Genomic DNA, 72,089 nt, shown 5'->3' with positions numbered 1-72,089 from the left:
GTTTCATAACAAACATCAGCGAATATTATTATTTATATTAATCTAACTGTGTATAACAATGTCCATAATAAAAATAAGGAATAGGAGAGGAGAAATGTGACCGCCTTGGGGAACTCCAGAGGTAGTAGGAAAACGTGAGGATAGATGGTCGTTTACTTTAACTTGTTGACATCTGTTTGAAAGGTAAGAGCTAAACCAGGATCGAAAAGGATCAGAGATGCCTATGGATTTAAGTTTAGAAATAAGGATTGAATGGTTAACAGAGTCGAACACCTTACTAAAATCAGTATATATATATATATATAACGTCTACTTGAAGACCAATTTCCGTAGATTTTATTAAGTTAGACAGAAAACAAATCTAATTAGTGTCGGTCGACCTGCCAGATAAAAAACCATGTCGATTGGAGTTTAAGGTATTTTTATGTCTGTGCGAGAATTGAAATTATGAGTTTTTCTAAAAGCTTAGGAATTGGAGCGAGTTTTGCTTTTGGTCTGTAATTAGATACTATAGATTTTCCCCGGTTTTAAAATAATAGACACATTCTTTTAGGCCGACCGCGTCTACGCATGATACTCTGTTGCTCCAATTGCGAAATATTAATATAACTTATATACTACTCTAATTAATACTAAATATTTCAGGGGTTCATAACAGTGTATCTGAGTATTTTATAAATTATTTAATGATATCTAAGCCCGACGACGAAAGAGTGACACGTTTGCGAATTATTTAGTAGATTATTATAGTGTGAAGAAGTCAGTATCCACCTGAAATATGGCTCAAGCATCAGAAGAGCCATTTTTAACCATCAATGCATGTGAGTAATTCCATACCCATTTTAGTTCTAGTTTTTAAACAACTCATCCAAATATTTTTATGTTTTTAGAAAAGTTAAAAGCAATTTTAATAGAAACATATCTACATTAAATTAAATAGTATAAATGAACCTTAACTTCACTCGATAAGAACTCGGGCGCAGTTAACATGTAACCTTTTTACACTTGATAAAAACTCGGTCGCAGTTTACATATTGTATGATTTTGTGTTTACCTGTGCCTTGGGCGCAGTTTACAATCGCCGATAAGAGATAAGTGAGATAATTATAGATAAGACCATATTATTAAAGATTTATTTTTCGGATCTAATTACAAAAAATGTATCTACTATTTGGTATAATAAAACAATAGTACAAATATTATGTTTAATTTTAAATAGGAATTCCAAAAAGTAAATATGAAGAGTTTATTACATTTTATTTTATTAGCAGAAGTAACAAAAAACTCTAAACGTATTTTATTATAGGTACTACCTATACTTACGACTTCAATATTTCTAATTAAATAACACATTATACTGATAGGAGTCGATTACTTGTATATTTTCCTCATAAACTTATGTATGCGAACAGGGATGTTCTAAGAATATAAGAACATTAATATTGATAGTTAATTTTCTTCTTTATACTTAGTCAGCCAAGGTAAACGGCCGTAAACCACGTCCAGAAAGTAATCATAATAATTACAACATACAATTTTACTTAAATTATTTCTATATATATTTTTTTTACATCCTAAACTTTTCTGGTACACTGATCAATATAATTACCGTGAAGTAATATAGGACTAGAAGTGGAATAACGGTACAATAGGAGCTACTTTGTTTTGTTATTTGATGGTTAGCAAACTAGGTATAGGTATAGGATTTGTATATTTTACCTTCTATGTACTTGTCTATTTTACATGATTTTTCGAACCATAATTCATAAGGAGATTTGCTTACTTGACCCGAATTACCTGTGCGTTTTAACACAAACATTGCTAAGTTAACTGCCTCTGCCCACAATGATTTTGGAAAATTCTTGGAATAGATTTGTAATAGAAGAAAAGCAAGGGGGAAGTGGCGATGAATGGCTATTTTAAATATTTATAAATTAGTCTCTTAATCGGGGTGTGTATGTGTGTATATTTACTACAAGAACTCACTTCCTGCCTCTAGACTTACTATTACACAGTGTTATAATATTGTATATAGTACATACCTTGTCGTGTTTTCTAAAAGGTTTGTTCGGTCGCTTCGCGACTTATTGAGCTTACAATTTTATTACATTTTTTCAACTAATTATACATGTGTTATTATTTATGTTAACCTAGGATGATAACCAAAACGCTAAGGCAACCTTACCAAACACACATTACGCTGAAGCTTCTGTAGAAAGTTTGGAACAGTCTTCTGAATATAAGGTAAGTCTCTTCTTCTTCTTGTTAGTAACATTGTTATTTTATGAATTAGCTGAAAATAATGTTATCATCTTTTAATAAACAAATGCAATGATACAGTGTCTATTTACATTTCCCCCTTTTTTTACAATCCATAAATGCTTATAAGCTAACCTAACCTAACCTAACCTAACGATTGTACGCCCCAAAAGCTGTAGTAGTCTATTACAGTTGTAATAAAAAAAAAATATGCCAAAACTGGAGTAGAGAAATATTAAACCTCGAGTTGTTATTTACATATATTTAAATATTGTATTAATTAGCTTTTTTGCGTTTAGGGAGAAGAGAGACAATTAGACGAGGAGGTCGAAGAGGTCCCACGTGGACCAAAGCCGGATTTGGTAAGTCTAAAATACTAAAAAATTGACTATGGCCAAATTTTTTTTCACCTTTTTTTACAATCAATAAATGCTTATAAGCTAATTTCCTAACCTAACCTAACCTTTTTTTTTTTTTTTACATTATATCAAAGACTGGGGGGTGGCACAGATGTTAGTCATTTAACCCCCCCAGCCCTCATCGTTAGGTGGAAGTTTATTTCACCGTGCTTTCTGTCGTGCCATGATTTAATACCGGTGATCAATCGGTGGGTCCACCGTCCATTGGGGGACGCGTTCCATCTTGTCTGCCAGGAGGAAAAAAGGGCCTCACGAGCTCTTGATTTGACTACGCTCTGATCCAGTAGATTTTTTTGATTAAACACCAGCTGGCGCTCCGTAGCTAAGAGGTTGCTAATAATTTCAATTTAATTTCCGTGTATTGCTGTTTTAGCACTTGTATAATAAACAATTTTATTGTTACATTATAATCAGAATGAGAGGCTCTATAAACAATACGCTGATAGCATAAAAATCTGATAATTTTTTTTTGATATTTGTTTAAATCTTGAATTTGTTTTATTGAATTTAAATGATTGAATATTTTGCAAATTTTCTCGTTTTTGTTTGGTCTTAGAGCACTGATATTAAAATTTTTAAATTAAACTATTTAATTTAATGCAAGTTTCTAACTGTATTTATTTTATTTTTTCTATAAACATAACAAGTTCTGGGTGTATAGTATAAAAACTTGAATTACAGAATACTCAGATACACTTTCTGGGCTTAGAAATGGTATACCATAGCATTGAACTATTCACCTTCTAATATCACTGTTCTTATCTTTGTAGTCAATTCTCAAGCCGTTTTGCTGGATATTTTTATTCCACGATAGTGTTAGATGAAAGCGACATCCGTGTAACTTTATCTAAAGGCGAAACAGTTTTACATGAAAAATGAATAGTTTTCTCGAAATCTATTACAACATCGGACGGTGATATCGTAATATTGTTTTGAAAACCATATTCACAAATTGATTTTAGGCAAAAAGTGCAAGATATTGTACTTTTATTGGATAGTAAACATATAACGAGTGTTATATAATAGCCGTTGATAAAACCATGTATTGTAAACATTTGTGTGAAGTAATTAGGGTAGTATGAAAATGTACCGCCCATGGAAAACCATTTTGTTATTGCAAGAGTATTTAAATTAGAAACGCAACTGAAAACTACACATTTGAACTCCTTGTTGTTTATTAATACAAATAACTCTTATCTATTTGTTTGAACACCGCGTTCGTCAAGAACTAATTGAACTTCTTCAATAGATTAAGGGAGTGGAGGTCATTATAGGTTGGCTTACCTGTCAATCTGTTTTTACATATTACGTACCATGATCCTATAAACTTCCAGTAAAATATTTTAAAAAAAAACAATTTGGTTTGTACAATTATAATAGAGTAATTAAAATAGTATACTATTACACATTAAGTTTACACTAATTATTTAATTTTTTATACATTTCAGACTGCAAGGGACGCTTTGCCGTTAAATGACCGGTTGGCCACGGCCACTGAAGCGTCCGAGGAATTAGAGCAGTAAGTCTTTTTAGACATTTTGTCAGCGGTTTCATAATTTCAGGTTCTTTAAAAATAACTATTTATATAAAATTAAAAAAAATTCTTTAATGATAAACAATAATCAAAATCCACAAAAGCTTCAAAAATTTTCGTTTTTAAAAAATTATCAAATTTATTTTTATAAAAAATGTACATTTAAATACAATATATTAAGTATAAAGAACCAATGAGGGGGAACTGTTAGCCACACGACTACTTTCCCTCAATTTGAATATATTTGGAAAATATACTTTTCAAAATAAGAAAATAAAATATGTTAGAACATAAGTACTTACTAACCTTATACAGCTTGAATACAGTTCTAAATGAAATTAGTATTAACTATTTGGTTTTGCATGCTTATCTATTTCCTAATAACCTGTGTTTGTACATCTTTTTAATGTTTTGAAATTTGTAAATTTAAAGGATTAAAAACATACTAATAGAAGAAAAGCAACATGTGATAGCCAAATGTCAACAATATTACGAAGAAATAAGGCTTTTAGCAGTAACCGAAAATAGCCCTCTAACAAGGGCCAGAAATAAAAAATTAAGATTGTGTTTGTCCAAATGTCAAGATTTAAAAATTTTTATAGAAGATCTGGAAAGTGGTCCTGAGGTAAGTACGGCCCTGTATGCCGGCTACATTTACGCTCGGTTCGCTTGGCACGGGCCGTTTTGTCGGCTATTCGTCGCACCTGTTTTTTTGCGAGAGAGGGTCCAGCCGACACATAATTGACTTGCGGTCATTTTTTTTTCTATAAAAACTATAAAGTTATCTAGATAAGATAACGGACAATTGAGTAATATATCATCTAGATAAGATATTGAATTATTCATTTAACATTTATCTAGCTAAAAGATAAAAGATAAATACAATTTTATCTAGATGAAAAATAGATAAATTATATTTTAACCTTCATAAAATATGTTATACGAAAATGTATGAGTGAACATTTTATATAAATACTTGTATACTTTTATGATATATACTTAGCAGAGAATTAAATATTAAAATTTGATAACTGCTACAAATGAATTACTTTTAAAACCGCAAACAAATATTACACTTAACATATTTTTCCAAAGTTTATAGAATAGTATATCTATCTAACATAAATAATAAAAATAATTTGACAGTTAATAGTAATTTTTGATCCGTCAACCGACAGTATTTTGTAATATTTGCCATCCAGTAGATAATTTTGATTTTTATCGATCGCATTTGTAGACTCTGCTGGTTGTGACCCCGCAGGATTGTTAATTTGGTATTGATCACCCTCGTGACATCTTGTGATTTTTTTTGGTTTATTTAAAATGTTTGAAAGCGTACGAAAAGCTTTAGTTACTGACAATTTTATACCCAACTTGTCTGCGATATTTTCTACTATTTCAATACTCTATTCAGAATAAGAGCGGTCCGGGTTGCACATTTTATGTACCATGATCCTATACACTTGCAGTAAAATATTTAAAAAAACAATTTGATTTGTACAATTATAATAGAGTAATTAAAATAGTATATTATTACACATTAAGTTTACACTAATTATTTAATTTTTTATATATTTCAGACTGCAGAGGACGCTTTGCCGTCTACGGCAGAAATGGAATTAGAGCGGTAAGTTTTTTTAGACATTTTGTCAGCGGTTTCATAATTCATAATAAATTCATTATTGACAAACAATTTTCAAAACCTATGAAAGATTTTTCATTGGATTTCATTTGGTGGGTTACTGAACATAAATATATTTGGACAACTAAATTTGATATAATCATCTACAAAAGTACCGTCACGTCGTAATTAATCTATAATATTCGATGGGGTGACAGGGGTGCAATTTGACTTAAAAATTAATTAATGATAAACAATGTTCAAAATCCACAAAAGCTTCAAAAATTTTCGTTTTTTAAAAACTATCAAATTTATTTTTATATTTACAAAAAATGTACATTTAAATACATTCTATTAAATATACAGAACCAATGAGGGGGAACTGTTAGTCACATGACTACTTCCCCTCAATTTGAATACATTTGGCAAATATACTTTTCAATATAAAAAAATAAAATGTGTTAGAACATATACTCTAATCAGAATAAGAACAGGCTTCGGCGGCACGAACACTGCCGCCGGTGGGGGCTACAGACGAAATGTAAAGTGGGCGGTGCCTGACCGCCGCCCGACGAAAACTGGTCGGCCGCCGAAGCCTGTTCTTATTCTGATTATAGTATAGCATCATTTTAATGTTATAAAATTTGTAAATTTCAAGGTTACATAAAGAAATTAAAGATAAAAAGAGAAATTTACAAAGGACAATTGAAGCGGACAGACAACAATTATATGGCAACCATGGCGTGAACAAAAAAAGGATAAATAGGAGTATTTCAAGAAACCTCGTTATCAGATCATTTTTAGTTCATCTTAAAGATCGTATTCAGGTGAGTACGGCCCTGTATGCCGGCTATATTTGATAAGATATGGTTTACTAGTAGAGCAGAGCCAAACAACAACTCGTTCAAACGGTCCAACAATAATTCAACTATTACATTTAGTATTATGTATAACAAATTAGAGGTGTACGCTGCTGGGCATATTCAAAATATAAATAAAAAAATGTATTACCTACATGTGAATACCGTACAGTTTTAGAGTGACATCATTAAAATAAATTAATATTGTTTTTTTCCCACTAAAGTTTCATTACAAATTTGACGAAGTTCCACTTTTGAAATTAAATGCAACCGTTTGTGTTTCATTAGTTCTAGTAACAAGTGATTTCGTTCATTCGTGTTAACGCTTACCCAACCAATGATAAAATCAAATATCTAAAATATACATTTTGTATTTAAGTATACAACCTTCATTAAAATAAGTATTTTTACTAGTAAATAGAATAATATACCTTTTCTTCAGAGTCAACTACTAAATCGTCACACTTCCCTATGAACTCGACAACGTCATTAAACTGCATTTCATATAGTTTTCCTAATGCAATATTCGAGTTCACAATTGTTCTATAGAAATGCCTTTGTATTATTTGTTGATTATTTTGAAAACTGAAGGGGCTGCGGGGAAAACAGATCAATGTCAATTTTTTTTTTTGTAAATAAGATTTTGGTATCAAATTATTTGTATTGACGTATTGTATTTTTCATGCACTCGAATCAAGGAAAAAAACAGATTAATCGAGAGTAACGACCGCCGGAAATTTAGACATACAGGCAAAATGTATTACGTTTTGAAGTTAAAAACATGATTTTCTCAGAATAAACAATAATTGACATTGATCTTTTTTCCCCGCAGCCATTTAACTGTTTCAGCTCTATATCAAACCTGATAACTCATGTACATTTTTTTAAAAAATTACCACCAATTAAACTATAAATATTTTCGTCTGGCAGAAGCTTGGAAGTCTGCATAAAACCAACACAATTATTATGATTTATATTTGTATATTATTATTTACAGTTGTCTATCCCCCTCTTAACATTTGTGTCTCAGATCTTAGTTCTTACACCCTAGAGTTCCTGGAAACTATAATAAATATGAGCCTGATTTAAAAAAAATTCATTTTCAGAAACGAAGTGTTATATCAGAGAGCCACGGCCAGGACTATTCGAGTGTTAGGCCCATTTACATAAGTAAGTATATCATTTTTATTTCTTCATATTTTAAAAATATTAAAACCATTTTTATTTTGATACGTTTTTGAATAGGGATTTCATTCCAACAATAATAATACTTTTACAAATAAATCTGTCAATAAATTGACATGGTGTACATTTTTTAAAAAACAATTTATTCTTAGTTATTGCCTAAATAAAACTCCTTGAAATCAGCCCACTTAAGAGGATTCTTAATATTTCTTAGTTTAACAGAATATTTAATATTAATTTCTAACTCTTTCGGCTAACCCATCTTTACATATTTGTATACTGTAAATAATTCTTCGTCAATCTTTAATGTCTCTAATATTTTCTCTAATTTTATGTCGAACTAAATCTATTTACAGCATATTGGACATCAACATCAACCATCATCATGAACGACACATTACCAGACTAGGCCCGCAACAGTAGTGATCCTAGTGAATAACACCAGGGTCCAACCACAATTATTATGTCAATTATTATTAAAGTATCAATATTTGTAACTTGTGTTTTAAGTATAATATTTTATTCTTTTATATCAACTCCTTTACATTTATATTTTTCTTGAAACTTTGATATTAAACTTTCAAGATGTCCTAAGGAGTCGATACTATCAGAAACTTGGTCGTATAAAATACTGTTGTCAGAATATATTAGTTCAATAGGAATTATTTTTCCTAAATAACTGCATTGTACATTGATGAAAGCTTAGGTTTTAATATCTAAGTAGAAAGATTCGCCCCACGTTTTTCTAGTTCACTTGTCCTATTTGGTTATCAAGACCACCGGAGGGTTATTTTATACTTTTTAAGGCGCATAAAAACGTTATTTTTAGATTATTATACGTTTTTCCAATACTTTGGATAAAGTATAAGTCAGGGATATCATGACATGTTATGTAACATTTATTTCTTATCACGCGTTATCATTTCTTAAAAAAAACTACCCCCAACTCGGTTTTTGATTGTTTTGGTTAAATAGCCATTCGTTAGCCGCTGTCAATATAGGTCCGTCAACCTACCTGTCATGACGGTGTGTTAGAAAAGTCGGTAATCAATAAATATGAATCGTTGGTCAACCAAAATATCACAAAACATTTTATTGTGTTTGGTTATCTGTATACTCATCTATCGGACAATGCGATCATAAATAAGTATTTTATTGGCTCCCGGTCTTTGGAAAACCAAAGAAATATGACAATATTTAAGAGAAAATGTAATATCTTTACAAAGTCATAGCTAACGACTAGATGGATAAAAACTAATAATTCAAACGATAACATATTTTTTAATTTTTCGCCTACAACTTTATAGAATTAAAAACATATGTTGCCATTTTAAAACGTGAACTTAGACCCTTTTAATCGTATAAGGGATGAAAATACAAATGTTCAAAGCATTAAAAAATGTAGTATAACTTATACATAGAGAATAGGAAAACATGTTTTTTCAAAATATTCATATTTTCCGAGAAAATCAGCGTTTTACGTTAGTTGGATCGCCCTGTATACTTAACTAAATAAATATATAGTTTTAAAGGTCGATAAAGCTCTAGAAAATGCCAAAAAATAAAAAGATAAAAATTTAAATATTGTTCAATATTGTAGTAAAAAATGTTTGCAAAAATAAAAAATAAAAAATTACAATTATTTTGAGAGTGAACCAATGCTGGGCTCACCCGATAAAATAATAAATACATTTTCCTACAATATACCTATAGTTATAAGGAATTGGTGTAAAATAATATTTTATAAAATAAAACAATGCGCAATTTTAGAATTTATGAGTTGGAAATTAGTCTTAAAAGATAAGTCTAACAAATACGAATACGGCACTCAAAAGAGAAAAAGTAGCACATGTGTTATTTAAAAAACATTATATACTTATTTATATGCTGGCAAATACTCTTAATATAGGTACATATGTATTAAAACGGCTTGTTTATATAGTAACTGTTATTATTGATGTTAATATTACATTTGTTTCACCGCACCCTTTCAGTGTAAAACAACATATTTCTCCAAACTGTTTTTGCTAATTTTTCCTGTTTCAAAGAATTTCTTACAGCTAATACAATATGTTTAAACTGTATTTTACTGTTTTTGTGTTGATGGTCGTTGTGTTGATTGGAACAACGTGTCAGTCAGGACTAGATAAAGTCATTTGGAATTTGACGATGGACAGCCGCCTTTTGCACTGCAGTGTAGATATGATTTCCTACCCGGGTTTTGGCATGGTGTTGCCCGAAGTCAAAAACCTTGACAGAACTTCACTTATTGAATTTGGAAAACCAAATTTGCCGATCCTGCAGGTCGACACACAGGTAATAAACTTCTCATAGAAATTTAAATATTTTGTGCTTAAAAGTTTCTCCGAAATCTATTAAAATATTAAATACCTCTCTCAAAAAGTTATATAAGGAAGAACAAGTCATTTGGAATTTGACGATGGACAGCCGCCATTTACACTGTAGTGTACATATGACTTCCTACCCGGGTTTTGGCATGGTGTTGCCCGAAGTCAAAAACCTTGACAGAACTTCACTTATTGAATTTGGAAAACCAATATTGCCGATCCTGCAGGTCGACACACAGGTAATAAACTTCTCATAGAAATTTAAATATTTTGTGCTTAAAAGTTTCTCCGAAATCTATTAAAATATAAAATACCTCTCTCAAAAAGTTATATAAGGAAGAACAAGTCATTTGGAATTTGACGATGGACAGCCGCCATTTACACTGCAGTGTACATATGACTTCCTACCCGGGTTTTGGCATGGTGTTGCCCGAAGTCAAAAACCTTGACAGAACTTCACTTATTGAATTTGGAAAACCAAATTTGCCGATCCTGCAGGTCGACACACAGGTAATAAACTTCTCATAGAAATTTACATATTATTTTGTTTTTAACAGTTATATACCTACCCCACCGACCAGAACTTGTAAGTTTAAAATTAATTGTTGAATTTAACTCTATCGCTGTATTCTTTAAATGTATTTAACAGGTTGTTGGAACGACCTTTCTGACTGGCATCCGAGAAATGGGAAAAGGCCTATTCGCAAAGGTGTGTTACGGAGTTGTGGTCAGTGCAGTAGCTATTGTGCTGATTTTTGCTAGTATTGTCATACTGGTACTCTTACTCACGGCTATTGCACCTTTGATACTTATATTGACTTCTTATGCACTGTTCCTGAAACTACTGACTATCATGGTATTTCTGCCGCTGTTTCTAGTATGGATAATCGTCAGTGTCATTGTAATTTATATCGTTATTCATTTGAAACGTTCACATATCATATAATGTTATCATACATTAACAATTTTCACATAACTTATATTATTTTTGTATAAAATAATTGTATATACTCCAAGCAGCTGTACACCACAGCCATGGTGCTTAACCCATCTTATACACTTATACAATCATAAAATGATTTTGTATTTCACAAGTTTACTGGTTTGTTTTTTTATGCAAATATATTTTGTAGAAATATCGCATGTTATCGGATCGTTTTTATTAATACCGTTATACAACAGAACATACGTAGTGAAGCTATTTTTATATACCATCAACAATTACTTTTAACTCAATACTTTTACTGACATTTGAAAAAAATGCTTTTACATTCGCCCGCTTAACCCTACCTGTACCACGTGGTGGCGGTTAGGTTAGTATTAAAACCGTACATTAAAAAACATCTTGCCATGTTTATATTAAAGATTTGAGTAGAAAACAACTCTAAGCAAACGAAACTCGATTTGTTACTACAACTTTTCAAATCGTTGTTTACCCAAAGTAATTGCTTTTGCAGTGTGTGTCACAATATTCTTTCAGCTGTGCGGTAATACGCGACGGCCCATGATCTTAAGATTGTCTTAAGATACGTCATAGTAATATTATTATAAGGAAATATTGTTTAGAGGATTTTACGCTATCATCGCCGACACGACGACGTCATGGTGTTTTTTTTATGTGCTGATCGATTTTTCAAAAACAAATCGTTGTATACGTTAACTCGTCACCGGTCTTGTGCAAGTACTTATATACTTGGAAATATATACACAGGTCTACGTACAAGTCTGCGCGGTGTCTGCCTGACCAAATATATTATGTATTATTGGATCACGTGTGCCGCGGTGTGCTCATCCGTCATCAATCGTCGCTCAAGTCAATTATTTTTCAAGAAGTCAATCTGTCAAACGTCTTGCCGGAGGCCTCCGGTTTCGGTAAACGTTACTATATTGCCAACACGTGTTGTGATTCACAACCGCCTTGGGTAAACCGAAAAGTAGTGAGACCGGTGTCCTTTGGTCGTTTTAGAGTCGGTGCTGTAGTTTATTGAGGTACTGGTGTTTATTTTTTTTAAATTTAACTCAATTATTCCAAAAGTAGTTGAACCAATTACAGTATTTTTTTTTTTTTTTTTTTAAGTTGATGACTTATTTCTCTTCACACATGTCTATTGGTCCGAAAACGGGATAGGGATAAAAAACACTTCTCCGTTTATTCCAAATTTAGACTTAAAGTACGCTTATTATAAAAAAAAACAGTTACGGAAGATTTACCTTAAAATAAAAAAATATCCTCCTGCCTTAGTAGCAAAGCTAAACCAAATGTAGTAAACAATTAAATATTAAACAAACATAATGATAATATATACATTAGAGTTGTTAGTGCATTATGATAAAGACCTCTGTGTTAAAATGTATTTAAATAATTTTATTGGCAAATACTACAATAATGTCGATAAGCGAGTATGCGTGCTAGTAGATAAGCTTAATTGTGTTGCAATAGATTAAACAAAGTGATACAGCACACATTGAGGAAGACCACATTTGGAAAATTACATCTACAAAATAAATTTTGATTGAAAATTGCACATAAAAGTATGAGCGTTCAACAGTTTAAAATCGCCATTTATACAAAATGTGTGACTGTTTCATTTTAATCCATTGTTGTTTATGAATAACTATTGTGATAGTCAAATTATTTTTGTCTCGAATATTTTGCTGTGGTGACTTTCTTTATATTCGAACTTCTTAGAGTGATAATAGTATAAGTCTGACCACAATATAGTACATCTAGGCAAAGATTATTTATAATTGTTTCAAATTTAATCCAGCACTGTGTGCTTGTATGTCGCATTAATGTCACATGCATTTTTAACTTTCATAATGCTATAATGTATATTTTGAGAGCCACTTGTTATTAGCAGCCACTTCAATTATATACATATTTTGGGAACCAATCATTTTTATTTACATGTCAGTATATGTTGCCTAAGTACTGAAACGGCCCGATAGTTGTATAAACGGTCCTTTTCAGAACCAACACATACAAATTAAGTATATCGTGGCGCCGTACCGTACAGTAGACAAAATAAAGGCCTCTGATTGGCCGACCAACCAGAGCGCGGAGTCAGTAATTAAAAAACACATAAATACGGCGACGATTTTAACAACCGACACATTCCATCTCCAGCCACCGAAACGTTCAATTCAATACTTCAATCGAATTTGGACAAGTCGGACTACTGGACCTCTTCAACTAAAGACGATCTCGCCATCAGCCAAGCAGACAACGAGTTCATCCGCCATATGGCAAGCCACCGACGTTTACCGAAGAAGCGAACGCGACCAGCCGGACGACATCGAGAACAGACGAACGGCGCCGACACCACGCGAAACCACGCCACCGGCCATCGACCGTCCGAAGACCGCGAATCGTGCGTGCCCACCTCCCGCCGCTACCAATACCGTAAGCGGATTCCCGGGCGTTAGGCTGGGCTAGAGGGCTTAGTTGAGTCGCGCTAATAGTGAGGGTTGCGTAGTTGTGCAGACCGCGGGCGAATTAGGCGACCCACCAACCCCACATGTGTAAGTCCCAATACGATTTCCGAACACTTATACCGAATGTAAAAAACTTTGTAAGTTATATTTTATTTTATCAAAGAATAAAGTACATATATTGTTCTGAAAAACCGAGTAGAGTTAATCATAGAACAAAAGGAGTAAGGTCCTACGGCAACAACCGGAGAACTGCTTCAATAAATTTACTCGTTTGTCCGAAGCTTGTCTTATGTAGCTTAGTTTTTTTCCATAAAAAGTACGCTTTAATAGATGTTTTTACTATAGAAAAGTGGCGACGCAGAAAAATTGCGAAAAAGGCGATAAACAGTGTTCAGATATACTTACTTTATTTCACATTGAAAAAAGGCGTTGCGAAATAAATAAAAGTTGACACGATACACAACATGCCTTTCATCTTCTATCGAATATTGCGTCGTTAATGTAAACAAGGAGAAAAAATGGTATTAATACAAATATCGACGAAAACAAATCGGAAAGAAATCGGTGGCCTAACTGGGCCTTATTCTAATCTTATATACCGAGTGAGCAAATACGTTATAACAAAATTACGGTTAGGTTAGGTTATTTCTCCACTGTTTATTCAATCTTTTTATTTTAGTGACTAATTGCAATTAAACAGCTATTAACGATGTAATACAAGCTAGTAATGTCTTAAAAAAAAAAAATGGTAAAACAACGAGGTTTGAACGTTTGTTTTATCTCCAGCTCTAATAATAATATTGTTATTATTCATAATTTGTAAAGAAATATATTATAATTTGGTAATGGGTTAAATAGGCACGGTAGCTACTTGCTGAGATTGATTAAGATTTTAATTTTACACATTTACTTAATCCTAACCAATCCGATAAGCCGTCAAATCATTTAATTCGGGGTTGTATAATAATTTAAAGATCTGGTCATCGCTTTAAATTAAATATAATTAACATTGGTTTTGAAATGAAATTATATGAGATTTTTTTTGAGACATTTAAGTTAATATTATTATACAAAATTAAGCAATATTGAAATTCGTATCGTTTTGGTAGAGTACTTTCAACTTTTGAAAATTAAATGGTAACGTATACATTAATTTATTAACATTTTAAATTGAGAACAATTTACTAAACATGTTGGCTGGTCGACAAGTAGTATTAAATAATTATTTTTTATGTTACAGGCGTTTAAAATTTAAGACCAAAGAAATGTAGTGTATATTTATTATTTGCACGCATTACTCAAACGCACTTCAACTACCGACCTAACCAAAAAATTATAACTAGGTCTAGAATGGCCCTATTATATAAACAGTTTTCTTAAAATATGTAGTCAAACCTTTTAGTTATTAAGAAAAACCTAAAAAAAAAAAAAGAATTTCAATATAGACCTGAGACCTTCGCCGCCTCTATATACTTGTTCCACAGTACTGCCTTTTCAGTACTTAAGCCTTAGGTAATGCTACAACGAAACATTTTTTGCTATTTTAATCTATTAAAAGAGTAAAATATGAAAACTATCAATATGATATTATAAGCAACTGGTTATTTCATTCTATTAAACCAGCATAAAAACAAATCTTAATGATAAAACTCCTACTCGAGTGAACCGACCCTCCAAAAAAAGCCACTAATATAATTGTAAAACAGATACATTTTCAGCTTTCCATATAGATCTATCACGTCAAGTCCTCAAATAAAAATTATACATTTATTTATAATTTTGTCTAATAATCTTATTCTAGAATTATTTCTCCCATCACAGATTTACACTAATTTGATTACTTTAAGCTTATTCTTGGCTTTATTTTATATTTTCCAAATAGACAATAAACACAAAAAAACCATTACTTTTATATACGAGTATATAGTTCTAATTAATGTATTTAAGATATAATAACAAATAGGATTTAATTATTAAAAAGTAATATTATAAGTGAATACCATTATACTAAAACAATATTATAACAAAAACGTTTGAAGTCTCTTCTGCTCTGATAACCAGATGCCATGTATTTTTTATGTAACATATTTTACAATGAAGTCCTTCCAAAGTATTAACAAAATTGTTGGTAATAGGGTAAGATGCGCGGATAGAATATTTATAATATACAGCGATCAACCATGGGCGGCGCAACGTGGCTCGTAGTTGTCAAAAAAGCTAGATTAGCCTAGTCTTGCCCAGCCTAGCTATCAAATATTGTCGGTAAAGAGTTCGTTGTACAGCCACGCGTATGGTGCGGCATTGTCCGATGTGGACATTTAAAATCCCCCCTGGTACTTTTGGACATATATCCGAAATGTTTACTTCCGTTTACCGGTCGAATTCACACCCACCAGCTCTACTTCCGTTAACTACTTCCGGTATTTGCACAAATTTACCCCTACCCAAAACATCGTACCGCGCGTGAAGATGTTTACACAGGGTCATCCACTTATTTAATTGGCCTGTACACTTGCGACGTAGTCAACACGGTCGTTTCGGCGAACACTTGGCCGGGTGCGATCACTCCTCGGGACGTCGCGTCGTTGTCCCGGTCCCAGTCCAGCAAGATGCCCGTCTAGGACAGGCGCGAAATGATGACGCCGATCCGGTGCCAAAACGGCGAGCCCTTGCGCAATAAAAACGTGGGCGATTATGACTCGATGACGTCCGTAGACGACTGCACGTGCAACCGGCCGGTGTTGTTGGACTCGTGCTTGTACCGTTTGCGCGGAACAAGAGCTTGCGCCTGGACGAAGTGGCCGAAGAGTTCGGCCGGCACAATTCGGTACCGCCGGACTAGTGCCTAAAAATCGTTGCCTGAGTTCGCCGACGAGTTGATCAGGTAGTACGTCTGTTGGCGGCCTGTCAGGCTAAGGTCGGTTTTTAGTTGTGATTGCTAGTCCTCGATTTTGGGCCTCGGCCTGCGGAATACTGATCAGGCTGCCCTCGTAAGACAGTTGGATAGAAACACCAGCAGCGGTCGTCTTTAGTGATCCTTTTCTTAATAAATAATATATTTACACATTTTATGCATAGGACCCTAGTACATTTTCTTAATAATATACTATTCTAGTGCGGTGTGTTTGCCCGTTTTATATTATATTATTCTAAAAAGATTTAGTTTTTGTTAGGTTAAGTAATAGCTATTCTTACAGTATGCGGCTCATATAAAATTATCATCCACTACAGCTACTGAACAATGTATAGCAAACTTAACATAGATAAAGTTTCGTGCTCCGCCGCCGTCGCACGTTTTTAATAATGGTTTAATAATTTTGAACAAATTGATTTTAGCTTTACGATTCTGCAAACTACCACGGTTCTGAAATGTTGGTTTGTTTCTGAGAATTTAACTCATAACTACCCAAATCATATTTTTAAGTACTCGTTTACTTTTGAAAATATACAAAAACTTTTCTAACAAAAAATTGAAATAATTTATAAATCGCATTGGCCTAAAATTAAACCACTGATTTGTTGAAAATTTACCACGAACTTTTGGTATTATTCAATTTTATCCCTTTAGTTTATAATAATTCCTGTAGACCTGTGACCTCTCCGTCTCCTCGTTGCTTTGATTCCATTATGCCTATACTCTACTGTACTAGTCCTCTCGGATAAAATCACTTTCAAATTAACGCTTTGATGGTTATGTGTAAATATAGCACCTCAATTTAATACTTTCTAACTTTGCTGGTTTATACTGTGCTTGGTTTAGACTGTACTGGCTTGAAAATACTAACTACCGATTTGTATCGAAGCTTTTTTTCGAAAGTGATTTTATCCACTTTGCCCCAACCCAACTATGCTTCGTCCCCATTATGCCCCGACTCCACTGTACTGGTTTTTTTTTCTATGCCTATTACTTAATTGTTTGTTACATGCTGTACTTAGTTTTACTTTGTCGATTCTTCAGGATATTGTGTTAAGTACACAAGAGGTCAAAATGTTGATTTGTGGTTTCAAAAGACATGACATGGACGACGACGGTCTGCTCTACGATGGCGAAGCAAAAGAGTTCCTAGAAGAGTTCCTAGAAGAATTACTCCCTAACCATTCGCTAGCTTCAAGTACGATTCATTTTGGCGGAATTTTCTCCCAATTCCTATCATTTTTTGGTGTTTAAAAAAAATAAACATTGCGGAATTTTTATTTGTCTACATAACAAATAAAAACTGTTAAATAATCATAAACATATTATTCGAAATATTTAACTGTTAAAATGTATTTATTAATTATAATATTTGAAATATTGCGCTTTAATGTCTTATTTTTATACTATAAAAATAAAATTATATGATATTTTTTTTTGTCCCAGAGTATGTAAGAATAAGTATTACAATGATAATTGAACAATTCAGTACCTAAATGTAATTGTTTTAATTTTTTAAATACCTAATATAACTTTTATAACACTTCAACTGTGTTTTTGTGATCGTATTTTCTTATAAATTTATAATCCCACATTTCACTGTGTCGAGTTAGGTGTTTCAAACTTTCATGGTTACACATAGTAGTTTTTTGTTTATTTTACACGGTATTTATGAGAAGTTAAATACATTTTCTTTTTTAGTTGAATATTGCATATTATTAAGTTGAATATTATTTAAAATCAGTAATTTAAAAAAAGTAACCAATATTTATAGATTATGTACTTGACGCCAGATTGGCAAATTTACAATCATTTAGTCATAAATAAATGAACCCTATAAAGTTGGCACTTCCTGGGCCCATCCACTAACAAACTAAAACTAAAACTACTTTATGTATTCATCAATAGAAGTGTGTTAATTAGATCATTTATTTGTGTTGAGTTTTATTTAAATACCAAACATCCACTCGTATAAGATCTTATAATACGTATATAGTGTATAAAATTGCAACAATAGAAATATAACACTACACAAAAACATACTTGTATGTAAACTTATATACTGATGGAATGAAACAACAATATAGAACACACAAACACACATAATATACTTAATTTCATTCATTTATTACATCTATTCTTCTTTTATTTTCAAAACAAAATAAATAATACTAATAAATTACAAATATTAATAAGTATTAATAAATAATAAAAACAATTATTTCCATAATAAAATTAAGTATATAGAATTTTTAACAAAGTTTAGATAAAAAAAATATAACAACAATAAGACAAAATTGGTAAATTTCGTGTTGAATCACCCTACTTGTAAACTATAATATAAATGTATGTATTATTTAACTAATAACTTAAGTTAGAATAGAATGATTATTTTTCATTATTTATTCGAATAAATTGTAATTAAAATATTCGGATATAAATATATATATATATATATATATATATATTATATATATATAAATAATATACCTTCCGTTTTCAATTCAAACCTAACACTGACCAACAATCATAATTGTAGCTCTGACACTGTTCGTCCCAAAAGATATCGCAGAACATCTAGGTCAATGTCACTTCTGCCTTAAGTAACCGTTCGTTGTTATTCGCTCGGTCCACCAACAAGCTCGTCAACATGTACGTGGGATCGCGGTCAGCGGTGCTGTTCGTCGACAAGACGGTACGCAGCATATTGGGCCAGCAACTGTTGACAGGGTTGGTGCCCCCAGGCTGTTAATATCGCCCGAAAACTTGTCACTGGCCAACTAACTAGTGTATTTCGGTGTAGGACGGCGGGGGCCAGTGGAAAACGCACCGGTGTTGAGCAAGCTGCCGCTCAGCGACCACTCCTCGATCCTGTGCAACGACCGGACGAACCTGCACCATATCCAAGTGATATTCGAGAGTTTATGGTAGTATCTGCTCATCGACGTGGCCGTCGTGGTGCCATCACAGACAGGTAGCGTACAGGTGTACCAAGTCGATCCATTGATCATGACCAAATTGTGGCACGCCGGGTTCAACGTGTTCATTAATAAAAGCCCGGTGTTCGGGCTCAACAACAAACACATAAACTTGCACAGGTGAGTTTCCCTAAAAGTAAGGGCCAAGACAATCTCGAAAGATTGTTAATGCAGCCATGTCAAATTCCGGCATTTGTGCAAATGCCGGAAGTAGGGGTAACGGATGTGAATTTGATCGGTAAACGGAAGTATACATTTATTTCGGATATACGTCCAATGGTTCTAGGGGTGTATGTTAAGTGACCACATCGGACAATGCCTCACCATACGCGACAGCTTTCTATCCGCGAATTTTACCTTAGTACCCACAATTTACAATCTGTATATTACCTTGACGGGAACAGCACAGATATTGATACGACAGATGTGATTAATTTGTGACAGCTTGTGAAAAAATGACAATGTAAAGTAATATACTAGAAAAACACGCTGAACCAATTTTGGCGGTACTTCTGTATTAAAAAATGCGCGAATAATTTTCATAAGACGGGCTAAAATCTGTTTCAATACAATTTTGTAATATTGTCATCACCTAACGCGACAAGGGTTAGGTGTAAAGTTTTTTTATTATATAATTGTATGATTAGTACAATGTAAAAATTATATTGTAATAGTTATTAATTATTGTACTTAAGTAATAAAATTGTAAATTAAAATCATGGACAAGAGCGTAACGCAGTACTGTAAGATGCTCATTGACCTCAGTTCAAAACTATTTAATCTAAAAACTTTTTTGTTTTTTTTTCTGTCTTTTCTTACATGTTATTTCGTTGTGTGATTAAATTAAAATAATTTACAACTACATATTATAATTGATATTTAAATTTAAAAAATAATAAATTAGTATAGACAAAAATAGATACATTTAGGTCGTAACGTAAAATAAACAAATTGTAATTTGATTCCGATTTCCGATTCACACAAAAAAAAACATTTATAACACTTAAGCTATGCTTAACAAAAACACGTGACAACAATAGGAATATGAAGAGCGCCATAAGGCCTATCAGTATGTGTTAACTATACTAAATTGTCAATCAATACTCATGGCTGTTGTATACATTTCCCCAAACCAACATAATATACAATCAGTAATAGATTTTCTTCACTTCTGCCATACACAGAAGAGTCGTCAGGTAATTTGAAAAATAACTATCACATTCTGCCTTGGTTAATCAGTGGAGATTTTAACGTCAACTTTAGTATAGAAGTAGTTTTTTTTATTACATTAATTTTCGCTATTACGCTACCACCTATCAATTTATAAACCATTTAGAAATTCTAATTAAATCTTCAATACTTTAATACGAAAACTATACTTAAGGGAAAACTGATAGTTCTCAAACGGGCCAAAATACTATAATTTTGAGCTATTCAAAACGGAGTTGTGTATCATTCGAATAAATCGTATAAATATTATTATTTTTTGTGTAATATCTATTCGAATAGTTTTTAAATATATTATTTAAATAGTTTGTAAGTGATATTTTTTAAACAATTATTTTTAAAGCATTAATTTTTATAAATACAATACAAAACTTTAAAATTTATAAAATATATAGAGTAAAATTCTTAGATACAAAGCAAGCTTCTTATTGGACAATTCATTGGTCATGTCCATATTATACTGTATTAAGGTCGTTAAAAAATAATATCTAACAAAAAAAATAATTGTTTATTTGTAAATTAAATTAAATTTTTGTGTTTGTAAATTTAATTAATGTCAAAAACCTATATACAATAATGTTGTCAAGTCCCAGCAATAGGAACATTATTTGGAAAAACACTGTACAATACTTTAAACTTATTAAGAAGACTTCTCAGTTGGAAATGTTTTCGCTCAAATTAAAATACTCGTAATAGTAATTATTATAAAAATAGAATCAAGTTAAAAAAATATGGACCAGCCTTAATGTGCACAGTGTAATTATTTTGTACATAAAATTAAATTTACAGGTTTCCGTTAAAGTGTTTGGGCGTCCATAGGCTGCCGGTGTCTATGGTGATGCAGACGCTGACCGAATGGGCATTGACCAGATCCGGGTTGCGCGTAGTCTGTTTCTCCAGCAGTAGATGAACTACACCAGTTTTCGGTGTCTGTTGTGAATGGCCGCGTGAACTGAGCGGTGAGCATGGCCACCGAAACACTGCTGTTTGACGATGATGTCCATGATCGCCAAACAGGTGAAAGTCCCGCAAGGCCGACTTGGCATTCGGGCGATTCATCCAGATGTTCGACGGCGATTCCGAAGTGGACTTCAACAAGAAAGCCCAAATGGACTGTTTCACATAGGGTCTGCCCAGCGCCATCGACCGCGACCCGTCCGCTTGGCTCGACTACGATGTGGAATACTCGTCGGTCACTTAGCAGCGTGGCCGTTGCCGCCGACGTCGTACTAGTCCTGTCCATAGGCGTTCCTGTTCTACGATCAGCCGTCCGTGTTCTGCGACCGGCAGTCAGTGTTTTTCTACGCGTTCGGCACGTTGATCGGCTGCGGAAACCGCAGCAGGTGTTCCAATCCAACTGGCCAAAAATCTAGTATAACATGACCCATATTTCTTTAAAAATTAAAAAAAACCGAAGTTAGTTTCCTAAATAATTTATTAGAAACTTAGAAGCTTTTATATTAGAAAATTAAATCAGTTACTAAGAATTGACATTAAATACAAAAGAGTCTATAAACAGGCAATAAACAAGAAATATATTTAAAAGATAAAGTCTCATCTTTATTTTAATGTGTAATGCATCTTTATATTTAGTGTATTTTAAGAAAAATCTCATATTCACGTTGTTGACGCTCCATAGTTGTATTATTATTAATTGATTACTTATATACAAATTATTCCAAACAATTTTACATAAAATGGTAAACAAATTTGATATGCATTTTTACTTATTACACTACGGATGAACGCCGTATTAACTTAAGCACTGTTATGTAATATCTATTTTTTTAAATTTAATATTGCTACTTTTAAATAATCTTAGTAAAACGTACCTGTTAAAATAGTCTACTAAACGTATGGTCAATACTTCAGTTTGTATCGTTAAACAATGTTTTTCTTATATAAGATTAGTCTTATTATTTTAGCATCTCTTACGTTATTGATTTTCCAGATATTAAATGTAAGATAATACTGATTTTGAAATGGAAATAAATGGATTCAGCTGTTCTTAATCAACTTTCTGATTTAAAATTTTTTAATTCAACATATTTTACTTTAAAGTTCTTATAAACACTCTTATTATAACATAATATACCTTATAAGTTCTAACAATAGTGAGTAAGTACTAATTAAAAGTTTAGTAGTATACAAATTATTTTATTTAATAGTTATTAATTAAAAAAACAATCATAGTCTGATCGTTTAATGTTTGCATGACACAAACTCTAATTTTATTCCCCAAAACAAAACGCAAGTGAGTTTTGTTATCAATTTAAGGTGTAATGTAACTGAATCACTAATTATTGGTCCATATTTTTATGAACGGAATCCCAATGATAAGAAATAACTATTTGTAACGAATAAAATGCCAACGTTGTTGACATTATTTTTTAATAATTTTTCTTATAAAGTGCTAGTGTATATTGAACTAAATAAACTTTAAAATTAAGCATGTTTTTTGGAAAAATAATAAATCTTGTTTCCTAAAAGTTGCGTAAAATTTGTCTCTATATGTTTTTAACCGTAGTGATTGGAATTAAAATTAGACTCTTAGTAGAAGTGTATAAAGTATAATGAATAGTTAAAATATACTACATGTTAGATTGGTTTTATATTTATTCTAATAAAAAAATAATTTTCAATGAAAAAAAATACTGCGAATACATGAAAACAACAATATGCATATAGTAGGTACCAACTTATTTAGGCCAAAAAATACTTGTGTTCATTGAAATATTTTCGCATTCAAAACATTTGTACAAATAAGAACAATCCCATCGACAACAGCAGCAGAAAACACCAAAACAATTTCATTTTACCAGCAAACGATTAGATTTTCAATTCAAAACTACCCATCGATAAAATATCTGTTTGACACATTTCTTAGCGTGGAATAATATACCGTTGGTTTATGAAATACAATTTACAATCGGTTAACGTGTGTATATAAATTATTCAGTACATAAACTACTTAAATATTACTGAAACTCAACTCCAAATTGCGTTCAAAACTGGGTTAAAATACTCGAAAGCCTAAAATATAGGTTAGATGCATCATCAAATATTTTCTATACAAATCTCTAAAAGTAACTAGGGGCCTATGTTCCATGCCTTAGACTCCCAGTCCTTAGTATAGCTCTCATAGCAGCCAAAGACTTCATTTAAAAATGTACTGTATTTTCAATAACCAGAAAGAAAATCGATATTGCTGGTTAGTGGTAACCGATCTACGGTTACGAATGTAGGATTTAATCATTCGGCTACACGAAAAATCACGAGTAAAAAAACCAGTACAGTGGGGTCGGGGTATAGTGGGGACGGAGCATAGTTGAGTCGGGGCATAGTGGGGACGGGGAGGTCACAGGTTTACAGGAATTTTTATATCTGAAAGTGATAAAATCACTTTCGAAAAAAAGCTTCGATGCAAATCGGTAGTTAGTAATTTCAAGCCAGTACAGTCCAAACCAAGCACAGTATAAACCAGCAAAGTTAGAAAGTTTTAAATTAAGGTTCTGTATTTTTACAAATGAGCATCAAACCATTTATTTGAAAGTGATTTTATTCAATTTTATCACTTTTATTTATAATAATTCCTGTAGACCTGTGACCTCTCCGTTTCCTCATTGCTATGATTACATTATGCCTATACTCTACTGTACTAGTCATCTCGGATAAAACTATATTCATCATATAATATGTGCTATACAAAATGTTACGCACAAAATAATATTATATATAAATCATTTATACTAATTGTAATATTACAAAAATCTTTACATAATCTCTACAAAGTCTATACATGTTAAGCCTATAATTTTCGATAGTAATATAATATTGATATTGTCTACAAAAAGTTTAGTCATGTTTGTCTTGTAAATCTATTGTGGTTTATCGTAACATACAAGTTGACACCATATTTTACGCTAGTCTACGTATGTAAAGGTGTTTTTAAATATGTATATTATACCAAAGTATTATTATGTACTCAATTGTCAAGAACAAATAAAGAAACAAAAAAACACGGTACCGCCTAGACTACCTACAAAAGCTATGCATGTGAGCACCAAGAAATAATACCCTGTAGAAATAGTGTTACTAAAGCATGACGCAAATGGCAATGTTATTTAAAAATAACAGAACGTGCATGTTTTAAAAAAACACGTGTGCCGGATAAAACATTCGTTAGCAATAAACAATTTTGTTTAGCGTTTCAAGAAATAATTGTCAAATATTCCTGATATTTTTTTAGCACAATAAATCAAAATGTTAAATTTATTATTATACCGAGCTTTAAGTCAGAAAATCATTGATGAATATGTTTTTTATTAAAAGCAACCCGTTCAAATAGTAAAATAAGTTGGACACAAGATGGACTGTGTGCTACCTATAAATTAAGATGATAAGTGACTTTCCCAAACATACAAAGTAGGTACAACGAAAACCATGGTTTATGTACGGGCACAATACATTTCTAGTTGGGCTGAGTTATTAAAAATTGTATCAAATTTTTTTCCAGTATTTTAAATATTAATTACTGAACATTAATTATTTTTAACACGTTATAAGGTACATTTCCATTAGGTTTTTTAGTAACGCTTTCGATTTTTTTGGATGTATGCCAAAGCAGACAAAAAAAATTAAATTAAAAACCAAAAATGACACCTACTTGAGTATGAAAACTTAATAGTGTCATTCTGATTGAAATCTCAATGTGTATAAAAAGATTAAGAAAAAATAAAAGTTAATTTCTTATTAAACCCTATGAGATATTGAGTTTTACACGATAAAATTAATATCCTGTATATGTATATACTCGGAACATCAAAGGCCATTAGGTGACGTTTAACACATTAGTGTCATATTTAAAGGCTTTAATTATTAAGTTTCGTACTATTTTTGTGCCATTTAAATAAAATATTTAATTTTTATTTTTATTACTTGTTTAAAAATGATTCTATACTATTAATCAAGCTTAATCATTTCCACAATCTATGTTATGATATTAAAAAAATTATGATTTTTGGAGTTAAATCCAATTATTATGTTATTTTTGCTTAGAAAATATGTTATTAGGGTTTTATAAAAGTAAGAGATATACTATTTTTTCAATATTATATCAATTATAGAAAATATGAGGTTTGATTAAAACCAAATTTAAAAAAGTTTTTCATCTAGTATGTTATGTCAATGTTATGGTATGAATCATAAAAACATATTCTGTTTTCAGCTTTGATGAGGAGCAAAAAGTTAGGTATTAGATTTACGATGATGTACTTTATTTGCTTCGTATCTGTACCCATGATAAACTACTCATTTATAATTTCGAAGCAGCATATTAAATCAATGTAAATTAAGATAAAATACATAAAAAGGAATTTCGCAGCCAAATCCAACACGATATGTTATTTTTTTTAAATAAATTCAATTTTAATACGAATTTTCAAAACATATTTTTTCTCGTAGCTTACGTGCATAGCTCGTGTAGGTACAAAAACACCAAAGGTTGTTATGTACATATGTAGGTTATTGTAAATATTGTCCACCTTTATACTATTATAAGCCACAATAGCTTTACAAGTAAAGCATGATTTTGTAGATAATATCTAGATTATATTACTATTGAAATGTATACTTTGCTAAATGATTTGTTCTTAATATGGTATAAACAAAAACTACTTCACCCTCAAAATCGGAAAACCCCAAAAAATTCGATAACAGCTGTGAACACATTAGCATAATAGCTAATGCTTGATAAATATCTAAATAAACAATTGACACAACAATATATTTTGTTATTATAGTTTTGATGATTGTCCTATTCTATGAAAAATGTTCTACTATTTACCTTAAAAAATATGTTATTATAATAAAACATGTTTTTTATCAAAACACTTATTCGGCATAAAAATATGTTTTACTTCACTTTACACTTAATTATTGTTTCAAAATAGCAAAAGCGTTCTAAAGCAAACTAAAACATTTAATAACATACTGTTGTTTGATAAAATATTATTTACATTATTAGCATGTTATTCTTCGAGAATGCACTATAAATATAACTTACCAATCGATAATAAAATCACTTTTATCTTTTTAAACTAAATTTTAAACACGTATTTTAAACTACTCAAGAAGATTAAAAAAACAGAGTATGAATATAAAATACATTTTGGTTTTGTGTTTTACTATACATTTCTTGGGTCAAACTGTTGCGTACATGCGCACAGTTCAAGAAGCGGTAAGAATCATGCAAACTGAATAAACGGTTAGGTTTATATGCTAAATGTAGTAAATTAAATGGTTACCTAACGCGGTCCTTGGCATTTCATTTTCTCTGAGATATTCATTCACATGATTTGTCTCTCCCAGAATTTCCAATAATTGAGCCACAGTAAGAGGAGCTCTCTGGCCTGAATTATTGTTACTACTTATTACAAAACGGTCTCTTGCTGAATCGTCTCTAAGCTGAAAAACATTGAAACACATCATTTTTATATTCATACTCTGTTTTTTTAATCTTCTTAAGTAGTTTAAAATACGTGTTTATTATCTTCTTATAAATTGTATTTTTTTTTTAAATTAAAAATATGGTTAGGTTAGATTTTTTTCGTTAAGTTTCCTTTGTATGTAGATTATTAGCTTCGATGCAAAGCGAGAAGGTGTTTTAAATTTTACCTAGAATTGCGTTGTATGTTTTATTATTGTAAGGAAAGTTGTGCATCATTCAAATAAAATGTTCTCTAAATAATCATCTAGATAACAAATAAATATAAACATATTAAAAGTTATTCGAAAAATTTTTATTATATTTATAACAATTGTAGCGTTTAAATTTACTTACCTTTTAAGACTTTGGGTTATACCCGGCTATAATTTTTAATGATGTGTTTCAATGTTTTTCAGCTTAGAGACGATTCAGCAAGAGACCGTTTTGTAATAAGTAGTAACAATAATTCAGGCCAGAGAACTCCTCTTACTGTGGCTCAATTATTGGAAATTCTGGGAGAGACAAATCATGTGAATGAATATCTCAAAGAAAATGAAATGCCAAGGACCGCGTTAGGTAACCATTTAATTTACTACATTTAGCATATAATAAAAGCTTTCTCTAGAATTTATGCAAAGCTGTGGGGCAGGAGATTTTAGGAAGTATTTTCATTCGAAAAAAAAAAAATGAAACATACATTTTACTTTTTTTTTATATAAAACTTGATAAATATTATTCTAAGACAAAATTTTATCACTGTAGGCCGGAAAATGTAAAAAGTAGTAGAACGATTCATATTTGAAAACTGACTTTTGTCAACATTTTTCTTGGGAAACTACTTACGAGTTTGCTTATTAATACATTATGAACAGACATTCAAAAGTTACGCAGCTAAATTTTACATTATTTGTTGTAATAACTATGGTTATCTTAACTGGATTTTAACTTGTAATAAAAAAGGCCAACAGCAATCATTTTAATTTAGTTTATGCCTTTTTCCGACATAAAACATTGTTTTTAAAAATAAACGTTGTATCTATGGAGAACGTTAACATAGTCATATCAGAAAATCCAAATATTGCTAATTAAATAATCGTTACTCAAACAACATTCCACAGCTTTTATCTGTCAAAAAATATTTTTATTAACTATTTTTCAAATAAGTTGGTTTTATTTTTAATTACAATTTGGGTGTTAAAAGTTACTCTGGCCAAGTGTAAAAGAGAAAAAATGTGTTATGTAGATAGTTAATAAAGTAACTCTCACTCTAATGTTTAAGGCCAATGTATGGTGGGTAGTGTAACTATGGTTCTTTAATCATTTTCCTGGATACTGGATACATTGTAATGACTCAACAACAATAGTGTTACCTATTCATTGTTTGTTTTAGATACTGTAAATAATAAAATATTCGGGAATATCCTGTTTTACATTTGCGGCAAAAAGAGAACGACAATAAGAGAATATTTTTAACTTTTTTATTAACGCATAATTTTGTAAGTATAATTTTAGAAATATTATTCGAATAAGGTTTTACACAATTCTAAATGTAGGCAAACCATGAAATAGGCAATTTGCTATTAAATAATAATAATAAGTAATGCATTGTTAATAATAAATAGTATAGTATAGGATATATCTCTGTATATCAAATAGTATAGTAAATTCATCTTTGTGTCTTAAGTATTTTATTTTTTTAAATAAATTAAATAATGATTATTAAATTAATTTTGAATAAGTTACTTTGGTTAATTTTCTATTTTCGATTAACTTATTCGCAAAAAACATACTTAGGCCATGAACCTAGCATAGATTATAACACCTAACATCTATAATATTATTCATTCGTGGTTTTAGATCAATTAAATAAAGTAAGGGCGTGTCAGTAGAAGATTTTTTAGGACCGAGACAATGATTCAATACGTTGTGTTGGGCTATTATTTTTGTTGCTACTGTTATTATAAAATATTAATTTTTTAATCGTTTAAGAAATTATAAAATGTAATGTACTAATAAAATATAATAAATATGGGTTGAAAATATAAAATTGTTATTTGTAATTATTTGAAATACAACCGGGATGGTTACTTTTCCTCTTATAAATATCTTCGGGTTTTTTTAAATCCGGTAGCCCATAAAATTAATATTTATGTTCGCATTGCTCGATAGGTGAGTACACCGACAACTAGGCACAATGACATGTTTTGAGATTAGAGCCTACAGAAATAATCGGAAAAATAAGTGACTATTTGAATACAACCAGTAGAAACTCAAGCTTGGATCTAAAGTTTCTCATTTACAAAAGGCTAAAATGGTATGCTAGTAAGTATAAACTATTAGGCAAAAACCATTCAACAACACGATATGGTATTTTTTTTAAATAAATTCAATTGTACTAAACATTTTCAAAACATATTTTTTCTCGTAGCATATATGCAAACCTTGTGTAGTTAGTACATGCGATTTAACAGGTTTTTTTGTTTGTTGTTTGTTTCGGGCCACTGAGTAGATGTTAATACTTTAACAAAACATACACATAAAAAAACACTTTAACATACGTAGACAATTGTAAATATTGTCAACTTTATATTATTATAAGCCACGCAATAGCGTTACAAGTAAAACATGATATTGTAGTTAATATCTACAATCTGGATATGTCTGGATAATATTACTATTGAAATGTTTACTTGCTAAATGATTTGTCCTTGTGGTATAACAAAAACCACTTCTTCAATCTTAAAATCGGAAAACCCCAAAAAATTCGATAATAGTTGGATCGAGTCGAAATTAATGAGCATAGGAAATTCGTTTTTATAACAGCAATTTTTATTTGGATTGCAATGGATTGCTAACAGGATACCAATTACCAATCGAAATTCTTTAATTTTTAAAAAAATAATCTAGCTTTTACAATAAGGCGGTTAATATGAGCTAACATCTATTGAGAATGCACTATAAATATAACTTACTAATAGATAAGAAAATCACTTTTATCTTTTTAAACTAAATTTTAAACACGTATTTTAAACTCGCTCAAGAACATTAAAAAAAACAGAGTATGAGTTTAAAGTACATTTTGGTTTTGTGTTTTATAAATTTCTAGGTTCAAACTGTTGCGTTCGGAACTCCTTCAGCCGATGAATTGGTAAGAATCATGTAAATTGATCAAACGGTTACTTATCATCGTGTAAATTGTATTTTCTTTTTTTTTTTAAATTAAAAATATGGTTAATATGTATTTTTTTTTATTAAGTTGTATGTAAATTTTTGAAATTTTACCTAGAATTGAGTAGTATGTTTTGTTTTTGAAAGCAGAGTTGTGCATCATTCAAATGGAATGTTATCTATATAATCATCTAGATAACATATAAATATAAACTTATTAAAAGTTACTTGAACAATTCATATTATAGCGCTTAAATTTACCTACCTCTTAAGACGTTAGGTTATATCCGGCTATAATTTTTAATGATGCGTTTCAATGGATTTCAGGCTATAAACAATTTTGTAGCACAAAGTAACCAACATTCAGGCCTGATAAATGCTCTTACTACGGCTGAATTATTGAATATTGTGGGCGAGAAATATAAAAATTATGTGCATATTTATCTCGGAGCAAACCATAAGACAAGAGACGACTTAAGTAACCATTTGATTTACTACATTTATCATATAATAAAAGATTTCTCTAGAATTAATGCAAAGCTGCCAAGCAGGAGATTAAGGAAGTATTTTCATTCGCAAAAAAAAAAAAAAAATTAAGTGGCTAAGTGTGTTTTATGGCTCATACAGTAACTTGTCAAGGGTTAAGCAATATAAAAAAAAACAGATGTATGAATATATTTTTTTTATTAAAAACAAACCCAAAAAAGTGTCATACTATTAAAATTACTTAAAAATTTTTATTTCACCTAAATTATTCGGTTTTAAGATTTAAACTGCGCTAAAAGTATAGGATGCATAAAGGTGATTGTCATTTATTTACATTGCAATAGTCATTGTAAGAAACAACAAGTTTTTAATAAAAAGTTAACAATATATAACTATACAAATTGTGGGAAAATATTGTGTTCAGTTTTAAAAATTGTATCGTTTATCGTTTTGTGCAATTAAGACATTTTAGCTAAATAAGTTGAATACATAAAATATTAATGATCAGAAATAAAATAGTTCAAAGGTTAAATTCCAAAAAGAAACCACAAAACAAAATACGTTAAGATTAATAACTTGTTTTTGAAAAAAAAACAATAAGTTATTTGAATAAAAAAAAAATAAAAATAAGAACTGTTTTTGAAAATTATGCAGATTTTTATGATTTTAAAGTATGTGATATCCACAGGAATTAATCATTTGTTTTCATTACACCAGTCGCTGTAAAAATCATTTGCTTATTATTTCAAGATGTTTAAGAAAAAGTATTATGTTCGCAATTTATAATAAGTATAATAGCAAATTAAAAAATATATTTTTAATTATTGTAATATCAGTGTTCTAAAACGCGAGAGAATAAATGGTATAAACATTTAGGTACAAAAATGATAAAACAAAATATTTTTTTTTTATAACGTTTTTATGAACTCACAATCTTGTTTGTCGTTCCGGGTGGAATCTTGCAACTCAAATTTCGAGCACTTCCCGATTAGCTATCCGGCTGAAACTTCCAGGATAGCTCACAATTCGATGACAATGCATTATTAATCCACAAGAAAATTCCACTCCTAAGGGGGTTAAAATGGGGTCGATTTCTTATCCGTCGTTCCGGGGGAATCTTGCAATTCAAAAAGACTTATTTCTCACCTGCCAGCAAAAATTATGCGTGGTGCGTTTGGGCGTGAACGGTGCTCGGATGTGAGCGGTACCATGTTCAAACCCGTTCCCATCATTAAACTTTTTTGCATTTTCTTACAACTTTTATGATAATTTATATAGTAATTACAACTTAATTTCAACTTTTATGATAATTTATACAGTAATAAATTTAAAATTATAAGCTTTTAAATTGATTACTAATTCTTATGATAATCCTTCTGACCATGCAGCAATAACATTGTACATTTAAATGTTTAGATACGTACGTACGAAAACGAAAAAGAACAAAATAATTAAAGTAGATTAAAAAATTAATCTAAAAATAACGTTTTTATGCGCCTTTAAAAGTATAAAATAACCCTCCGGGGTCTTGATAACCAAATAGGACAGATGAACTAGAAAAACGTGGGGCGCATCTTTACTACTTTACACGTCTGAGTATATAACAACATTCTCTTCTCATTAATAACTACCTTAACTCATAATTCATGCACAATCATCTTTCCTCTTCTAAATAAAATAATACTTAATGACATGTCATGTAAAATTGAGCACCACATTACTTTAAATGTTAAGCAAGTAGGTAGTTAACTAAAAATTGAAGAAACCTACATAAAACAAACTTTGGAGAGAATAGCAATTAAGTCTTTTCAATTTGCAATGAAATTTAAGGCAAGTGGCACGGAAATCCATTAAATTTCATTCCCAAAAAAAGTCATACTATCACTTTCTGATCCGTTCGGTTAGAGCATAGGTTCCCAACGGGGGCGGTATCGCCCCTTGTGGGCGTTGGAGCTCTTTGTGGGGGCGCTAGCAGATCCAAAGAAAAATGGGGGGTATTATGACAGTCAAGGGGGCGGTCGCGGTGTACCTACTTGATTTGAAGTTCAATATATAATAAAATACTTTCAAAATATACCTATCCATTTTTATGAAAAATATTTTACCTAGGGTTAAAGTTAAATCAAAAACATTCGGATAAGCATGGTGGTGGAGTAGTAAACGAAGGAGAAGAGTGGATTAGTTTTTTAAGTTAAACTACTAATAATATTAATTATAACAAGTTTATTAATGTGGTCGGAAAAACGGCTACAAAAATGAATATAGTTCGTCGTGACCGTGAAAACGAAAAGTGTCCCGGCGGCGGCGGCGGTGGTCGTTGCCCGCGGCGGCCGTGGCCCAGTTCACGCCGCCCGCGGTGGCGCCAACGGGGCGCGACCTAACGGACAGTTGGGCAAGCAGGGGACGCGGTCGCCATCCGGCGGTGACGGGTGTAGTTAGCACCCGTCATCCGTCTGAGTCGCGGTGTGGCCGCGTCAATGGTATATAGACTAGATAACTTATTGATTCGTTTTAAAGCTGTCGGTAACAAGTCTATGCAAACGCTAAGCAAAGACGTGATTACGCAATCAAATAAATTCTGAAGTTAAAAGCACCGGCACCGCAAACAAACAAACGCATACAAGTTGCTGCGTGTTCGAAATCTATTTATTAAAATGCAGGGAGAGCTTTTCTAGTCTTCTACTATCAACTATCTTATTGTTTTTGTGCGCTTCGACAGTGACCTACTCTTACGCGGACTGATAAAGTAAAGAAGCCGTTATAATATTTAGTTTTATATTTTTTTATAATTCACAAAATGTCTGAAACTAAAAAAAAATGTCGTCAGTACAATATTGAATATTTAAAATATGGATTTACGAAATCTCCCACAAACCAATTATTACCAATGTGTTTAATTTGCCAGAAAGTATTCTCAAATGAAGCCATGAAGCCTTCTAGACTCCAAGAACACTTGAATAAAATTCATGCTGATAAGGACAAAGATTTATCCTATTTTCAAGGACTTGAAAAGAAATATTTAAAACAGCCAACTATATCGAACCTTTTTGCATCGTGTTCTAAACAAGAAAATGATGGATTACGAGCTTCATATAATATTTCATTATTAATTGCAAAATCGGGAAAACCACACACAATTGGTGAAGAATTAATAATCTCGGCAGTCAAGGAGGTAATTGAAACTGTCCTTCATCATAAGACTCCATCAGATATCATCAAAAAAATTCCTTTGAGTAATAATACAGTACAAAGAAGAATCGATGAAATGGCTAAAGACGTTGAACTATCATTATGTGAGTACTTACAGACTTCCAAGTTTTCCATTCAACTCGATGAATCAACATTACCAAATAATGAAGCACTACTTTTGGCTTACGTCCGATTCATAAAAGAAGAAAAAAATTGCCAAGAGTTATTATTTGCAAAAAATTTGGAAACCGATACAAAGGGAGAATCCATATTCAATACCATGCATGTTTTTTTTCAAGAAAAAGGAATTCCCATTAGAAATATTTTGTCAGTTGCTACAGATGGTGCTCCAGCAATGACGGGACGTCATAAGGGTTTCATTGCGCATTTAAAACAAGCAGTACCAAATGTACTCGCTGTACATTGTGTTATACATCGTCAGCACTTGGTTGCAAAAAATCTTAATGAACGCCTGCATACGTCGCTCCATTACGTTATTAGATCTGTTAATAAGATAAGGAGCAATTCATTAAATGACAGATTATTTGGGCAACTTTGTAGTGAAAATGATGAAGACTATAACCGCTTGTTGCTGCACACAGAAGTACGATGGCTATCGAAAGGTGTTTGTCTCAATCGATTTTTCAATCTATTCCACTCAGTGTTGGACTTCCTTGAAAATAGAGACGATGAACTGCGTGGAAATTTGATTGCGTCCAAAAATGACATAGCTTATATGACAGACCTTTTTAAAATATTTAATGAAGTTAATTTACAATTGCAAGGTGATGAGTTGAATTTGATAAAGACCAAAAATGTCATAGCTGCTTTTGTGGGAAAACTTCTTTTATTCAAACGAAATCTAGGAAGAGGTGAATTCCTCAATTTTCCGACATTATCAGCATTATCGGTAGGAAAAGAAGATTTAATGACTTACTGCCAACACCTGGGCGCTCTTCATGTGGATTTTACAGAGCGCTTCCAGGATATTTTAAATATGAGTATACCAAGCTGGATTTTAGACCCTTTCGAAAATGCGGGTACAGCAGAATCATCAAATTTAGAAGAAGAACTCATAGAACTCACAACAAATGAAGAATTAAAAGTGAAATTCAGAAACGGATACCAAGAGTTCTGGCTCCAAAAATCAATATCAACTCTTCACCCTGGGTTGTGGGAAATAGTACAGAAATTTTTGATTGCATTTCCTTCATCATATTTGGTTGAGCGTGGTTTTAGTGCAGTAGCTAATTTGCTATCTAAGAAAAGAAATAGACTGCAAATCACTGAGCGAGGAGATTTGCGACTGGTGTTAACTAAAATGAAACCCGACGTTAACAGATTGTTAAATCTGCATCAACCTCAACCGTCTCATTAATATTTTTATTTCTTATTGACTTTTTTTCATTATATTTCTCTATTATCTAATAATTTCGATTAATTGTCTTGTTTTTGCTTCTACGAAGTGCTCCACAGTCTTCATCTGAATTAAATGTTTTTTTTATCATAACATGTATTATGTATTTGTATAAACAGACCTATGAAATTACTATAATAAATAACTTTTTTGAAAAGGGGGCGTTGGAATTTCTTTTTCTTGAAAAGGGGGCAGTAGTCCATAAAAGGTTGGGAACCTATGGGTTAGAGAGACAACTTAATGCATTAGCATGAAAGCTTAGGTTTTAATATCTAAGTAGAAAGATGCGCCCCACGTTTTTCTAGTTCACCTGTCCTATTTGGTTATCAAGACCCCCGGAGGGTTATTTTATACTTTTAAAGGCGCATAAAAACGTTATTTTTAGATTAATTTTTTAATCTTCTTTAGTTATTACTTTAATAAAATAATATACTTAATTTTTTTGAAACAAATTTTATTTTGATGCTTGTGTTTGAATGCATTTTAGAATGTTATTGTTATAATATTTGTGGCGAGTACCTATTTTTTTTTTTAATTCACATACAGTTAATGTATTGCGTTTTCGAAAATGTCTTATAATTATAACTTATTACAAGAAGTTTTTGTAAAATCATTTATCGTCTAAATTGTAATCCAATATTGTATTATTATTTTTTTTATCAAAACTAAGCTGCTTTTTACAGCGATTGTTGTAATGTAAACAAATGGTAAGTTCTTATAGGTATCACAAACTTTGAATATTATAAGAATCTTCGTATTCTATAAATACAATTTGTATAGTTTTATTACTTATTTTTTACCGAAAATCAGTTGTTTTTCTTAAAATATTTTGTTTTGCAGTTGTTTTTGTATTGAAATGTATGACCCATTTTATTTCTTGCACGGTAGCATCTTGATGTTTCAATAATCATACAAAGTACACAACAGACTGTTGAAATGTAAACAAATGACTGATAACTGTTGGCCTACATTTTTAAGTTTTTACATAATAAGAACAGTTATGTGTATACTATACAGTAAAACATTTTATAGATTTTATTCTGTTGTTTGGGAAAAATAAGTTTTTTGTTTGAACGTATATTATATTTCCATTTTAGATAATAAAGGAATCTCTGAATGTACCAACACAATAATTATAAAATGTGTTAATTAGAAAAACAAGATGTCCATAGTGATGTAATTTGGATTAGATTACATAATTTTTAAACATTCGAATATTCGAATAATTGTATAATAATATACATTTCGAATAAAATTGTAATTCCTACTTTTATTGATATTCAATAATGTACAAAACCTAAATTATAACTATTTTTATAATATAACTGGGTGCTGTGATATTTTAGCTTTGTATTTTCAATTTTTTTTTTGGTATTTCGAATGTTTTACTATATTACATGGTGCAATGGAAGAAAAATTATAGTTTAAACATTTAAGTACACAAATAACAAAACAAAATACTTTTAAAACCAGCTTGTTTACGAAAAAAAACTATATCATTTCTGTAATAGTAGTTTTTGAAATGTTAAAACTTAATAATGTACGAGTATGATACCTACAGTTGGTTGTCATTATTTATACTACAACAGTTTTTGTGAAAAACAACTAGTTTTCGAAAAGTTAGAAAATAAAATTATAGAAATAGTTGAAAATGTATTGTATAATGTACATTATAATGTAAGAAAATGAATCGTTAAAAATTTGTGTGAACATACGGATAAAATAAACTTCATAACTCATGTTGAACGCATATTATATTAATGATTAAACTTATAAGGGTTCTGCATGTATTTTTATGACTAAAAGGGTGAAATAACATCATTTATATTATTATGTTATGTGGTTATACCTTATCCTCAATTGCTCAATAATCTACTGAGTTAATTAAGAAATTTTATTTTTATTTTACATAAGGTTTTTATGCAATAGAATCTTAATATTTCATCATTTTTTTTTACACCCCCCCCCCCCCCAACATGGGTTTTTTGTGAATAACTCTGTATATAAAATTATTGAAAATGATGTGCTTTAAGAATTAGCGGATAATTACATTATAATGTATAATTATAAAATCATCTAATAATTAGGAAAGGTGCAGTTTAGTATTTACATTTTTATCTGCGCGCACTTCCCTTCTTATCCTACCTTTTGAAATCTTATAACACTAAAAATAGTTGTTAAAAACTGGTCATACAAATTTAGTACATTAGTGTGATGTTTAGATGCTTTAATTATATATTTTCGTACTATTTTTTTGCCATTCAAATAAAAAATGTAATTTGTATTTTGATTATTTGTTTAAAACATTTTCAATACCATTAAACAAGCTTAATCATTTCGATGACCTATGTCGTGATACAAAAAAAGAATGTTTTCAGAGTAAAATTATCATGATAGTTTTAGCTCAGAAAATATGTTATTAGGGTTTTGTAAAAGTAAAAGATGTACTTTTTTTTCAATATAAAATATAAATTATAGAAAATAAGTGGTTAGTTAACAACCAATCTAAAAAAATTAGTTATCTGGGGTGTTTTGTCAATATTATGGTTTTGTCAACCATACAAACATATTCTGTTTTTTAGCTTGGATGAGGAGCAAAAAATTAGGTATTAGATTTACGAAGATGTACTTTATTTGCTTCATATCTATACCCACAATAAACTACTTATTTATAATTTCGAAGCAGCATATATTATATCAATGTGAAATAAGATAAAATATATAAAAAGGAATTTCGCAGCCAAATCCAACACGATGGGGTATTTTTTAAAAAATCAATTCAATTGTAATTAACATTACTAAAATATATTTTTTCTCCTAGCGTACACGCATAGCTTGTGTAGGTAGTACATATGGGTTTTACCATGTTTTTTTGTTTTGTTATTTGTTTCGGGCCACTGAGTAGATGTTACTACTTTAACAAAACATACAAAAACACATTAACATACGTAAGTTATTGTAAATATTGTCAACTTTATATTATTATAAACCACAATAGCGTTACAAGTAAAGCATGATTTTGTAGATAATATCTAGATTATAATATTACTATTGAAATTTATACTTGCTAAACGATTTGTTCTTATGGTATAAACAAAAATCACTTCTTCACCCTTAAAATTGGGAAACTCCAAATAAATTGATAATGGTTGGATCGAGCCGAAATTTATGAGTATAATAAATTCGTTTCTATAACAGTAATTTTTATTTGGATTGCATTTAATTGCCAACAGGCACAGCATACCAATCAAAGTTCTTTTAATTAAAAAAAAATAATCTAATTGACAATAAAGCGCTTAATATGAGCTAACAGCTATGAACAAATTAGCATAATAGCTATTGCTTGATAATTATCTTCATAAACAGTTGACATACCAATGTATTTTGATATTATTATTTTGAAGAAAAATGTTCTACTATTTACAGCCAAAAAATATGTTATTATAGTAAAACATGTTTTTTATCAAAACAATTCTTCGGCATAAAAATATGTATTACTTTACTTTACGCCAAAGTATTGTTTACAAAATAGCAAAAGCATTCTAAAGCAAACTAAAACTCTTAAAAACATACTGTTGTATGATAAACTATTAGTATGTTGCTCTTCGAGAATGCCCAGGGGCGGATAGGCCCACCGGGACACCGGGATTTTCCCGGTGGGCCGCTACTTATATTGACGAAGATGGGCCGATGAAAAATATTGTTATTGACGATATTGTACAATGTACATACATACAAATAAAATAGTTAATAAATACAATAATACTAAAATCTATATTTAAATCTACAATTATAAATAATAGTCAATTAAGTGATCTGTTGGAATATTTTTTCGAAAAAAAATTTGATAATTCGATTTCAAAGTGCGCCACTGGTATAGTGGTATAGTAAAATAATATAATAATACCACTATATTGTGATATAGTAAAATCATAATTTATTTTTTTTCTTAACAAAAAAAAAAAAGAGGTTTTGTTGGATCTTGGATATGATATTGCGGGCCTTTAGATTCTATTTTTCCCGGGCTGGTCAGATCATGCCTATCCGCCCCTGAGAATGCCCTATAAATATAACTTACTAATCTATAAAAAAATCACTTATATACTTTTTAACTGAAATTTAAACACGTATTTTAAAGTATTAAAGATTACAAAAAAACAGAATATGAATACAAAATACATTTTGGTTTTGTGTTTTACTATAGATGTCTTTGTTCAAATAGCTGCGTTCAAAATCCCACTCGATGATGGGGTTGAGGTAAGAGTCGTGCAAACTGAATAAACGGTTACTTATCATCGTGAAAACTGTATTTTCTTTTTGTTTTTTAATTAAAAATATGGCTAGTAAATTTATATTATTAAGTTCCCCTTGCGTGTAATTTTTTTTAATTTTACCTAAAATTGGGTAGCACGTTTTGTTATTGTAAGCAAAGCTGTGCATCATTCAAATAAATTGTTATCTAAATAATCACGTAGCTAACATATAAATATAAATATATTAAAAGTTATTCGAAAAATGTATATTGTAATTGTAACAATTATAGTGTTTTAATTTACTTACCTTTTAGACGTATGGTCCTATAATGATTCAATGGACGCACGAGGTTTTTCAGTCTATAGAAAATTTTGTAGTACGTAGTAATCAAAATGCTACAACTGCTCTTACTACGGCTCAATTATTGGATATTCTGGGCGACAAATATCAAAATTATGTGGATACTTATCTCGCAGAAAATCATAAGACAAGAGACGACTTAAGTAACCATACAATTATCATGCGGTACGATGTTTTGGGTAGGAGTAAATTTGTGCAAATACCGGAAGTAGAGCTAGCGGATGTAAATTTGACCGGTAAACGGAAGTAAACATTTCGGATATACCGGGTGATTGGTTAACTATGGACCACTCAATATCTTAGAAGATATTAGACTTTTTTAATTATTTTTTTTTTGTACTATTATAGTTATTAGGTGGGACAAATTTAATGTATTTTTCAAAATTTTAACACCATCCCTTATGCGTTAAAACCATATCAACTTTAGATTTTTAAATGGTAACCCCCAAATTTTTTTTTGATGATCGTGTTTATTTATTTTAAATTTAATTTTAGGCGTAAAAACTAGCTAAATCAGACAAGTACTTTTAAAGTTATAGCTTAGTACTACAATATTATAATATTAGCTTATATGAGATGCTTTTATAAGTTTTACAGCTAAAGAAAAAAATCGTTTATCGCCGGATCTCACGTTTCACAAAATAAGATTGATTAACGATACGGTTGTAGATTAAAGTTAATAGTTGACGGTCGTCGGTCACAATGAAAACGAACTAATAATAAATCTATAACAATATTATATGGGTAATGTCTTCTTATCTGTTTTTTCTGTAGTGTTCCTAGCGGTGCGGTGTACCTGTACGTATTGAATATTAGGCATTAGCTGCTGTTAACAAACAATATAATGAGCCCTAGTAAATAGTTTTTTTTTCAATTTCAACCATAGGTTACCGTGGTCTAATCACGGTCTTATATAGAGTATATACCGTGGTTCTACCAAAACGATTCGTTACTAGTGTAGATTAATATCAACACAGAACAAATTATTATAAAAATACGACTACTTGAAAACTAATAAAAAAGTTCATTATTCTAATTTTCCAATTATTATGGTTATTTAGCATCTTGGTTTTTACTTTAAATATTTAGCGTCTTGGTCTTAATAAGTGTTACTTGTACTGGTGTCTTAACTAGTCAAATTATTAATTCTGTTAGTGAAAATATTTTTAAAAAAACTTTAATAAATAACATTCAATTTTTTGTTTTTTTAGTATAATGTTGTATTACATACAGTTAATAGATAATATGTACAGAATATATTCAGAAATAAACAAAAACTAAACTTAATATGTACAGAAACTATTTTAGCATTTGTCTGAACTGGTTATGATAGGTACTTAAGATGTCAAACAACATCTTTATAAGGCATCTAGTGTGTTTCTTAAAATGTTTAGATAACAAAGGATTCCATAAGAAATACGTTCATCCAATACTTGTGCACTAAAATAAATTTTCATATTTTAATTTAATGTTGTAACGCGTCAATTTTAACTATTTCTAGTTCAGTATTTTTAATTATTAAAAGCTTATTTATTAACTCTTTATTATATTACTACCTTAAGCCTATACTGTATATATTTCATAGTATTGACTATTCTTACTTATTTTAATGTGTCCATATGAACAGTAAAAGTATGTTTCTTATTTAATAAATGGTTGTTTTTTTCGTTGTATGAGGTATAAGCAAAAATTTAGAGTGACAATGACAAAGTACAATTTTTTTTTGTTTTTTTACGGCTTTTTTAACAGTCATAAGCTTAAAATTCAATAATTATATTACTAACAAACATTTAAATACTATATTATGTTATATTTATTATGGTAATAGTAAAATAAAAAACAAGTAACAAGATAAATAATACGCTTATAAGATACGAATAAACATTTTTATTTGCTAAGTCATATTAAAAAACTAAGACTAAATAAAATTAACATATCTATAATTAACTTGTAAATAATAGAGGTACAACATATTGCTGTATATAGTGATGTATTTATAGGAAGTTACCTAGGGCGGTAAAGTTTGTTTGGTTATTTCCCACTAGAAGAAATCCATCTTCATTTACATATTTAAGTTAAAAAATATTTATAAGTATATTCATTCAATTTACTTTTTTACACTTAATCCAATAGTTAACATTTTTTTTTCTATTTTGTGTTTTATAATTTTATTTACTTTATTAATTATAAAAACTTAATCGTAAACCACTAGAAAGTTGTCAATAAATTCTGTAATAGCTAATGCCAAAACTATGCCATCATGAAAATAATTTCAAGATTTGGATTAAGACAATAACATATTTTAGAAATATTAACATTCTCAGCAGTATTTTAGATTAAATTAATATTAAATAAAGAATTCATCATTAATAATTAATAAATAATGTATAATAATTATAGATTGTTAAGTATATGTGTGTTGAAATACTTAGAGTTTAAAAACTTTATGTCACTTTCAAAATGATAAAGTACTTTTAAATTATTTTATTGAATTACATTTTTAGCTGAATAACTATATATAGTTGTCTAATATTTGATTTGAACTTGTGAATCCATCTTATTCTTCTTACTGACTTAATGGAAAACCGTTATCTGCAATAGTGTGCCACAGTAACTAAAAAAAAAAATAATAATAATAATAAATTGTTAGTGATGAATTCATAGAAATTAACTAAATTATTGCAAACTGATGATCTTATATATTTTACCTTAAAATAAAACACCTATAAATTAACTGAAAATTGAATACCACAACATTCGACAATGTATTGATGGAATTGGTTTAGACTGATTGACTACAATAATATAATACACCAAATTTGACGTTAGTAGTAGTGTAGTTGTAGACAATAACAAATATCAATTTAAGTTGGAATAGTCCATATTAATATTGAACATACTGAAATATAGAATTAAAAAAATTAAATAAGTTTCTTAGATACTGAAATAATTATATGGTTAAGCAACAAATATCAGTATTTACACATATTTTTTATAATTATACAAGTATGATAATTTTTAAGTTAAACGTTAATTTTTAAGTAACGCATTTTAATAAAACATATTAAGTATGATAAACATAAGTAATCCAAAAAAACTTATTATGTAAAAACATTTAATAAGTTCATGAATAATAAAAAACGATTAATTATATTTTTATAATAAAAAAATGTACTTATACAATACACCTATATTAATAAATACATTATCTTACCTATTATTGATTCAGTAAATGATGATTGAAGATTCAATTTTTTCATAAAAAATTTTATATTTTTTCTTTGAATTCAGATACCAATATGTTAAAACACAAAACTACACATTTATAAGTTTCTCAGAACAAAGACATAATACTGTAAAAATAAAAGTTTTAATTAAAATATCATCAAGCATAATTGAAATTACTCTATTTATTTTAAATAACATATTATTATTATAAGTACCTTTAATTTTGATATTTGATGTGCATACATTTTATAAGTAAGGTTATAGGTTTTATAGACTTGTCACTTGAGCAAAACTCCATCTTGGTATTCACATTGATTATGGATATTTAATATCAATGTTATTATTTAAAACACAATAAATGTTGACAAGTTCATAGATCTAGTAAGTTATGATACTATATTATTATAATATACTATGAAATTAAGACGTACAAATCGCATGAATAAACAAAATGTGTCAAATTAACCAAAACATATAATTGCTAAATGCTGGAAAAATATACACAAGGTATTGATAACAAATTAAACATACCTACTATTTTATAAAATAAATGTAAAAGTGTGTAGTGGTGGTATATTTGTCAGTCGATATAGCGGTTATCATTATTATTTACTATCGGTGAATTATTTACCTAAAGTAAATAGTGTTTGGTTACGGTTATGATTTTTAAACGCTACTATAGCTATTGTCAAAGTTAATTGTCAATAAATAATAACAGAGAGCAGTCAAGTGTCACCTTAATATGTTAGTGTCTCCAAGATATTTAATTTATTTTTTACACTCCCTTTAATTTTAAAACTGTGTAGCTCGTTAACTACTCAATCGATTTACCTAGTTTTTATGCCTAAAATTAAATTTAAAAAAAATAAACACGATCATCAAAAAAAAATTGGGGGTTACCATTTAAAAATCCAAAGTTGATATGGTTTTAACGCATAAGGGATGGTGTTAAAATTTTGAAAAATACATTAAATTTGTCCCGCCTAATAACTATAATAGTACAAAAAAAAAAATGAAAAAAGTCTAATATCTTCTTTGTTTACTACTGTACCGATTGCACCATTTTTTTTGGCCCAGTCTATTAGATAATATTATAACTACGTATCACTAACTGCTTATATATTAGTTATAAGGGTGATTTGGCAAATAGTGTCATTTTCATTATTGAAATTTTGTAAAAAAAATTGTTATTTTTTTAAGTTGTTTTTAGTTATCCTCTGCTTAATTACTCAAAGGTCAGATTCTAAAACGTTTAGTTTTTCATTCATCCGATAATTCAATAAGCCCAATTTCGAGGATATGAGGTCCAGGGGTGTGTTTATTTACTTGGAAACTTTAACTATCTTATTTCACTTTTTTCATTCTCAAAACATTCATTGTTCCAATTCAGCCATAATATTCCAAATTTCGTTTTTTTTCGAGTCAATTTTATAGTTTTGTTTTTTAGATTAGGTTGGTGGGACTCTATCAAACATCAAACAATTTTTATTTTATTATAACTGTAGACGGCTAAGTAATCGTACAATTTTAATTATTTTTCGAGAAAATTGATGTCTTCCGAAAATACATACAACCTATCACCATAAACACATATACCTAATGTCTATATTGTAATTTATATTGATATTTAATAATATTACCATCTAAAATTCGCATCGAAGAATTTTTTGAGTGGTATTCCCAATTCCAAGCATCTTTTCTTAGGGATAGGTAGCTTTCCCAGTTTTTTAATTGTTATAAGCTGCATGGAAAGCGCTCCATAAATCGGTTGATTTAACAAAGACGGCCACTAGCTCTTTGCAAGGCGTCCACTTTTAATCCAGTGTCCTACAAACAACAAACCAAATTAAAATATTGCATTGTGGAGTGCATATTTACATGTACCATAGATTAAATATACTATATGTATATTTATTATATGCATGTACACACCAAAAGTAAAACGATTATATTATAGATAGTATTATTTAATAACAGACCAACATAAGTGTGTACTTAAATAACTTCTATGAGCCCAGAAACGTTGAGTATCCAATTTATTTCGCATTATAATGTATAACCTTTAATCATTTTCTAAGTTAGTTAGTTATTAATATAATTTATAACATTAAACCATACTTTATAATGATTTTTTTGTCTGTAACCACTGTAACTTATTTTTATGTTATTCTTTAATTGTTTAGTGTTGATAGTGCGGTATAATCTAAAAAGAGACGGAATATTAGTGACAAGAACTAAAATTTAGATTACTTAAAAGCACGTTAAATGTATTCTAATATTATTGATAAACAAACATTCATAAACTTTGGATATGCTTTTTGCATATCACGTCACGAATAAAACTTTTGTCTGTAGAGGGCTTTAAATTAAAAAAATGTATTTTTAACTAGTAACTTTTTCTATGAAATATTTGTTGTAAAAGTTTTTCTAGGGTATTTTTAGAGCGTAACAGTTACAATATATTGTCTTGTAAAAAGATACTTCTAAAAAGTATTTTAACCCATTGGTACATTCTAAATAAAAGATGAATAAAAACGTATTTAAAATAAGACAGAGTTTCCTGAGGTACACTTAGGTAGTTTTTTAAGGTTTAAATGTTAACTTTTAGATATTGTACACAGTTTATTTTAAAAACCGATCAATTTTTATGATATGGTTTTTAGGTAACATTTTTTTCTGGAACCCTATTTACCTACCGCAGAAAACAGTAAAAGGGATTTTCATTCCCTTAAATTAGTAACTCTCCTAGAATAGATTTTAAATAAACCGAAGAGACCATGAAAAATACAATTTAATTAAATAGACTTTTCTTTTGGAACCAAGGCGCAACAAACAATTTTGAGTAAATTAATTTTGGAGTAGTTACTCTCCTCCTTTTTTACTCTGCCTTTTCTAATTTTTTTTTTTAATATATTTAGGAGAATATATTCAAAAGTCTTGGAATTTATGAACAAATATTTTATTACAAGTATATAAACAAATTATAATTTCCACTTAATCCACATCTTGTTAGGTTGATATATTATAACCTTAATCATAAAGAATATTGAATTCTTTGAAATACTTGTAATTTCTTAATTATTCCAGATTATGAATTGACAGCAAATACTCCATTTGATAACTACAATAGTTGAAATGAGCAGCTATAAGATTGGTTGCTATAAATAAATACTTCCTGGGGGAAGAAAAAAAAAGTTAAAATTTTACAATAACCAATTATTATGTATATACTCACCAAACACGACTATTCTAATTAAAAAAAGATGACTTGTAGCCACTCAGCGCATGTCACAAAAATTGGTCGCTGTAAATTATGTTCGTTAAAAAAATACAAAAATTAATAATTATTTTAATCATCATTATTTATGGCTATACTTACCACGAACGATTATTAAATTAAAAACAGAAGATATGTTGCCAGTCAGTGAAAATTGTAAGAATCGGTTGCCATTATTCAAGTTTCCTAAGGTAAGGTAAAACAATTATTATTTTAAAATTATCAGTAATTTCGTTTATACTAACTATAACCACAACTGTCTTAATCCAATAATGAGAAATGTTGTATTTCAGCAGGACCCCCAGGAATTGACGGCTGTAAATGAGGTTCCTGCAAAAACAAAAAAATAATAACGTATTATTTACAGTTATAAGGTTTTTGTCATTAAACTTGTTAAAATATGATAAATTCGAACTTTTACATTATAATTTGTAAATATCATCTTTGGACGTTTAATAGCTTCGCGTATAAACAAAATATCTATCGCTGTTTTAACTAAACGTTTTAGTAATAACTTAAAATAAAAATCTATTCAAAAAATTAGTACAGTGTAAATCTGCATATTCTAAACCAATCACAGTCCAAAAAAAGCATTGTTTGAACCAAAACTGACTGTCGTCAAATTGTCTTTAAATTTTATTCATTCTTCTGAACCGAATGGTATATAAATATAATGGTGGTTTCACCACACTTCACTAACCTCTTATAACATGATGGATAAGAATTAAAATAACCAAATATTTAAAAGTTCAGACCAAATCTGTTGTAAGCCCTGACAATGATAGCATTGCTACTAAAATACGCGTAAACAATAAAGTTAATTATTTTTTGTAGTTTAGGGTTTTTGAAATACTTAACTTTTTTTTTTAACTATAATAACCATAGTTGCTTAGCTGTTTGTTAAATAATAACATAATATTTATTATTTTCTAAGTCACATTGATGATGTGAATACAAATAAAATGTGTATCGATTTTTTAACTAAGTGCTTAGCTTATATAATATTATCATTTTTAATTAAGTCAAAACCGGGTTTGATAAACATTCCAAGAGTTTTACGGAAACAAATACATTGTTTTTTAAAATAAAGTCCAAAAGATTTGTTAAACAATATATATGTGCGTTAAACAAAGTGAGAAATAGAACACTAGGACTTCATCTATTATTATAGTATGAGATTAACTTTGACAATTGTAGGGTATACCCTATTATGATCATTAGAGTAAAGTCTTATACACCGCTGAAGAACAAATGTTGATTCTGAAAAGGATTTATTTTTAAATAATAATTTTCAGAAGATATATATCAGAAAGGTCAAATCCTTATGGGTAATAAAATTGTTATTTGAAGTATACAAAAAAATAGGATAGTTTCAAAATATAACAGATAATTTATCTGCCACATTAATTAATTTTAACAATTTTTGTTAACATGAAAATGTGTTAGCCGGTGTCAACCACAAATATCACATTTTAGTTTCGATGCAGAGCTGAGAGACTATTTTGAATTAAATTACATTATTTTATAAGATATTAAACGTTTTTAGGAAAATGTATCAATGCGGAATACTTTGCACACACCATCTATTAATTAAACTAATTATGTATAAACTCATAACATTTTAACCCCCCTGAATGTAAAAACTTATAGTATACTCAACGTAGAATTGACCAAACCATTTTTTTTAAAGATTTATCGTAATATACCGGATAAAGAGTATATAATTATCTTATATACTCAATGCCAAATAGAAATCAAGTGGTATTTCATCGTTCAATTCAATTTAATAAAATCGGTTGGTAGGCTGTAAAAAAAAAGTAGGCATAATGCGATTTAGCTTCGTCCGCAATCAAATTTAGAAATTGCTAAAAGTTTGCCTAAGTGTACACACCTTTACACCTTTCTAAAAAAATCGCTATCCGGGAAGGGTCGCCGCGTCAGTCTGTCGCCAGAGACGGGGAATAAGAGAAGGGTGGCCTTTTTTTATCAGACGGTTTCTCGCCCGGCAAACAGTGTACACTGACGCTAACCATCTTAGCGACTCGTCCTCTTAAAAACCAAAATGGGTATATTATAAAATGAATTTAACACTTTCGACTTCAATTAAGGTTCATAAATACACTCGACGGAGTAAGAATGAAAATTCAATTTGCATAATATTGAAAAATTAACAACCTTTCATAAAATATAATTTCTTTATCGTTGGATAACAACATTGTCAAAGTAAAAGCTTTTACGGCATGAGGTTATTATAGAAAAAGGCATTATGTTATGCAAAATGTGTAATTTTGCATAACATAAACATATTTTGTGGTAAAGGTTGTTTTGTTTTTTTTATTTAATGGGGTAAAAAATTGAAAGATAATTGCCGTAGAACACTATCAGGAAATAACTTGGCGAAATAAATTACATTGTACGGAGTTCGTAATGAATAATAAAATAGAAAGTCGTTATTATCAATCCCCTTGAAAATTTTACAAAGGGTCATAACTTATAAATAAAGACGGATAACGGATTTAACGTGATATAAGCGGTGCACATGAATGACGATCGATTTGCGGGATTCTCGCTGTCAACAGAGGTACCCCGCCATAGTTTATAAACGGGCGGATAATAACTATGAAGAGGAAATACCGCATAAAATTGGTCGCTTTTCTTTTGTATAGGCTTAGTAATATAAAGAGAAACATAGACTTAGTATAATATACGTAACACTTAACTGTATATGTTTAAACCATTGCCTACAGTATTCACATTTCACTACACAGTTGTTTAAAAAAAAAAAATTATCAAACATGGATTTTAAGAATTATTGCATGTAGATAATTTTTACTAGTTAATACTGGTTCGTACTTTATATTACTTATAATAAAATAGATTTATCTATAAAAAAAAAAAGTATTGTTATCTATGATTAGGATGGAGAGGTCATATGTCTATATAGGAATTATTATAATTAAAAGTTATAAGATAACTTTCAAATGAACGCTTCGATGCGAATCTAAGGATAGGTAGTTTGTACAAACAGAACAGTCCAAACTCCAAACCAAGTATAAACCAGCATAGTAAGAAAGTATAGCACGTAAGTGAGTAGTAGTAGTAATTAGTATTAGTAGTAGTGAGTAAGTAAGGTAAGTCCAGTGTTTACAGACAAAAATACAAAATATTGTTAAAAGCATTGTACCTAATGACAATTATTTACTTAAAAATACATTTTAGTAAAATGGTGGATACGAATTTTAGGTCGAACAATTTTTTTTTCTACATTTTAAAGGGAAAGGGATACACTTCTTAAATTTATCAAACAGCTACGACTTCTAATCTTTAGAGTTGCTATACGAAAAAATCGGATAAGTGGCTTAGAAGACCGGTAGACACAAAAAAAATAAATAAATAAAAACACATCATTGTAAATACAACTTTTCAGCTCCGCATCAAAGAAAAAAAAATCTTCAAGAGCAGTTAAGTTTAATTATTTATAAATAAAGATAAAATATTTAAATCAAGTATACTTAACTCAATTTCTAAATCAACATTACAGAAAAAAATGTTAAACATAGTTTCTTGTATAAAAATCTACTTAACAAATTGGGGCGATACTTCTAGAACTATACTTTAAGGAGTAATGTTATACTAAATCAAACCACAGTAAATACTAACAAATAAAACAACAGTGTTTTAAATACAAATTAGTAGCGTAATTCGTGTTTTAAACTTTACTAAATTAGTTATTTATTAAAATATTTAATTGCATATTTGAGTTTTGTAACTATTCATATACAAGGTGGTCCACAATGATTAGACAAATGAAATAACTTTTGTTCTGGTGAATATTTTTGAGATTTTCACCCATTCTTTTTTAAAAATTATTTTGAATAAAATGAATTCAATTTGAAAAAAAATTGAAAATGTAATAAAACAATTTTAAAAAGTAAAACAGGTAAGCGCAATGAAACCCGTGGTGCTTATATCGCAAATGAGTATAAATTATTTTTAAAAAAAAAATCTTAAAAATATTCACTAGAACAAAAGTTTTTTCATTTGTCAAATAATTGTGGGCCACCCTGTATAAATCATTATGCAATTATTATATTACCAGAACTGCAAGGCCATAAATGGAAGTCAAACCAGTAGGGTGCGTTTCTCCGCAATAAATCAATAACGCTGGGCAACAGGTGGGATGCATTGCTGCTATGCATTACCCTCCGAAAGTTACCCACATCCCTCTCCTCCTACTGCAACTCCAAAACGTCACGCAGCTTAAGGCCCCTGGATACCGACCGTTTTTTTCAGCCAAAACACATAATTTTTTGTCCAACGCACAGGGTGAACCATTGATCCGATAAGCAATCAAAAAACAGATATGAATTTACTAATTCACTTGTCATGAAGTTTACTTGAGATCGGTCAGAGCACTTTTTTCAATTTTTAGTTTTAACCCTTTCCAAATTTGATTTTAAAATTTAAAATTTTATAAAATGTTCAAACGTGTTTTATGCGTAGTAGGAATAAGATATCAAAAAAGTACGCTGACCGATCTCAAGTAAACTTCATGACAAATTCAAATCTGTTTTCAGATTACTTATCGGATTACTGGTTCAGCCTGTGCGATGGACAAAAAATGTACTATTATATTAACTAAAATGGCTTTTACTCATAGACAAAATTATTTAAATTAAAAATAATACCATGAAGCTCATATAAATTAACCGGTAAATTAATCAACATGGTCGAAATTTAATAAAAACATAAAAATATTAAGTAATACGCTCATAAAACGTTGTGAATTTGTATTAAACAAATACGTTTGTAATTTAATAATAAATTAAGTTAGATTTGGTGTGATACATTATATTAATCAACATTAAATATATAATTGTTTTTTTTCCAATGATTATTTCTTATGGCGTAAAACTAGGTTTTGATTTTAGTAAAGCAAAAAATAAATTTGATGCAACAAAAGATTTAAAAAAAAAAAAAAAATAATTAATTTCCTTATTAAAACGTAGAACTTATTATAGTCTTCTACTTTGTATAAAAATAACCTATCTATAGTCTTCCATAAATATTATTGTAACCTTTAATTTTTAACTTCGATGCAAAGCGAGAAGGTATTGGTTTTACTCTGATGTGGGCTTTTTTTTCGCTGTATACACTGTAACTTTTTTAATACTTGACCAATTCCTTCGAATAGCAACTCTATAAATCACAAATTTTATCTAGTTTGTACTTTGGGGGGGGGGGGGTAAAAGTTGAAAAAGTTTAATTCTTTACAGACGAAATTTGAAAAAAACAAAAAAAAAACGTACGAGTTTTTAAGTTAGAACTTTTACTGGCTATGATTTCGAGAAAAAGAGTCGGATCGAGTTGAGATGTATAAGAAATAATTATTTGGTATGCCCGCATACGTCAGTTGTATCAAATTTAAACTATACCCATTTCCCACCTCCCTAGGGGGGGTACAAGTTTTTTTGTTTTTCGGGGTTTTTAGCCGTAATTTTAAAACCTTTGGGTTGAAAATTTGCCAGTAGTTAGAACTCATATGTATTCATTACTAATAAAACGGAAAAAAAAATTCGGCACTACAGTTTTTTTTTAATTGCCTGAAAACTGTGTTTTCGCAGATTGCGTATATTTTAACAAACAGACCTAAAATCTTAAAAAAAAATGTATCAAATAATTAAAACAATTTTATGTTGACCTATGTAGAATGATACTACTAAGTTTTGTACTCAAGTACCACTTTTGACTTTTATTTTACACAAATTCAATTTTTTTTTCAGGTATTATGACATTTGTAAAGTGATAATCGATAAAAGTTTAATACAAAAATATTAGAGTTTTTTTTGCAAAAATCAAAACTAAAATAATATTGTTTATTGATAATCGGTTTTTTATTTTGTAATTTTTAAGTGAACATTTATTTGAAAACGTTTATAGCGATTAGCCTGGTCGCGTTATCAACTGTTCATCGTCTCATGTACACGGTACAGGTGGGAACGAAAAACCCCTTATCGGACCGAGCCGGCCATGGTGTATGAGAGAGAGGTCGGGGGTGATGACATTTGTACGTAGTCGGTATTCGGTAATTCGACAATCAGTTATTGATTTAACATTGATCTGGAGTGTCAATCCGCTGTCGTTCCGAGTATTATTATTTTTATTGACATATAGTAAAATAACAAGACAAACAAGTATATGTGTTATTTGGTCAACTATGTTTTTGCAAAAAAAACAGTAGATGCACTCAATTTAATACTTTCTAACTTTGCTGGTTTATACTGTGCTTGGTTTGGACTGTACTGGCTTGAAAATCTAACTACCGATTTGCATCAAAGGAGTTTTTCGGAAGTGATTTTATCACTTTCAAAATTAAAAATTCCTGTAAACCTGTGACCTCCCCGTCCCCACTATGCCCCGACCCCACTGCACTGGTTTTTTAAATATGTTTTTATTATATTAAAACATTTAATGATAACAAATAGAATTTTCAGATTAAAAGCATTAAAAAAATTGTTGCAAATATAAGTACGTTACGAAAAAAATATTATTTTTTTATTTTTTTTTTTTTATCAATTTATACTCAATTGCGCTACAAGCAACACGTTTTTTATTGCACTTAACTATTTTACTTTTTTAAATAATGTTTTTATTTTTTTTTTTAGTTCAAGATAGCCATTTTACTAAGATTAGTTTGATGAAAATGTTGACTGGTCGATAACTAGATTTTGATAATTACTTTTTAAGCTACTAAACGTTAAAGGGTACGATGGGAGGTGGAGTGCGGTAGAGTAATGCGCGCAGATAAAAATAGCTCTACGCGCTTACTCTACCCCAGAGGCGGTACATATATTCAAATTTTCCGATAAAGGCGTTGTAGTCAATGTTGGAACTTTAACAAGAGTGGATAAAATTTTCTGCCATCAGTTAGCTATCCGATATCACCCGATGGTTATACCAGACAGAAAAGAATACGACATCAGTCACGACTTCAAGTAAGACTTTTATTTTAAATACCTTAAAATTAAATGGAACAAAAACCGGCAAATTTTCTATTTTTTATTTTTGTTTTTAAAATGTCATTAAAGCATTTAAGTTTTTACTTATTAATAACTTTTCATCAAAAATCAGCATTTTAGCTCGAACAGAGAAAATAGTAAGCTACATGAAACAAAATTTAAATCCGTTTAAAAAATTAAAGTTGTATAACTAGAAAAACTTAATATTTTTTCTTTTTAAAACTAGATGGTATATTTAAAATGGCTACAAAATAGATGTTTGTCATTTGTTGCATATATTTTGCTATTTAATAAACAAAGTTTTCGCTCCTCTTTACCATAGTATATACCGGGTTATTCTTTCCCTATACTAGAGTTTACTCTTAAAATATTTGCAAATTTGTGATGTTTCTTTTTGAGAATTTTTTTATTTATGTTTTAGTACAACAGTAGACAACAGTATAGTAGAATAGAAGACAACATTTATGTTTAATAATTTTAAATTGTACCCATTATGACGCGTCGATTACATCTTATTTGCCAGCGTTAAAACATACCTACACATATTGCGTTCCATCGCTGCTTGTCGATTTAAAACCAAAATACCTATAACGAAAATGAGGGGATAACAAGATTTTGGAAACAATGTCATAGCTTTTTTTTATAAACCTAATATTTAAAGATTTAAATCACCTTTTTTTTACTTTTTCAAAATAATTTTAACTTTTTTCCTATTATTTTTTTTTAATTCGATAACATATTGTCTGCAAAATGTTGTTATCTTTTGATTTTATAATAAGAGTTTTTACACTAATTGTAATATGCACCGGGTAAAATGCATTCTAGATGAAAAAAATCATTTAAATCACGATTGAGTATGATGTAATTGTCCTAAAAAAATAATTAACTACCAAAAAATTTAAATAATTATATATTATAATAAAAATCGTGAATTAGCAACCAAATTATTTTCGATTCTTCCAACTTCAACAACTCGTAAGTAAAATTTCAAATCAATATTTTAAATTCTAATTTTAATTTTCAGAGAACTTAAGTAGTATTGTAACAACCTAAAAAAAAAATTACATCTTCCATTTTTATTTTTTTATTTTTGGCCACCGTTTTTTGATTTTAGACCACTGTGCAGTGTTTCTACGCACTAACCGTGGTTCAAATCTCGGTATATATTATCGGTATATTATAAATAAAAAAGGAATTTGTTTTTACTATGTTAAATAAATATTCTAGAAGTATATTTGGGAATTTGAGGTAAATTTGAAAAACTGGGTCCAGGAGAGCCAGAGTAGCAGCGGTGTAACACTTGTATAGAGTAGTAACGCAGGGTAAACGTGAGTCCAGTCACAAAAATAGAAAAAATATTTAAAAAACCATTTGAAAAATTACATTATTATACATTTTAAACAAACACAATCATTTTTATAAAATTAAATCTGTTGATTGTGACTGCATAGTTTTTTTTTTTAAATATTTTTGTTTATTCTGATTATGTCGCTATATCTTTATCTTTTATACGTGGTATTATTAAAAAAAAATATTATTATACCTTATATCATAAAACTTTTATTTTAAAAAAGGGGTAGAAATGTTTTCCTTTGTTTCTAAGTTTTAGGACTGAAGGTCTGAATATTAGACTGAAGATAGATCTAGAGCATGTACGGTTTTTTTAAAAAAAAATCTGTAGTCAAAGTTTTTTTATATTAAGGAAAACCCAAAAACAGAGAAGATCATAAACTTTGACCGTTGTAAATTTCTAGGTCACTAATGTTTATGAATCAACAGTTAACAAATATTTGAAAATATTTTCATTATATTATTATTACGATATAAGTAACCATGGAAACAAATTATTATAGACAGACGTTGTCTCATCACCGTAATTGGTCCAGAAAAAACTATACAACACTAGCACATAAAAAATATAAAACGATGTGAGATTTACTTACCGTTTACTTTTAACAGGACCGCTGATAACTGATGGTTCAAAGTTTGCTCGTTGTCGACCAAATTATAAAGTAGACATAATTTCGAAATTTACGCGGCTAACAGACTGCCTAACCGGAGTGTGCGTGCGGCTCGGTTAACATTTAATAACAGACTGTCGGGTACTGCCCTGGGAGACTGCAGCTAGTAAGGGAAGGGTCGTGGTGGTGTTAAATTTCAAAAAGGGTTCACCCGTTCTGATTCTCGTTTTCGTGTCGTCCACATCCCTTTGGTAGTCTACGCGTGGTGTTTACACAAAACATTTGTAGTAACATAAATCATATGTTTAAGTTTTAACTATATTTATTAAACTATAATTTTGTAATAACATATTATATATTCAAATTCATACTATATGTGACATTTTTATATAACTATCATGTTATTATTATTCAATATACAACGCGCGTAGTGTGATATAGAACCTCTTTGAATAATTTCAATAAACTTTAAATACTCTAATAGATAGCGTACATACTCATTACAGGTGTAACATTTTCATAACAATAAGTTCATTAAAGAAGGGGTCGGACACACGACTCGACACGAACTTAACCAACACAAAAACGCACTATTTAAGCCAGCCTACAGCGCAGCGAAGCGCAGTTGCTCTCTCACATCTCTCATACAACCTTCCTCTCTTATTGTGTGGACGCCAAAGTCTAGCTGTTATCAGTCCGCCGCGGCCTACTTTCCTTATTGTGTGGACGCCAAAGTCGGGTAGCTGTTATCAGTCCGCCGCGGCCACCAATAACATAATCCTTCCTTATTATCCTTACACATACATACGCCGAGTCCGTAGCGATATATGAAAATACTATACTCATTACAATTCAATTACTTAAAACCGTACGAGTTTCTTATCACACACGTGTCATTATTAAGCAATAAAAACACTGTTGTTGTTTCGTTCATACATATACCTATACCTATACCTCTTAAAAGTGTCGTTAAAGGTCATTAATTCTAGCGGTCGAACAATCCTATTACACCCATGTGACTATTTTTGATCAGCAAGGAATGTAGTCGGCTTATAATAACTCAGTAGACGTTGTTATTTCTGACAAGCGCATTGATTATTATAAAACCATTGGTAGACCGTGTACTGAATTACACTTTAACGAGAAACAGATGGTCGTAAGATAACGTTAAAACACCAGTGTCTGAAATATTTTATGAATGAAAACATTCGCGTTAAAACAACGTTCACTTCGACATATCAAGATCACATACTCAAGGAATATCGACAAGGTCATAGAGCTTCGAGTAACTCCACGACAAGGTATGTACTGTATACTATATTATAACACTGTGTAATAGTAAGTCTAGAGGCAGGAAGTTGAGCCCTTGTAGTAAACAAACACACATGCACACCCCGATTAAGAGACGTTTTCATACTTATTTAAAATATCCACTCACCGCCGCTTCCCCGTGCTTTTCTTCTATTACACATTAAACAAAAAACACTCAAAGGGCTAATATTTAACGCAACCTCAGACGATAGGACTGGATCAAAAGACTGTCAACGTTTTAAAATAATATCAACTCAACATAATTTATAACACATTCTATTACAACTTATTACACATATTTGAATTTTTTTCTACTACCGGGTACAGCTAATAAATTAGTTTCCTATAACTGTTTTAACATTTCGGAGGCTTAGTTTTTAAATTTAATATGGAAGGTGACAATTCACGAACGCCCGTTCATTAATATGCAGTACATAGTATTACCGGTATAACATGTTGTTAAATCGTGATTTAATTAATTTCATGAAGGATATTGATATTTAATCATACATAACATAATTTAATATCGTCAAACGACCCTGGTGATAACGCTTGCATGCGATAAACAGTATCGCCGGAATTACACAAAATGGATCACCACCATCATATAGAACCTTATAGACTTCCCATGAAAAAAATACTTTTGTGTTTCACGCAAGAAGCAAGAAATAAACAAATCAGTGTTTTTTTTTGTAAAAGTCTTTTATTTAGTTGCAGTTTATGTTACATATTATATTAAATTTGTGTTACTGATCTTAATTTGACAGTACTATATACAACTTACCATAACACATATACAGAGTGTATCCATTTGATGTAAGGCAATAATTGTCTCAGAAAATATGAATGTTTTAATAATAATGTTTTTCCTATGTTTGTATGTTAGGTTAGGTTAGTTATCTTCATCCATTAAACGTAATGCGTGTATGGATCACATGTTTTTAATTCCATTAATATGTAGACAAACAATGTTAGCGTTTGAATTTTATAATTTTCGTCAATCTGTTAATTTGCTATATGCTTTGCAAATATATTACATTTCCTCTTACAATTATCATATGTTTTCGGTTTGCTAAATTCATATTTATGTTCGCATTGTTTTGTATGTGAGAACCCAATAACTAGACATAATGAAACGTTTTGTAATAATGATAGACAAGTGGACCTTATCTACATATTCAAGCACAGTGACGGTGACAAGTGTTATCGACGGGGGTCAATATTTTTATTTAATGGAAAACTATTGTACTACTGTTGTAGAAACCAAACGAATATTGAAATATTGATCTTAAATTCAAATCTTTGTAATGTCATAGCAAACGAACAGATTGATGAAAATTCAAAATTCAAACCTACATATTTTTGGAACTAAAAACACATGTTCTCATTTGAAAAAAATGAAGTCCATACTTCTTTTATTATAAGCGATAAATGCAAAACTTTTTTTCGTATTGAAATATATTGTAAAATACTTACCTCAAAGTTTAGGGGAAAAACATTTTCCTAGAAAATGAGTCTTACGTCGTTCTGTATTACATATTGTGGTAGGCGATTTTATTTCGTTTAAACTTTTTCATACTTCAATCAATATAGCGTAATTGCTTATTTCCCCTACTGTGCTAACATTTTACTACGATGACAGTTTATTTCAATTTCAATTGTCAACAATGGAAAAGCTATTACTGAATATCAGTGGAAATGACATATTTTCTTCTTATAAAAGTATTTCATTTTCGTATTACCTACTGTATGACTATTAGCTCTACACGGTGACTTAAAATTGTTGATACAACTTGGTTTTATCCCTATCGACCACAGCTATACTGTCAATGTATATAAATGTACTTTGAGAAGTGATTTCCGCTTGTGCACTCCAGGCGGTTTCTATATTCGGCGTTTGACAGCCATCTACGCGAATACGAATTTTCTTTCAGTGTGAACCCGGAATGGCTATTTCAGGAGAGACCGAACTCGGATGTTAGAATACTAATATACCGTTTTTGTGGGAACTTCCTTTTTTGTACTATTATTAGGGCCTATAAGTTAAGACCGCTACGTGTTTAAAATATGTAATTGTATATATATATATATAGATATATTCATAACAAATAAATAACTACAAGGTTACAAGGTTACTACTCCCTTTTGAAAATTATAAAAACAATTTTAAATGTTCCAAATTTAACTTTAAACTGCTGTAAGTTCTTGGAAAGTTGTCAGGTTAAGTATATTAACTAAAAAGTTACAATTTTACTACTTTTATATAAGCAAACCAACTATGACCGAGCTGTACTCCAAAATATTGATCGATTTTTTTTTTATGCCGAATGTGTTTTACAATTTAATAAAAAAACATTTCAATGAACTTCCAGTAGTACAGCTCAATAAATACCTTAGATAAAAAAATACAAACAGTTAAAGCCAGTTAAGAACGTTTACTCTGCGCTACGGAAGTTGTTTTAAATTTATAATTCACCATTAAATCACGTTTTTTCAACTTTTATTGAATTTTTCAAATGATATTTCTAATAGCATTTAGTATTTAGTAAACTATAGTTAGCTTTTATATGCTTATTTTGGTTTCCTCTACATGAAATTTAAAAAAAATCGTAAGTGCTTTTGGATGAATTTTTTACGATTTCACCTTTTCTTAATTTTTTTAATTAAACTTTTTTATAGTATTTATTAAAGTTATGATACAAAAAAAGATCAATATTACCTAAGGTATTCGTGGTTTCAATAATAACTAAATATATTTCTCTTAAACATTGTTTAAAGTCTAACTCTGCACCTTCTATTAATTATTAGAGCTGTTCATCAGTAGTTCTGTTTGTACAACTCTCTTAAATCGCAATATCCAAATCAAATGCATTAGATTGGTAATTAGTTTTCACTGTTAATATTATATTATATCAAAGCTTACATCTTTCTTTTATGTGCTAAATATTTTATATAGTTGGTTAATTTGTTATGGTTTTTCGTTTTGCATACCACATGGAATCGACAGTGATGTAACACAAATTCATAGTAAATATTCTAATTTTAAACAAAGCTGTTTTGGATTTTTAAAATGAAATTTAATAATAAAAGTTATTGTATTTGTATTTATTTTTAATTAGGTATGAAATATTTATGGTCTATAATACAAAAAAAAAATTGTATAGAAAATAAAAAATTGGTATTTATTTTTATAAAAGTATGAAACACTCGTCACTCGCACTGTTTTATTTTTTATAAATATATTATTTTTTATTTGATCTGACAATTTGTCGTTATTTATCCCCTTTAATACTTTTTTCCCCGTAACAAGCTTGAATCTCATTACCAATTCCGCCCTAATGTTTACATGGTAAATGCATTTTTTTACTGCTCTTTGATTATTAGGCAAAGGCGTATAATTGAACTTATACTAATTCAATATTTGATACACCCTTATACAATTAAGACGCGACTGCAATCGACCGTAATGTGTATGCCTCGTTTGTGATACCCAATAAAAGCGTATAATGCTTTAATTGTATAAACGCCGTAGACCTCTAACACCTGAATAAACTTTTTAAAAAATGTCTACAGACAAACAGTCAACAGAGCAATAATTGAACGACTGACGAATCTGAAAATGCATTAAAAGATGTACAAATAATAGGATTTCGGATTCGGAGTTAAAAGGACGTTTTACAGCCTAATTATTAAAAAGTTTGATGTACTCGTAGGTAATTTTTTGTCCAGACTAAATTTATTTGTACAATCAGTTATTTTATCAGACCATCAACAACGTTCGTTAATAACTACATTATTTGTACCAAAATATATCCACGCAGATTGCGTTTTACTGTTTTTTTTTCTAAAAATCAAATGTGATAGTATCTCTTTAATATCATTTGTTTTCGGTTACATATTAGATATTTTCCCACAACGCCGACAATAGAACGATTAAACGCATTCTGCGTAGTTAAGTTTTTACGCTATAAAATTGAATGCATAATATTATCTAATGTAATCTTGTATAAACAACCAATATTAAATCATTTATATGTTGAACATAATTAAGAAAAATTTGCAAATATCAATTGAAAATCGTTATTATTAGCTATAAGTTAATTATCTATGAAGGCTTAAAATATAGTTTATTATAATACAATTAAAGTATATATTTATTTATTATGTATAAAGGTAAATACTATCTTGTGCAAATTCAATGAATAAAATTAAGCGCATGTACATATAGGTTTATACTTATTTTTAACTTTATTTTTAGATACATTAAAAAACGTTTTGACAGTTTATTAGCGGAGATTAGGGGAGGGAGCCTTGGGATTCTAAAATATTTGAAGCTTAAAATTAGTGCTACATTTATTTATTTTTCAACAAATTTCTCACTAAGAAATAAATGTAGGTATTTTGAAAAGCACTATTTTTAAGTTTGTAGTTTTCCAAAAAAGTATCATAGTTCGATTAAGACACTTCCAGCTTTCTGAACACGTTAATTAAATATAACGTAGTTCAATATATTACTATTATTTTATTATTCATAGTATTATTCGTATAGTGTATATTGTACACGTATTCAATAAAATATCATTACACAAACAGTTTTAACTTAATCATATTTGACTAAAAATGTATAGATGAGGAGAATTTCCACAAAAACTAATTACCACCTCTCAGATAAGGGCGTCCGTAGGGGGGGGGCAAGTAGGGGCAGTTTAAATTAAAAAATTACATTTTTTTTTACTGAAAGCCTGATATAATAATAATAACAAGTACCAAACAAAATATAATAATAATCATAGATAAAGAATAACGTCGTACAGATATAATATACGTCCGTCTACCTGCGTTAATTCGTTTATAGTATACAGGATGATATTCCAATGGAATGAAACGCATATATATTTTAAATTAACGTTAAACGTTATGTGTTAGTGTTAATAAAAACAGCACATCGCTGTCCGTCTACCTGCGTTAATTCGTTTATAGTATACGGGGTGACCCACAAAGATTTGACAAATGAAATAACTTTTGTTCTAGTGAATATTTTTGAGATTTTTTTTTTTTAATAATTTATACTCATTTGCGCTATAAGCACCGTGGTTTTTATTGCACTTACCTGTTTTACTTTTTTTAATAGTTTTTTAAAATTTTTTATTACATATTTTTATTTTTTTTCAAGATAGCCATTTTGTTCAAAATAATTTTGAAAAAAGAATTGGTAAAAAAAATTTGTATTTTTATTCATCCGTTCAAAAGTTATATTCATTTGAAAGTGAGAATGACTGATGACGGGAGGTGGATAATAAAAGATAAGAATTTTGAGTAATATTACAGCAGGTATAATTTAGACTACAGCTGAATTATCAAAACAAATTAACAAATCATTATTAAATCATATTAACAAATTTTGACATTGGCCCTTCTTGCACCAAGCCACAGAGTTGTTAAACATAAAATTAATTTTAATTATTATATTTATTATTATTATTTAGTTATTTATAATGTTTTCCTAATGAATATTATTTTGTTTAACCTACAGAATTGGGGCATACTGTATTGCATTTTTTTATTTCACTACGATTATCCCGGTTAATTTGTCACCTGGATGCAATAGTTCAGAAGAGTGGAAAACGCTATAAAAGTAATTTTCAATTATAACTATTTTTACAAATCAACGCATACAAATATTATTAATCATAAATATTATGTTTTTTATTTAGGTATTATTAAGATCAATGAAATTACAGCAGATGAACTAAACTAGATATCAATTGAAAACTAGAAGTTACAAAATTAAACAACTTGGCAATATCAAATATGGTTTACGAAAACGATGTACGTAATAAGTATTTACAACAAATCTTTACAAAATTATTCGTTAGACATAAAGACACTTTTCTTTGGAAAATATATAACTATTTTTGCTAAACTTAACGGTTATAAATTTCAGAATAATGAACATTTTATTTATAAGAAGCATCATTTTTTTTGTAAAAAAAAAACTTAATTTTTTTTTAAATCGAAACACCTATTTTTTATTTGATTAATACGTAGAAAATAATAATCGTGTTTAGTCGCCAGTTTTACTCTAAGAATCGATGTCTTACTCAATTTTGACAAAACTGGAGATTACACGTTCAGAATGGAAACATCTCATTAATAAGGAACGGGGCTTTTAAAAATCACAGCAAAGTACAAAAAACGAAGAAAACGGTCAACGCAACGGATTTACGTCGGTCACGGAAACGACGTTTCGGAATTTTAATCACTTTAGCCGACTGATTTATTAGAAAAGAAACGATTGTAATGATATTATATTATTCAAATGTACAATTCTTGATTCGTTATGTTCCATAGTCCCAATGCTCAAATGACTCCTATTATGAACATTAATTTTGATATATAAATGTTTTTTTTTAAATTTTAGACGTACTCGTGTGTAGTATGACTTACCAGGTTAGCAGACAGTGAAAATTAATTTTGCAAATCTATGGCCACTCGAATATTGTTATCAGAATTAGGATTATACCGTCGTTTTTCTTATATACCAGCCGGTATGTTTTGACCAGAAACCGGGTGTGTATACAGATTGAATGAAAAAATCAATTGAAACCGAACTCTAGAAAATATAATTATTATAGTTGTAATAACAATAAGATAAGTCAATGTTAGTGTAAATGTAAATTTTCCAGTCTAACTAGTTACATTAGTGTTTGAGATATTCTTCTAGCCCTTTAACATAAACAATTTTTTTTCGACGATTCGTAGTAAATTACAATTACAAGTATAAATTTAAGCTCTACCCACAACTGTTTGTAAAATTTTAAAAATGATACACTATTTTGTACTTCATATTTAAATGAATTCAACTTATAACTATTACATACGCTTTTTTAAATAGTAACAGAGACCTTTTTTCTATTTTTTATTTTATACTTAATAAATATTTAATTAATCGTTATTCATGGTGAAAAATTTAAACCACTCAGCCTTTTTCCCACTCATAAGCGCCACACAAGAAAACAATTAAATTCACACAGGGACTCTTGGGAAATCTCGTTGTTCTGATGGCTTCTAACAATAAATGTTGAACGGTTTATGGTAACAGATAATAAAATACTTGATTAGACTTACCTTGGCAATTAATAGACTAATTCCATTGGTTTCAACTGGTACCATATTTGGGTGACCAAATTGACCATTTAAGGTGACCGTAATATATGGTAGCCAACATAAAGCATAGACAATTAAAAATGTGTAATTTTTCCGTCTTATATTTCGGAAAAATTACACATTTTTCTAGAGTTCCGTTTCAATTGATTTTTTTATTCACTCTGTATACACACCCGGTTTCTGGTCAAAACATACCGGCTGGTATATAAGAAAAACGACGGTATAATCCTAACTCTGATAACAATATTCGAGTGGCCATAGATTTGCAAAATTAATTTTCACTGTCTGCTAACCTGGTAAGTCATACTACACACGAGTACGTCTAAAATTTTAAAAAAAAACATTTATATATCAAAATTAATGTTCATAATAGGAGTCATTTGAGCATTGGGACTATGGAACATAACGAATCAAGAATTGTACATTTGAATAATATAATATCATTACAATCGTTTCTTTTCTAATAAATCAGTCGGCTAAAGTGATTAAAATTCCGAAACGTCGTTTCCGTGACCGACGTAAATCCGTTGCGTTGACCGTTTTCTTCGTTTTTCGTACTTTGCTGTGATTTTTAAAAGCCCCGTTCCTTATTAATGAGATGTTTCCATTCTGAACGTGTAATCTCCAGTTTTGACAAAATTGAGTAAGACATCGATTCTTAGAGTAAAACTGGCGACAAATCGATTGAGATAATTGGTTTTTGCCTAAACGTACTATTTCGTAGCTTAAAACATTACTTTTTTTTCAAAACGTTATAATATAATAATTAAATGCTTCGCTCTAAAAGAGCAAAAGCAAAAATTATGTGATTATTCCATTCCAATTTATATTAATTAACTCAAAGTATGTTTTTTTATTTACCTATTTGTTTTTATATTTTTTAGTTTTAATTGTAAATATATTTAATATAAAGCTATTAATTACACAAAGCACATTATAATATAAAGCGCAAGTTAGCCATCAGCAAGATATTAAAATGTACATTTTTTTGTATCATATTACAGATTATGAGTTATGATTTTACAATATAATTTTCTCTATCGCGGAAAATCCTGAGTCCAATTATTATAGGTAGCTTTATAATTTAATTTAACTGTAAATATTTAATTTAATTTAATTTTAAACATGTTTAACCCCAAAGCACATGCATCCTTAACTTAAGAATACATTGTATATGGTTATGGTTTTTGGCAACTTTTTTCCATGGCCATTAGGATAAATTAATTGCATTTTTTGTATTATAATATGAAACTAATAAAACTATTTTTTCTCAAAAAAAACTTGTTAAATGCACCATCACATTATTTGTGCCACACTAATAATAAAACGTAGAAATAAGCCAACTTTGAAATGTAATTTTTTTTTTTTAATATATACCATACAACACCTATTTACTAACAAGTAATTACCTAATAATTGTTCGGCTCTTTTTTTATATTTTTTGTGTGTGTCACTCCGCCTATTTTATATCCGAATTAACACGGACCCAGGTAACAAGTGTAAAACCTTTATATACATACTGCTTTTTATTCATTTTAATATTTTAATCGATAACTTAGTTCTTACTCGTCGTTAAATTTGTATAATAAATAACATTGTACGTTGCAATTTGAGAGTTTAGTTACTTGATTTTAAGGTACGACAACCCTTTTGATTTTCAGGTGATTATAAAAATACATAAATAGTCTCTAGGAATTATAGGGTTGATACAGAGTAACTTCCTACCACGTCTGGATTCCTTAATTAAGCCTTAAAAGGCGGACAGTCGTGTGTGATTCATTCACTGCACTGCACCGTAACAGTACACCACTGCACCGTAACAGTACACTACTGATATTTGATATTTTAGCCGAATGATTTCTAGATTTTCTTTATGTTTTAAATCATTGCTTATTAAACCCGTAAAGTAAACAACGCCAAACACTTAATTCTGAACCGTCTAACCTTTAGATACTTCTTTTAAACATAAAAACAAATATACTCCACTTTTATTCAAGCAGCAGCGCCGGACATTCTTTTTTTAGTCGGTAGATCGTTTGTGATCTGAACTTATTGACACTAATCAGTTCTTAACTGCTTTTCTAAAAAATAGTAAAAAGTAAAAAATAATTTTATTACAAGAACAATTTACCAATCAATTGTAGCACATTTAATTTAAAATGTCAATTACTTTGAAAACAACCGAAAACTAACTACAATTTTAAATAATGTTAAACATCTTTAATTTTTGACATAAGAGAAAAGCGTGGGCCCTATTTAACAAAGTTCCTCATAAATTTATCAGATAATATTTTATATTGTACGTTTTTTTGTAATTTAAATTTGGTTTAATATTAGTGTGTGACACATACATTTCATAATACTTAACTCAATGAATTTGGACTTTGTAAATTAACAAAAACCATAAAATACTACATTTTAGTTTTTATTTAAAAATGATTAGTTGTATGGTTCAGGGTAAATTTGCTGGTAAATTAATGAAAAATTTTAATGTTTATTTGTGTCTCGGGGTCGAATCTTCTTCTTTAGTATTCAATCCTGAGATTTGTTTGTAGCTTTTGCTATTTCTTGGGATGATTTATACGGTGGTTTCCCCTTGCCTTCCGTATCGCAGTGCGAACCATCATGGGGTCGAATCATGCCTTTGAAATATGACTATAGACGTCGTCCTCGCATCAGATTGTAATTCCAGCAATTGTGGGTACCTAGTTCCAAATTTTTAAAGATCTATTTATTTTCGATTTCTGGTTTTACACTTAAACGCATGACAGCTAAACCTAGCTAACAACACGGCGACGGACTGACGACCAGTCTCGGATAGCGAATTCGTCAAGAAACCATCTCACGGTGTAAGTATACAGGTAAGGTTTGTTGAAAAGGGATGTTAGGCGTTAGTTCACATTTCAGCGAAAATAATATTATCAATATGACTGTTGGCTGTTATTCTCATATTAATGTTTCTAATGTTATGATAACTATTTACAAAAATAATGATTAATCATATTATCAAAAATACAAGTTAGTTGTTGTTATATTTTATACAAATACCTATATTTTTAATTTTAATTTATTTTTAATATTAAGGTATATATTTCGTTGTTTAGAAAGCTAATAAAACTGGTTTTATGACACAGACTTTTTGTTTTTAAGATGATTAATTAAAATAAATTTTAAGTGTATTAATTACATATAATTATAAATTTTTATAATAAGGGCCACAGTATAATAATAAATACTATATTATACAGGATGGCCCACAATGATTTGACAAATAAAATAACTTTTCTTCTAGTGAATATTTTTCAGTTTTTTTTTTTTAAACAATTTATACTCATTTGCGCTATAATATAGCTCTACATTTTTTATTGCACTTAACTATTTTACTTTTTTTAATTTTTTTAAAATTTTTTTTGTTACATTTTTTTTTAAATTTCAATATAGCCATTTTGTTAAAAGATTTGGATAATTAATTTTTAAGTTACTAAAGGTTAAAGGGTAGGATGGGAGGTGGAGTGCGGTAGAGTAAGCGCTTAGAGCTATTTTTATCTGCACGCATTTCTCTACCGCACTCCATCTCCCATCCTACCCTTTAACCTTTAGTAACTTATTGGTGCTTACAGCGCAAATGAGTACAAATTATAAAAAAAAAAAATCTTAAAAATATTCATTAAAACAAAAGTTATTTCATTTGTTATTGTGTATAATACAAACTATCAAGACTGCGTTTTTGAAAAAAAAATTATCTTATAGAATTTAATTTATCCAATCGCTATTGACATTAATAGAGGTCTTAAAATTTAATACTTTTTCAAAAATAACAAAAGTTTTATGTTATGGACTAAGACTTTTTATGCATAAAGCGATTCAATTATTAGTTCTATAAAAACCATTGCACACATATATAAATATACTAAATAAATTTAATGTTTATCCAAAAGACATTAAGGTAGAAATGCATATAAGTTCCATAACAACTTAATTGTTTTTTCAACCTACACTGATTTATAATATAGTATTTGAAAGGGCTAAAAAATGTTATTGATTCAAGTCGTTACATTGTTTATAAAGAACTTGGTGTATTCTGTTATAGCTGCAATGCCTGTATTTTCATTTTAGCACTTGCAATTATACATTTGTGGCTTGGGTCTAAAAGTGCCTGTGTCAATTTTGGGCATGTACGAGTTAGTCTGCTAAATGCAATAACTATCCTTTATATACTGTGTTGAAGATGATACTCTTTGAGGCCAAAAAATGAATTACTTATGAAGAGTTTATAGAAAAAAATCCATAGCGCTAAAAGAAAATAAAAACTTTAAAGCTCATTTGTCTCTGCCTGTTAGACCAAAGCCACAGAAATGTATTTTAAGTATTAGGGTAGATATGATAGGGGCTAATCTTCTGTTTTTTTCTAGTAGTTTGTCACCGTTATTACCAATAAGCAATATGGTAATTTTTAATCTCGGTATCGCCCATACTGAAAGGGAAACGCTTTCGCTTTGCTTCACTCCCAGCCTGACATCGTTAATTCATGAGAAAATTACAACTAAATATGGTAATATTTAGGCAATATGGTAATTAGGATAGACAAAATTATTATTTTTAATTGTTTTCTGTTCCTCTTATAATATTATGTTTTTGGGGTAAAACAATATTTCGCTATTTCTTTTAGATTTTTAGATGATGCGATCACTAGTTTTTCAAAAATATTAAATATTAATTTTAAGCACAATATGTTGTTTGCATAAAAAGTCATCAGTAGAATAAGAGGAATAAACTAGTATTTTTTTATTTATATAAAAATACAACTTTTAAACTAAATTAGACCATAGAGACACCCAACAAATATATACAGGGTGTAATGTAAAGTTCTACCGAGCTTCAAATGAGACATTCATGGATACAATAAGTGTTATGGGTACAATAAATAGTGTTCATTTTTAAAAAAATTTAAATAGAACCCTTATGTCATTAAAAAATTATCTAGCAAAAAAATGAATTCAGATTTGAAATCAGGAGAACAAATCTTGTTGAATTGATATGTAACATTATTTTTTGGTATCTGGCCACATATACGTCCACAGGGTGACAACCGAGTGGCCACTGAGTGACCGGTATGTGACTAAAATCAACATATAGCATGCGAAACATTATTTCATGTAAAACAATACTAAGGACAACACTGAATTGAGAATAAAATTCTAACCCAAAATGATATGTCACGTGCCATATGTTGATTTTAGTCACATGCCGGTCACTCAATGGCCACTCGGTGGTCACCCTGTGGACGTATATGTGGCCAGATACGATAAAACCCTTGTTACATATCAATTTAACAAGATTTTTTCTCCAGATTTCTCCAAATCTGAAATTATTTTTTTCGTTAGACCATTTTTTAATGAGATACGAGTTATAATTTAAATAATTTTAAAATTAAAAAAAAATTAATACCATTTATTATACCCATAAAGCATCCTGAATGTCTCATTTGAAGCTCGGTAGAACTTTACATTACACCCTGTAAATATATTTATTCTTTTTTAAACCCATAAAACAAATATTTTAGGATAATATTAAGGGTTAGTTTATAAATATTTTCATAGTTTTACTTTCTAAGGCCTAAGCTAGTTCTAATTATTTACTTTAATTAATTAAAAATAAAAAATAGTAATACTATTTTATACAATACCATCTGTTTAAATATAAAAATTTAATTTTAATTTATACGTAAAGAAAACTAATACTAAAAAACCAAACATTTTTGAAAAACTGATGCTCGCATCCGCTAAAAATAATTTGAAAAATTTGAAAAAATTAGGAAAATTTTTTTTACTCCAGAAGACAAGTGGAACAAAAAAATATAAGAACAATTTTTCGTTCTTCTTTAATGACTACCACAGCTTACCAACAACAATAAACATATTTGTCAGATACCTGTTGGCTGTTGATACATTCACACATAGCAACCTGAAATTAAAATATGGTGCGAGAGTGATTTTTCCTTTTAGATTCGATGCGACAGCTGAGAAGGTATTAGTTTTGCCAATGTGTTTATTTTTTTGAGCCTGAAGTCACGATAACCTTTTTGCGTGTGGACCGATTTACTCGAGTGTAGTTGTTTGAATTCAAAAAACTGTTATAAAAAATCGTGTTCTCTAGCTTAAAAATTGTAAATGTTTCAACGTTTTTTAAAATTTGATTCCGTGATTTTTTCTGTTATTAGTAGACCTTACCTTAGGTACATTTACTCATTGCTGACCCATTATCCTTTAGTTTTAAGGAAGTTATTTGCCAATGATTTGACAGTGGTTTTAAACATAATATAAGAAACAAAAGCTACGCGTTGAATTTAAATAACAGTTTTATTTTTAAGAAGATAGATTTTGATTAAAATTCATGGTAAATATATAAGAATGATACTACAAACTAGTATGAAACTAAAATCGAAAACCCTTATTTTCACATATGTCTATAATACCCATTTCGCGGACTGAGAATGAAAAATACCTCTTGGTTAAAATCCTGTAATTGCGTTTGAAAAAGTTTTTCCAAATTAAAAAAAATTCACAGTATCTAATTTTTACGAACCTAGAACATTTTCATTTTGTATATGTTTATAGAGAATGTAGGTAGAGAAACCGTTGATGGATCTAAAGACGGGCAAATAAAAATGATTAAAATTTAGTAAAAAAAAAATATTTTTTTAGTTAATGTTGAATATAGAACATTTTTATTCTTAGCTCGCTAATGGTTGCTATCATTCACATAAGACATTATTGAAAATCTAATCCATGTTTTAAAAGTAAATTAATTAAGTACAAGAAAGTAATAAGAACAAATAACATGTTGACAGTAAGTATATCAGATATATTTTAGTATTATTACACGTTCATAACGACAACATAGTGTATAATACTAAGCACAATAAAAATATTTATCATTTTACATATCTTTTGGCTATTGGTAATAACATAAGATACTGAAGATAATTTTTATTTTCAACATTTAGCATTAAAGATTAAACAAAACTAATTTACGTCTAAAGAAGGGTATTTTTACCGATTTTATCGGTTCGCCACTAGCAGCCGTAACAGGTGGTAGAATGGTTTGTGAGGCTGATGAAGTGTGCCGAGGTGGCACCGGAGGTTTGTAAGAGCTGTTGACGGCCATTCCACTCGATGTCTTAGTCCCATATTTCATCCAGGGTTGTGTGCGTCGCTGCGATTGTGGAGCGGCTCCCACGACAGTCTCTGTTGTCAAACAGCAGAGACCTTCCAACGTTTGGGGTCTTCGTGCGGGCGTCGCCTGCTTAGCTCTAGACAAGACGTCTACTCGATGTTCCAAAAATTCTAATCGCCGTTCGAGAGCCGCAATGGGGTCCGTTGAAGAATGCGTTCCAATTGGGTTTGGTCGAGGAGATCTAGAATCGTACTTTTCTCTTCTTGGTCGATCCATTGCTCTAACTGAAATCAGACGCAATAAATGAGAATTTGTATGTTAACGTATATCTTTTTCATACATTTTTCGGGGAAGGAATTCATTTGCAAAAAAAAAACTACCGTTGCCAATTTTCTCTCTCAGTTATACTGGTCCCCATCACGTCTTCTAGTATACACTGTATATTTTATAGTAAAAACGATTTGCCTTCAATTTTAAAAGTTAATAACTCTAAAAGTATTTAGTTAAAACGTGTCATCGAACAGCCAACAGTTACAGTTAAGCCTACTTTTTAAAATAGCTATCTAAATAGCCATTGTATTATACACAACAAGTAAAGTTGGTTATAAAAATGTATTTTTAGCTTCGATGCGTAGCTGACAAAGTATTGTTTTTACAATAATGTGTGGACCCACATATCATCTAAAAAGCTGAACCAATTTATTCATGAAGCACCTCTAAGAAATCAAAATCATACCTGAAAGGTATGTAACGATCATATTTCACTTGACCGTTACTTCGCGTTCCAAACCAACTGACACAGCACCCCC

The 72,089-nt window shown here is 29.7% G+C and overlaps 3 protein-coding genes and 3 long non-coding RNA genes across 16 annotated transcripts; 4 read left to right on the top strand and 2 right to left on the bottom strand.

The window, feature by feature from the left end:
* The first annotated feature begins 217 nt into the window (after positions 1 to 217).
* Positions 218 to 7,016, top strand: LOC126847883 (uncharacterized). The gene is made up of 8 exons (XM_050588296.1): positions 218 to 286; positions 2,155 to 2,244; positions 2,559 to 2,621; positions 4,127 to 4,197; positions 4,645 to 4,837; positions 5,793 to 5,839; positions 6,492 to 6,660; positions 6,918 to 7,016. The coding sequence occupies exons 1-8, from the start codon at positions 218 to 220 to the stop codon at positions 7,014 to 7,016; spliced, it is 801 nt and encodes a 266-aa protein (XP_050444253.1).
* Positions 7,017 to 29,491: 22,475 nt separating this feature from the next.
* Positions 29,492 to 30,907, top strand: LOC126847881 (uncharacterized). The gene is made up of 3 exons (XR_007687158.1): positions 29,492 to 29,589; positions 30,374 to 30,415; positions 30,763 to 30,907. It is a non-coding gene; the product is annotated as an uncharacterized LOC126847881 (long non-coding RNA).
* Positions 30,908 to 33,733: 2,826 nt separating this feature from the next.
* On the top strand, positions 33,734 to 35,488 carry LOC126847882 (SCAN domain-containing protein 3-like; the record flags this gene model as incomplete). The annotated part of the gene is made up of 1 exon (XM_050588295.1): positions 33,734 to 35,488. A coding segment is annotated over one exon (1,755 nt), but the record flags the coding sequence as incomplete, so codon positions are not given.
* Positions 35,489 to 42,536: 7,048 nt separating this feature from the next.
* LOC126847879 (uncharacterized) lies at positions 42,537 to 55,754 on the bottom strand. 9 transcript variants are annotated; one of them, XR_007687149.1, is made up of 12 exons: positions 55,609 to 55,754; positions 46,892 to 46,976; positions 46,749 to 46,832; positions 46,605 to 46,673; positions 46,399 to 46,544; positions 45,488 to 45,572; positions 45,349 to 45,429; positions 45,010 to 45,196; positions 43,585 to 43,857; positions 43,356 to 43,494; positions 42,850 to 43,040; positions 42,537 to 42,755 (listed from the first exon to the last, which is right to left on the bottom strand). It is a non-coding gene; the product is annotated as an uncharacterized LOC126847879 (long non-coding RNA). The 9 variants fall into 9 exon arrangements; XR_007687150.1 differs by having other exon boundaries at positions 45,270 to 45,429; positions 46,434 to 46,544; XR_007687148.1 differs by having other exon boundaries at positions 45,302 to 45,429; positions 46,434 to 46,544.
* LOC126847880 (uncharacterized) lies at positions 53,522 to 65,710 on the top strand. Of its 3 annotated transcripts, none has more exons than XR_007687156.1 (4): positions 53,522 to 53,641; positions 62,471 to 62,572; positions 62,652 to 62,766; positions 65,109 to 65,710. It is a non-coding gene; the product is annotated as an uncharacterized LOC126847880 (long non-coding RNA). The 3 variants fall into 3 exon arrangements; XR_007687157.1 differs by lacking the exon at positions 65,109 to 65,710 and adding an exon at positions 62,882 to 65,058; XR_007687155.1 differs by lacking the exon at positions 65,109 to 65,710 and having other exon boundaries at positions 62,652 to 65,058.
* A 5,328-nt stretch (positions 65,711 to 71,038) lies between these two features.
* Positions 71,039 to 71,738, bottom strand: LOC126847878 (uncharacterized). The gene is made up of 3 exons (XM_050588293.1): positions 71,621 to 71,738; positions 71,161 to 71,564; positions 71,039 to 71,080 (listed from the first exon to the last, which is right to left on the bottom strand). The coding sequence occupies exons 1-3, from the start codon at positions 71,640 to 71,642 to the stop codon at positions 71,039 to 71,041; spliced, it is 468 nt and encodes a 155-aa protein (XP_050444250.1). The 5' UTR covers positions 71,643 to 71,738.
* Positions 71,739 to 72,089: the final 351 nt, after the last annotated feature.

Source organism: Adelges cooleyi, unplaced genomic scaffold (assembly GCF_023614345.1).
Source record: "Adelges cooleyi isolate 19-005CV unplaced genomic scaffold, UGA_ACOO_1.1 ACOO_flye_CR_arks_rails_tigmint_CR_PRNA_127, whole genome shotgun sequence".
In the NCBI taxonomy this organism is placed as follows: Eukaryota; Metazoa; Arthropoda; class Insecta; order Hemiptera; family Adelgidae; genus Adelges; species Adelges cooleyi.
The sequence above is the reverse complement of the archived record's forward strand: the minus strand, read 5'-3'. Positions and strand labels throughout refer to the sequence as shown.

Coding starts and splice junctions, on each gene's coding strand:
- LOC126847883 (XM_050588296.1), top strand. CDS start 218: ATGCCTATGGATTTAAGTTTAGAAATAAGGATTGAATGGTTAACAGAG. Junction 4,198..4,644: donor GCGTCCGAGGAATTAGAGCA/GTAAGTCTTTTT, acceptor GTAAATTTAAAG/GATTAAAAACATACTAATAG. Junction 6,661..6,917: donor ATCTTAAAGATCGTATTCAG/GTGAGTACGGCC, acceptor TTCCCACTAAAG/TTTCATTACAAATTTGACGA.
- LOC126847878 (XM_050588293.1), bottom strand. CDS start 71,642: ATGAATTCCTTCCCCGAAAAAT. Junction 71,565..71,620: donor GAATTCCTTCCCCGAAAAAT/GTATGAAAAAGA, acceptor GTCTGATTTCAG/TTAGAGCAATGGATCGACCA. Junction 71,081..71,160: donor GTGGCGAACCGATAAAATCG/GTAAAAATACCC, acceptor AATTATCTTCAG/TATCTTATGTTATTACCAAT.